The 72,089-nt window shown below is 43.5% G+C and overlaps 1 long non-coding RNA gene across 1 annotated transcript; it reads left to right on the forward strand.

The window, feature by feature from the left end:
• Positions 1-13,255: 13,255 nt before the first annotated feature.
• LOC128853701 (uncharacterized) lies at positions 13,256-42,237 on the forward strand. Its single transcript, XR_008452397.1, has 4 exons — positions 13,256-13,380; positions 25,352-25,608; positions 30,115-30,246; positions 40,560-42,237. It is a non-coding gene; the product is annotated as an uncharacterized LOC128853701 (long non-coding RNA).
• Positions 42,238-72,089: the final 29,852 nt, after the last annotated feature.

A 72,089-nucleotide genomic window follows, 5' to 3' on the forward strand; every position in this document is an offset into this window, starting at 1 on the left:
TTGCATGATTTGTTGATTATTTTGCCTGTTCTTTTTTTGCCAGAAATAAAAGGTAACTTAAACCCCAAGGGACTGCCTTAAGTACCTGCATTGCTCTTAGCAGGCTCGATTTCCTATGCTGAGTGGTAGTAAAACAGCATAAAGAAAGTCTGGGAAATGCAGAATTATGGGAGTTATCAAGACTTCAGTCCCTGAAGGAAAACTGATCTGTCATTCCAGAGACCAGAAAAAAACACTAACACCCTGGTTAAACAGTCACCAGCGAGTCACAGAGAGTATTCAGGCAACTGCAGTGGAGAGAAGAGACAGTCAGTATCAAGAGGATAGCGTTTTTTGTAAGCATACGCTTAAGCTTTCAAAATGTGTATTTTAAAATTTTGATAATACCGTATATACCAGATAGATAATGATACCTATTTTGCAGAGTAAACTATTAAAATTAATTACTGCCTATTTTCATTCTTTATAATTACTGTAAAGGTTAAAGAGATGTATTTATTCCAAATTAGATTTTATTCTCATCTTCAAGTATGTGTTTAGAGTAATTCTGCTTAAAGTGGATGAACTATTTGGGTTTTATGAAGCAATATGGTGAAATTTCCCAACTGGGCATTTAAAAAGAGGAATCTGAAACATCAAATGTGCTAGTCATCCCTTGATGAAGAGACTTTTCCCCTGCAGGGAAATCTGCATTTATTTTTGTTCATTCCACACTTCAAAAGCCCTACAGCTATAAATTGCAAAGATATGGTTCAAATACATTTTTAATTACTACTAGTATTTCTGAGGCTCTCAGAGTTGACAGCTAGTTTGTTGGAGCATCGTTTTATCTCTATGCATCTGCTAGTAGTGGAAGATTAAAAAAAAAGACTCTCTGCTTTGGTATTTCCAGGTTAGAAATTAATTTCTATATTTCATTCTCATGGCAGCTATGGAGATCTTGTCCTCAGCTTTCCCTAGCATCCCCTGGAGACATCGGAGATCCATGGCTGTGCACTATGCTGGCTCACCCTCCCTACTGGGTCCAGATGCCATGTCTGCACAAGTCCAGCCCTTACTTGGCACCCCGACCCATAGCTCCCCAGGATGTGAGATGAGACTGGAGCATCTTCATGGCTCAGGAGGAGCCCTCCCTGAAGCGGTACAGGTACCACTGCCTGTGCTCTGCCTCTTCTGCAGCATGTCTGACTGGTATCCAAGGTCAACAGCAACCATACTTTCCTTTCAAGCTGCCAGTGTTACAGTGCCTGTGTACTGTATCCTGCCTTGGGAGAGTTTGAGGAAGCAGTGTGAAATCCGTGTTTATAAAAGGATGTGAGATATAAACTAACACTACCTTTCTGATATCTGACAATTTATCTCTCAGCAAAATTCCTCAAGGGAAAGCTGCAAAAATTCAGCCTTAGTGTTAATCAAGAATCCATAAACTCCTTCTACCTGAATTTACATATGGAAGAAAAGGTGGTATGATAAAAGTAGTTTAACTGTACATGTCTCTCTGCAAATATAAACACAGTTTTCCCTGTGTTTATGTTAGACTGTCTAAAAATGCCCTATAACTAGAAAAGGGAATCTTGGGCCCCCAAGCCCAGCTCGGTGCTGTGGCTGACCATTTTGGCAAATGCAGTGGCTGTGGCTTACAGAGTAACCCAGACTGCTCTGCAGATGAGGGCAGGAGCTCTGATCATGACATGGAAGGCATATCCAGGGCAAGATTTTGAATGGGAAGAGCCATAGTCAAAGACAGGAGATGAGCAGTCAGGGAGGAGGATGTACAATTATTCTGAACCAGAAGGAAACACTCCCAGAGCAGCAAGGATGAGTAAACAGGATAATCACCAGGAATTTACAGAAGTATTAGTGCAATCATGGGATAGCCTTTGTTTGAGCAGAGAGACGGCAGTGGAGGAGCCAGAAATAAACCCCAGGTTAAGAGCTTTAATGACAAAGAATTTACTGGACTTTTCATAGCTGTGGAGAAAGGGGGAAGGAGGAAAAATATGTATTTAGTTTAAAGATATCAGGAGACCTTGCAGGAGAAGAAAGAAAGGAAAATATGTAGGTCTGGCTGCGCACTCACTCTTTTTGTTTCGGTGTGACAGCTGTAGTTGGGGAAAAGCATTTCTATAAGCAGGTGTAAAAGGAAAGTGGAGTAGCACCTCCATCAATGATAACACTGAAGGAGAACACAGAAGAAAAACAGGAAGAAAATCTAAATAAGCAAAGGATACACCTGGTTCTTGAAGGGAGAAGTAAGAAAAAATTTAAAAAGCAATTCTTGTTCTCAAGAAAGAGGTGGAAGAGCTGCTTCAATGCCCCAGAGAGGGAGAAGCTGGTAAGAGGAAGAAAAGAAAATCAAAATACTGGAAGCAGAAGCCTTGAGGTTTTGAGACGCCTGGAGATGAGGGGGAGGAGGGAGATCAAGCAGCGAAGGAGGTGGAGCTGGGCAGGCAGCTAAAGCCTCCTAGGCTCCCTGGGAGAAGGAAAGAAACCCAAGAAAAAAACTCATTATCGAGAGGCTGAGAGGAATGGCAAGGGGGGAGCAGGGATGCAAGCTACAGGATTGCAGCTGGAGTGGTGGATTGACTGGCAATGGAGTGGGGCAGCAAGTCTGGTAATGTGTCCTCACACAAAGCCTTTTCCCTTTGTGTCTGTATGTGCCTGTTTCTGACTAAATTAAGTGATTGATCTCATTATTCAGGTGGTGGGTTGGTGCTGATGCATAGTCCTCAGGAGCACATAGAGCCTATAGGAAGAATTGATTTACGATTCAGTAGCCAAAATTTTTAAAAATCCCTAAAGAAAAAGCAGTGTGGTCTGAAACAAAGCTTATCTTTTCCTTTTCCTTTTCCTTTTCCTTTTCCTTTTCCTTTTCCTTTTCCTTTTCCTTTTCCTTTTCCTTTTCCTTTTCCTTTTCCTTTCCCTTTTCCTTTTCCTTTCCCTTTCCCTTTCCCTTCCCTTTCCCTTTCCCTTCCCTTTCCCTTTCCATTTCCATTTCCCCTTCCCTTTCCTCATTTTCCTTTTCTCCTTTTCCTCTTCCTTTTCTCCTTTTCCTCTTCCTTTTTCCTTTCCCCTTTCCTTTCCTTTCCTTTCCTTTCCTTTCCTTTCCTTTCCTTTCCTTTCCTTTCCTTTCCTTTCCTTTCCTTTCCTTTCCTTTCCTTTCCTTTCCTTTCCTTTCCTTTCCTTTCCTTTCCTCCAAAAATTCTCTGCATCTGATGAGAATAAAAATATCTGATTTCAGGTCTTTGTAAGGAATGCTGGAGGAACAAAGAGGCAAATTTTTCCTCCTGCTGCCACTGCATGAGCTGGAGCCACTCTGTCCCCATGGAGAACACAGACCACACACTGAGGATCCGTGTTTCATTTGTGCCAACAGGAACTTGATCCCCCCACTCTCAGGTGACTCTCTAAGCACTGGGCTGGCAAAGCCTCTGTCTGCCAAGCTTTGTGCATGGCATGAAGTCCCACCAGCAGGGAAGGGTGCACGTTGTCTGCCTGGGCTGTTCTCTTCTTCAGAGGGAGATAGGCAGGTTCACAGCCACTGGCTGCCCAGTTCAGGCTGTGGTTGTTAATCAAATGCCTCCATCAAACACAAACAGATGCTGTGCAGTGGAATTTGGGGGTAGCTCTTCTTCCCTTTTGGAAGCCAAAGCCAGTCCACAAAAGAGTTGCTGGGACAGAAAGCAAGTGAGAAGAAAGAGAATGACTTTGTGGACTGACCCTGGACTCATGCTCAAAGACCAAGGAAACAGGCAGTATTTGCTTTAGATGAGCTGATCTTTTTAAAAGCAACATAATTATTTGGGATGATCTAACACAAGCAGCCATCCTGGAAGAGACACAGGACTCCCTCATAGCTTTCATGCCAAGTCCAGTGGATGCTGGGAAGTAGCTGGAGTTAGCAACATATGGAAAACAATGCCTAGCTGCATGCTTGGTTGGTGGGTCTTGATGTCTCCTTCTGAGCAGCTCTTATTAGCAAGGACCACAGGTTAATTTGCTGAGCTCGTGGTGCTTTGGGGTAGCAAATATACATGCTGGTGTCTAAATGCCCTGCTCAGAAAAGAAGAAATTAAAGGAAATCCTAGATCTTGCTCAGTGCCTTACCTTCCTCACTCCTCTGGAGCTGTAGCACTCCTTGCATGGGCAGTGGGCAGTCTGCCCCGTGGGGAAGCAGGCGTCACTCCTCCGTGTGACTGTCTGTTCCCAGTGACAAAGAGGTGCTGGGTCCCACTCCCCAGAGTGTGTACCAGCAGTCCTGCTTGCCAAAGAGCCCCTCCAGCCATTGCCAGGGACCTCACACCATCCCTGCAAGACCCAGGCATGTTCCCCAACGTAGCTGTTGCATTTCAAGCATGGTGTAATTCTTGAGTCACTCTGGACTTGTAGACTTCTGTAGACTTGCCAATCACCTCGCCATGTGTGTGGGACACGTATACTTTGCCTTGGCTTTTGGTGCTCCTCTCTGGCCCTGGCAAAGTGCACATGGTCAGTGCAGAGCTTCCCGGTCATGCTCCAACTCCACTGCAGGCTTCTTCTTATCCCAACTACAAACTCTGCACCCAGGGCTGAGACTGAGGAGAAACGAGCTCTTGGCCAGTTGTTTGAATGGCTGTATGAAGGTTTGAGTTCCCTGGCTCTCAGCACCATGCTTGTTCAGTGGAGCTCAGTGTCACCTCTCCCACTGTGACCATTGCCCTGGCCGACACCAAACCTGCCCCCAGTGGCGCTCAGCTGGCACTCACTAAGAGCGCCGTGTGCTCTCGCTGCTGAAATGAGGTCTGTTTAATACTGTTCTGCACTCAATGTGTAAATATTATGAGGAATCTGTAAAAAAAAACCTCCTGAAGGCCACTATACGTAGATGTTACCATGATCAGATTATTGTCCATTTATGGCTGAGAGATTTTGTAATTTTCAGTGCATTTTATATCCGTGATTGCAGTGGCAGTGGGAGTAGCCAGCAAAAGTCTATTAATAACAAAGAGGACAGGAGTCAGGATCTGTGTAACAGAAGGGTGGTGAAAGGGTGATTTACAATTACTCAAACAAAACAATTTTATCTGTTTGCTCAAAGGCAGACTGTCTTCTTAAGAAAAAAATACTGCTATGTAAACGGATGATAAATAATTTATAATGAGACAATTTAAACAGACAATATGAATTACTTCTTCATAAATGTACAAAGAACATTTACCACTGTTTTGACAATAGTACCATAGTATCATAGAATAGTTTGAGTTGGAAGGGACCTTAAAGATCATGTAGTTCCAACCCCCCTGTCACGGGCAGGGACATCCCACTAGATCAGGCTGCCCAAAGCCCCATCTAACCTGGCCTTGAACACCTCCAGGGATGGAACATCCACAACCTCCCTGGGCAACCTGTGCCAGTGCCTCACCTCTCTCATGGTGGAGAAATTCTTCCAAATGTCCAGTCTAAATCCACCCCTCTCCAGTTTATACCCATTCCCCTTGGTCCTATCCCCACAAGCCTTTACAAATAGCCCCTCTCCAGCTTTCCTCTAGGCCCCTTTCAGGTACTGGAAGGTCACTACAAAATCTCCTCTGAGTCTTCTCCAGGCTGAACAAGCCCAACTCTCTCAGCCTGTCCTCGTAGGCAAGATGCTCCAGCCCTCCAATCATCTTTGTATCCCTCATCTGGACCTGTTCCAACAGTTCCATATCCTTCTTACATTGAGGAGTCCAGAACTGGACACAATACTCCAGATGAGGTCACACAAGAGAGGAATAGAGGGGCAGAATCCCCTCCCTCGCCCTGCTGGCCACACTTCTTTTGCTGCAGCCCAGGTTGGCCTTCTGGGCTGCGAGTGCACACTGCCGGCTCACGTCAGGCTTCTCATCAACCAGCACCCCCAAGTCCTTCTCTGCAGGGCTGCTCTCAAGCATGTCATTCCCCATTATGTCCTGAAAACAGGGATTGCCTCGACCCAGGTGCAGGACCTTGCACTTGGCCTTGTTGAACCTCATGAGGTTCAGACAGGCCCACTTCTCCAGTCTGTCCAAGTCCCTCTGGATGACATCCTGTCCTTCCAGCGTGGCAACTACACCACTTAGCTCGGTGACATCCGCAAACTTGCTGAGGGTGCACTCAATCTCACTGTCAATATCATTGATAAAGATATTAAACAGTACAGGTCCCAGTACAGACCGCTGAGGGACACCGCTTGTCACGGATCTCCATCTGGACTTTGAGCCACTGACCACTACTCTCTGAATACAACCATCCAATCAGTTTCTTATCCACCTTACGGTCCACCCATCAAATCCATATCTCTCCAATTTAGAGAGAAGGATGTTGTGGGGGACTGTGTCAAAGGCTTTACAGAAATCTAGACAGATCACATCTGTCAGTTTACCCGTCCACTGCTGTGGTTACCCCATCACAGGAAGCCACCAAGTTGGTCAGACAGGACTTGCCCCTGGTGAAGCCATGCTGGATTAATCACCTCCCTGCCCTCCATGTGCTTTAGCATAGCTTCTAGGAGGATCTGTTCCATGATCTTCACAAGCACAGAGGTGAGATATAAGCTCATTAATAAGCTCATTAATGGTCAGGGTCCCATTTAATTAGCCCTTGGATACAGTGCTTTAGACTTTCCTTTGCCTGCTCTGCATGCTGTGTCACCTCCTCTCAACAGCTTTGTCTTGGGGGGATGGTTTTTGTACAACTGAAACTCCAAAATACTGCCAACATTTAAAAGAATTGCAGCAGAAGAAAGCCCAGAGATTTTCTGATAACCTTAAGAGTGACAGGAAATGTAGCTCACTCCAGAAATCAAACCCAAAGTAGAGCTCGACCCAAGGGAAGCTCTTAGCTTAACCTTTGCTCATCAATTTGCTTGGAAACTCCAGGCTGTAAACACTACCTAAAGCTTACGTTAATAAACATAAACCTGAGCCATCTTGCCCTGGGAAAATTGCCATACTCACAGAGAAACATCAGAGATGACTTAGTTGTGGGTTTGCAGGGCTGAGAATATCGGGGACTGGCTGGAGGAGAGCTGACCTAGTGGAAGGATCTGGGCTCTATTGAGCGTCAGCTGCTCCGGGAGTTATGAAAGCAGCAACTGTTTGGGTTTGCTCTTTATACTTACTAGACTCCTGTTTTATGAACACCCCAGCCCAGGAATCTGTACGCAACTAAAAACAAATTTTAATGAATGTAAGCCAAAGTCAGCCCACCTGTCGGCTGCAAACACAGTTATCTCCTGTTCCTTCCTTCCTTGCTTCCTTCCTTCCTTCCTGCCTGCCTGCCACAGAAGGGTTTAACTGGAGCAGAAATGTCTTCCTGCACACCAGCACTGGAAAGATGAAGCAAGTGCTCTCCTCTTAGTCCAGTGGGGGTTTGATCACTTGTCCTGATTTACTTGTGAATTGGAGCAGGGTGATGCTAATGTCCTGCAGATGCTTCTCTTCCAAACCTCAGCAGTTTCAGAGCTGGTGAGGTGGGTGCAGGGGATGGCTGCCCTACCTGAAGTGCAAAGGAGCAGACCCTCATAGTGACTGTAAACAGATCTGGCAGAGGGAGACTGGCCAAAGCCAAATATAATTGAGAATAATGTTGGCACAGGTAGTAGGAATTCCTGTTGTGGGGTCTCTACTTCTTTCAACTTCTCTTGGACTCTCAAGAGTTACCAGTTTGAGCCTTTTTTCCATCACAGTTGAAAGAAGATAAGCAGACATAGACACATGAATGGTTTTATTTAGCTGGACCTTTTAATGTAAACAGATCTGCTTCATGTTCCTTTGAAAGAACATCTTCAAAACCAGCAATTCTTTTGGCCCAACCATGTTGATCCAAATCTAACTTGAAGGCAAAGTGGGCTGGAGCTGCTCAGCCAAGTCCTTCCTGCCTTTGGAAGCAGACACCAGCTGTGGACATTTTCTAGACACGTTATTGGCTGCAAGGCAGTATGGCACTTTTTCTCAGCTTTTCCAGCAATTCCTATGTGGACATGAACACATCACATGAACTTGTACCCTTTGCATTTCCTTAAATGAAACAAGATGATCACTTCTCTAAATAGCTTTTTGATCCACAAAGGAAAGACACCACATACAGGACTTCTGAATGTGTAATCAGGACCAACAGGCAGCCTGCAGGCCATCTCCTTTGTGGTGTTCATTTTAGCAGCCCTCCCAGGATGTGCTACTGCCTTGTACATGAGCTGGTGCCTGGACCTATGAGCAATGTGATGTATATGGGGGGTTCCCAAAGAGGGCTACCCCACACTGCTCTGGAGGCCAACTCATGCTGAAAATTCTTTCTGTTTGGATGGAAAATGGAGCTGCACAGTGTTAGCCCTGTGTTTCAACACAGGTTTTATTTTTATCTTCGCATGTGGAACGAGTTCACACACTGAATAGTAATCTGAAATGTCAGATTTAACTCTGAATGAAAGACACCAAATATGTTGGCAAGAAAACAAAATCTGGGTCTGTTATCATGCTCTTTGCTTCCTTTCAATAATCTTTGAGAAAAGGCAGCAGTGTGTCAGCACCAGCCCCAGCTGCTGGTGCTGGGAGGTGGGTGGGAGTGTGCCTGACCTGATGTTTCCTCTGCGTGTCCCCTCCAACTCACTTACTGTTAACCTTCTGTTAACCTTCCCAAGACCTCCTTTCACAGCCTACCTCTCTAAATGGTAGTGCTGCACCTCCATGACGGGCTGAGGTGTCCTCTTCTGCTTGTCCAGCATAGTCCTGTGATGGGCATCTCACTAGTGGATGTGGGTTTGACCCTCAGGGACTGCCACCACATTTCCTGGGTGAATACATTTGTCCCCAGCCACTGAATGGAGAAGAATTATATTCTCTGAGCTCCTTTTTAACCACAAGGGGCATAGGAGAAGGAGCCCAGGAGGGCTGAAGTGAGACATCTCTGGGGCATATAATGTTTGGGGGCCACATTGTGCCAAGCATTTCCAAGCAACCCTCTCTGCTTGGCTTTATGCTTGGCAGGCTGCTTGCGTTGCTAGTTTGAAGCATCTTGGTTCAGGATGGCTTTGCATTGCCCTTTGGGGTCAGAATCCGGCTCCTGCCCTACCCAGCACACCAGTGTTTCTGTCCGTATTGACTGCGGTGCTCCTAGCTGGGAAATGGCTTGGTTACTTAGTGCCTCCCCACAGAGTCCTAAAATCACTCATTAGATTTCAGAAATGGGACAGGGTGAAGAACCACTCAGAGCTGATCAGAAACATAGTGGAGCAGCAGGAGAAAGGTGCCAGATAAGTCAAGGTGGCAAAGGAGAGGGGTGTTGTTCAGCAGGAACTACAGAGCAAATGAAAATTTGAGCAAGCCAAAGATCCTCTGTGCTGTGCAGCTGGTAGATAGAAGAAACCAGAAAGGCCAAAAGAGGGAAATTCTGAAACTGAACGATGTCATTACTTGCAGTTCTTCATCTGGTCTTCCAACTGCGTTCATGCCCAACACATTTTTTTCAAGCAGGTATCCAGCCCTCTTTTGAATCTGGATGAATAATGGCTGATCTCTCTTTACTCACTGTGTTCATACTGACATAAAATATGCAATTGATTTCATACAGCATGAGGTGCTCTTTGAAAGTTCATGTCTGCCTCCTACATAGAGAGACTCTTGCTTTAGTAGTTTTTCTGTTGCTTTTCTTCTGAGTGTGATATTTGTCAAACACAGCAGTCACCAGCAACACTCTTACTGTGTCTTTTGAGAGCTTGTATTGCTCTGAACTTGCTGTGTTTTTATTCTTGATAGCTCAAGAATTCCTCATAACTATACAAAAGAAATTATTAGTATTTCAGTTACGGGTTCATTAACAAAATTTATCAGCCCTGAAGGAGGCTAGTCTCCTTGCAATGTCCAAATCTTCCATCCACATCAAATCTTTTCCCACCTTTCCCTTATTATTACTTTCATAAACTATCACTCATTTTGTTAATGTGCATAATTTTCTTACTGAGTGCGAATTGGAACAAAGCATTCAATAATACACAAGGGGATTTTTTTGCTTCTGTCTTCACTGAGGCATAAATACTGAAGACTAAGTAGGCAAAGGATAAGTTGTGAAATGCACAGAAAAGCAGGTGTTTCCAATTCTTGTAGTCTCGCAATGCATTCTAGATTTGTTAGGAAGCAGCAGAAGAAACTGCAGACCCAGTAGTCACTGTCTTTGGACACTCAAGGAGGTTGGTGATGTTTCAGAGGACTGGAAAAGTTATATGCACACATTTAAATATATTCAGAAAGCAGGGAAAGAAGCTCTCAGAGAATTATAGAACAGTCTGCCAAACTTCAGTTCACAGAAAAATACTGGGAGAATAAGAACATAATAAAAAAGTCTATCAATAGCCAGCACATAATTGAGAAGAACATGTAACGTCAGGCAGATTTAATCTATTTCTGAAAAACAGTGGGTGACCTCATTGATAAGAGGAAAGCTATGAACTTCACATTTCTTGTAACAATTGTCCAGAAGTCCATTTAAACGGAACAGGCACCACATCTCATGGCCATAGTCTTTTCTAGCCTAATCATCATCAAGAAAGTCAGGTCATGGCAATGCATAATGTATAGTTTGGTCATTCTCCATGCACCCCTTGCAAATTCAGATGGAGCTCTTTTTGTGACTGAAGCCTGCTTTGATCTACCCTTAGATCTTCAACTTGGATGTTAGCTTGACTTACCCTTCTCATTCATTCTTCCCTTTTTGTCGCCTTTCTCTCTGAAAAAGTATGGACACGATCTGTTTTTTGAAGTTCCCTTTGAAGTCCAGACTCAGTGACTGCACCCAGAGAGGAGGCTGGATGGACATCCTCTGGGATGCATGGTTTAGACATACAATCCATATGCTATAGGTAAACTTCCAACACTGTTAAGAGTTTAACCCTGGGATTCAAAACCAGCATGTAGCAGAAAACTCTGGAGAAGAAAATCTGTAGAAATTTCTACTCATTCAACTTTTCTATTTCTTAACAGATACAGCTCTGTTAAGCCCAGTACATATCAGCACCGAAAATGACACCTATACTAGTGAGCTAAAAAGGGTCTGGGTCTTGCCTGCAACCGTCCCAGCTGTTTAACAGCTGGCACACTGCCTGGCATGATCTTGACCTGTGTCAATTGGCAGTCCCCAGACAACTCCCCAGGCTCAGCCTGAAACTGTTCCCTATGGGAAGTGTAGCTGGGAATGAAAGAGTTCAGCCCAATGGATGTGAATTGTGCTGTTAAGGTAAAAGAACAAATCCTGGCCCAGTTTTTTTTACCAGTATCACCAAAGAGACTGCCTTTTAGGATGATACAAGGACTTGCCCATTGGCCAGATGATAACTGGCTAAGAGGTCTTCCATGAACTCAGATTGAAACAGCCAATGGGAATAGGAATGTATATCAGCCTTGGATTGGAGCCAGGGAGTTGGATTGAGACACCCCAGTAGATACTGCAATACTAACAAAGCTCACAATGTCAAGTGCTTACAAGGCACATCCATCCAGAGACCAGATATGCATGTGTATGGCATTTTGAGGGAAACACCAATGAATCAGGAAATAACCTACCAATGACCTCAGCAAGGCTTTGGTGTTGCTCCACAAAACTCTCTCATAAACAAGCTAGTGTAGTATGGACTAAATAAGTAGTAAATCTGCTGGAAAACTGTACTTAAAGGATAGTTACTGAGGTTTCATAGTCAGTCTTAAACGCCTTACTGAGTAGGTTCCCTGTGGACCAATCCCAGGCCAAACGGCATCCAATGTATCCACTAATGGTTCTGATGCAGAAATAGACAATTCTTTCACTGGTGTTGTGGATTATCAAAGCTTGGGGTGTAGAGAAATGCAAACCCTTTGAAAGGAAGGATTAGAACTGAAAAGTTCCTGACCAATTACAACTAGGACCTAAAATAAATAGTCAATAACCCCTGACAATTAAGGGCAAAGATGATATATGGGTAGTAATAGGCAACTAAACCAATACAAATTGAGTTACTGCCCAAGCAGCAGCTCTGCAGAGATGGAGATGGTGTTTAAAGATGAATGAGTCATAGACTCGATGCTGCTGGGAAAGAAGGCAGATGCCACACTTCTATATAGGAAGAAGAGTCATAAGTAAGATGCAACCAGTATATTCATAAATAAGATGCAGTCAATATTTCTTCCTCCATTTTATTCATTCCTTCAAGACTTCTGAAACTTTATCCATTTTCAAGTACCACAGTCCAGGACTCCAAATGAACAGTCTCCTGAGGAAGGAGGGGAGGAGTGTTTTGCCTAGAGGCAAAAAACCCTGGCTTGGTAGGACCAAAAATAATGTGATTTGGTTTGTCAAGAGTATATAGGGCTGCAGAGGGGGAAAACGTTGCTACACATAGAAGGGGGCCAAACTAACTGTGTGTGTACCCAGTGCAGGGCAGCAACTCGTGCAGAAAGACATTACGACAAACTTAAGGACAAGTAAGCTGTGGAACAGATGGCCTATGTGACCTGCAGTACTTTAGGAACAGATTGTAAAATACCAGTAAGGACTGATTTAGGTATACTCAGTCCGGTGCTGAGGTTCTGAGATAGGCCAAGATGTTCTGTCTGCTTTCTGTCACTCCAGTCCTATAGGATTCCACAATCTTGTGATTATTATTAATTCAGCACTACATTACATGAGCCATTACATGCGCTGCCTGATTTATTCAACTATTTACATTTTCTCTTTCATTTCTGCTGCTGGTATTGTCCCTCTCTTTCTTCCCCTCCTCACTGATGGCTTTATCTCAGTGTCTTTGTTGTCATCTTCTTCACCATGAAGAAGTTAGTTTTTCATATCATTACTTTTCTTACAAGATCACCTTCTAAACAGCAACTTTCTTCAGTTGCATTAAAAATAGGTGATTTTACCCTCAGATGTTTAAGCACACAAAGGCGAATCATTGTTTTCTGTTGCTTCTTTGTCTTTACATTCTCAGAAGGGTGATAGGTTGTGGCCTCCCAGTGACATGCAGCTTTCTCTCAAAACCATAGGCCAAAATCTTTGCATCAAGGATATAACAAAAGTCTGGTTTACAAGCTTAGAAACAACGGGAAGGGTAAGAGAAAAGATATACCTATTTTCACCCTGTGTTAGACGTTTAAACAAGAGTCTTAAGTAGCAAGCCTATTTGGCTCCATGCAGAGTCACCTGGGAAAGACAGAAGCAATTTTGGTGGGTGATTAATCCTGATCAACATCTGAGTTGCCTGCCCACACTGCCAACAGCAGGACTTGAAGGAGACTTGGCTTCTGGCTGGAGGTCTCATCCATCTGGCCAGGGATAGAAGGCACTTCGGTGCTGCTGAAGGCACTGTCGTGAGCAGGAGCAAATACGTCTGCTTACCTAAAGGAAAAACAGCAAATTGTTAAGGTGAGTAGTAATTGCAGTAGGTAATATTGTCCTGGGATGGTGGGAAAACATTTACATTATCAAATTTCTTCAGTGAAACACAGGGCTGAAATATGCTCTGGGAAGCTTGTTTTGAGAACTCTGTTTTAGTTGTCCTTAATTTGGTTGATGTTTATTTTTCGCAGATTTTGTCCTGCTAAAAAACTCATTTTATCTGAGGAAAATAAAAACTTGGAGAAGCTGTGGGCAAATCCTGCCTTTTTGCTGAGCTGGAAGTGATAGAAAATAAAAGCCTAGCTAAGCTGTGCTGGTGAATAGGGCTTTGACTTATCTCTGTTTTCTGTAAATCCTTATTTCCTCTCCTTGGTTTGACCCTTAGCTGTACCTCCAGGTGATCTGTGTTGGTTGGAGTGGTTCTTCCTGCCCAGCGCAAGGGGTTGGGCAATTTCAATTTTCTAGTAGATACCTCAGGAATTCAAAGCAGGAGTCCCTTTGACTCAGCTCTCAACTTTGTGTCAGGTTTCTTGTTTGATCTCCCCAAGAAAGCGGGGCTTCACTCAGGCGAAGAAAAAGAGCTGCATGTCCTGCCCAAACGGGAAGCCCTCCACTCATCACCAAGAAGCAAAGAAATAATTTTCCAGCTCTCTGAGCTGCATTTCTAGCATTCTTCTCTCCATTGCCCCTTTCTTTTCTGTTTCATACACCTTGTCTTCACTCACAAGCCCTTCCCCAAGACCATGTGCTCCTGTCTGACCCAGAGGATGTCTACCATTCACCATCCACCATCCTGTCACATCTGTCAGCAGACACTTTTGAGTATCAGCTCATGACTGGCACTGCTGAGAGGAGCTCCCCAGAGCCACCTCCAAGTCCCTCTAGAAGTCATCCTTTGATAACAGCCACGTCAGGCATTAGGTGTGCAGGAATGCTTGTCCTTGTCCTCCTCATTAGTCATTACTTGCCTGTTGTTTGCAGTGTTATATTTAAATGGTGAACTACATGGAGCACACCCTGTCATTTCCTATTGTGATTGCACAGTCCCTCATATAATGGGATATTTCTTCATGACTGGTGCTATTAGGCATGGACACGAAGAAAATAAAATTAATGCTAATAAAAGCCTTTCCTTACTTCCTGCTTTTGTCATTCTTTTCTTTGTTTCTTTTATCTTTACTGTTATAGCTACGCTTATTTTGGCTAAAGAAAAGAACCTCTCAAATACAGCTTGTTTTTTATCTTCCCAGAGAATGTTCACTTCTTAGTCTGAAGTTAAAAATACTGAATACTGAATTAAGCAATATGGAGGATATTTTTAATCAACTAATTTATCTTGGCGGGCATTGCTGCTGTTTGGGAAAATAATTCATTTCTGTCTCAGCAGAAGCCTGTGCATACTGTTGAAGCTGATGCTTAATTCATTTGATTTTCTGTTTAGTTTGATCTGTACCTGAGAGAACAGCTCTTTTGTATTAAAAAAGTAAAGTAGCTTATACCTTTCTTTTTGATCACTTTAAGAACTGTCACTGAATAATCAACTTTGTTCCTAGAAAACATCCTTGCTTCCTCACAGATGTATCACTAAGCACGGAAAGCAAAACATAGGACATTTATAGCTGCACCTGGGTAAATTGCTGGTTTTAATTTTTTGTAAATAGCAAAATTGTCTCCAAATGTTGTTTTAGTTATTCCCGAATTATTTGTATATCTGAGAGAAATGTGCCAAGTAGTTTTGACTAGATGCCAGATCCTGAAGTCTATCGGAGATAATCCACAATTCATGCACCGCTTTATGGTTGGTGATGTCTGGGCAATAGACTCACATGTAATCCCCATTTCTGCATGTGGGACCCGAACCTTTCTTCCCCAGAGAGTCCGAGCAGCAGTCTGAGGGGTATTTGTGGACAAGGGCTGACCACAAAGTTCTTCTGAAATCCTACTTAGGATGGGATTGCAACACCCTCTACTAATTTTACTGTTCTTCTTCTTAAGGGATAGAAAAGATGGACCCAGACAATGTATCAAGATATGCATTGTAATAAAATCCAAATTTCTTGTGCTCTCTTTTTTTCCTGGTGAAGGCCATTACTAAAAGCTTGTACTTAGGTAAGCAATAGAAAAGACATAAAGCTTAAGGTATAAAATGCTAGATTGTCTTTAAACCATAGGAAATTTCATCTTCTGGTGTGCTTGAGCAGCAGCCTTATGGAAAAAAAGACAAAGGATGGGTCTGGATTTTTAGTATGAGCGACTTGGTCCCTATTTGTATGTTCACTGCATCCCAGAGAATTAATGGCTCTGTAAATGAGCCACTGAAATGGTAAGAGTTATCTACATACTCCATTTATTTTATAATAGCTGTTAATCTTACACAACCTGATTTGATAAAACAGATCATCAGATCTTGATTTTTGTGTCCTTAATTTAAACCGTAATTAACTATGCATAATACATGTAAATTGCAATGTAGAAGTCTCTAAAAGTAAATAAGGATGGGGCTGCAGTCCTAAAAGCAGTTTACAAAAGTATTGCTGAATTCCTGCTCAAGTTGGGAAAAGGGACCGGTTGGTGTTGAAGAAATAGTGTAACTCCTCTATACAAGCCAGTCCTTGTCAGTGGATTCCTAGGTACACGGTGAGGAGGAAAGTGAGGTAGTAACCTAAGGGACAACATCTATCAGAGCTTCCTGCCCAGTGTGTCCCTTCTGGGCAACTCTTGCTGTGATGAAATTTGACCACTTTCATGGCTCAAAGCGCAGAGAAGAGACCAGAGAAGCTGGAGGAGGGATGTAAATGTCAGTGGTTTCTTTTGGGAAGGGCATGGTGTTGCATGGACTAGGTATTATGTTAGTGAAAGAGAGAGAGATCCCAGATGTGAAGTACACACTGAACTCAAGCTGACAAAACTTGGTGTATTGACCCTCAATCCAGGCCTGTGATTTAATTCTGAAGCTGCATGGAAATGGACATCTAAATAATGGCTTCTATTCGCTGAAGTTCAATGACAAAACAGATCTATAATGAAAACAGAAATCTTTAACTACAGTAACACCAATGCCTAAACACCAACGTGCACTCTTGTTCCTTGGCCAGGTTAAGCCAGCTCAAATCTGGCTGCAGATCAAGTCCTACTCCCCCAACTCCCAGACACATGCCACCTCTCCTCCCCTGACCCTTCTACTTGTGTGGCCAGGCAATGAACTGGCTCTGGGAACTCACGTGGCTTGAAACAAGCCCTCTGGTCTCCAGAAAGGATTGCTGCCAAACTCTTGGAGGACTGCCTTTGGGGTGAGCCACCCACAAAAAAAAAAAAATAGGGTGAGGTGGCTGCAGCCTGTTCTCACTCTCTCTCGTTTTATGGACATTAACTTCTCAGGGATTAAATTGGTCAGAAAGAGAAAAACAATCCAAAACATTGTAAGTTTTATGGGAGGGATTTTAAACAATCAGCGAGTCCAAATCTCTGTACTATGGCAATTAAGTTGTCTTTGTTCTTTGCCTGAGATCCTCTCTTTTCTACACTGTTGTTAAAAAACTTCAGTGAAGGGTGTACTTTTGGATTTAGGATAAAACAAGTGAAAATCCCTCTCTTCTCTCTTCCTTTTACCATTTGTTCCTTTTTCCTTTCTTTTGTCTTATCTTTACATTTCTATTTATTGAGTGCCTTCATTTAGTTGTAAAAGAGATGAGTGACGTTCTCCAATAATTGCCTATGATTTTCAATGTAGCTGTAGAAAACAATACCTTAATATGCCTTAGGAGGAGAAGGGACAGATGCCTCAACATTTTATAGGTATTTATTTTTGAAAATAGACATGTAAACAGCATGTTGGAACTTGCAGAGCTTCTTGGTGTAATTATTACTACCTTATGACTGTACCCTTTTATGATGAACACTCTTTTAACACAGCTCAATGAAAATATTTGATGAGTTAAGGAAAAGCTCTCTTGTTTGTTGGAAATGGACTTTATTGGGTTACAATACTAAGAGACCTCAGTTTCTTGATACGCTTGAGGAATGAAATTTTTATGTTGCTAAAACCCATCTAAAAGGATTATTTGGCTTAGATGGTTAAGGTAACCATCCTAAGTCTCGTACTGTCACCGTTTGTGATGTGCTGTGAATTTCTTGGCACGTTCAATGGAAAGCAAAACCGTGATTGGATGGATTGTACCTGAAAATCTTTTCTAGTAAGCATGTAGTTATGCTGGAAGTGAAATGTCCAAAGAAACAACTGGCAGGTTTTCAGGCTCGTAATTTGTGAAGTAGTGAAAACTGGTCATAAAAGCAAACTCCAGGCTGCTTACAGTAGACAGAATGAGCATTGCCACTGCCTTAACAATGCAAAGAGACTATGTTTCTATACAAAGAAACATGGTTTCTATACAAAGAAAACTTCAGCATATGAGGATGCTCTAAAGCTATCCACCCCTGACATGTGCTGAGATGTAAGGCAGAGGTCATTTGGCCCTAACTAATCCTATCATAGAGCAATATTTTTAATTTGAGCCATCTGCTAATCTGTGAGGTCACTTCTTCAGTGCTTCACGTTCTGCAAAGACATTCCTCAAGTCAACATCTTCTCCTCTGGCCTTTGGATCACCACGTCTGTCGTTCAGTATTTACAGGATATGACCAACATATTCTGCTGCCTTATCTCTGCTTTTGGTCAACTATTGGTAACTGTATACACCTCAGCTGCCATTGTTCTTTGTCTCATAATTTTATTATGTATATCTGATACAGATTTCCAACTGAAAGTTGTTTAAACAGTGCCTGATAAACTTATTACTTCTTCCTTACCCACAGTTTAGTGAAGACATTATTTGTGTTAGTCTCTGCTCTCACAAGCAGTCCTTCCCTTGCCTATCTGAGCCCTGCACCACAGACAGTCACAGGAGCTGTGAGATAAACTGCCTGGGTAAATAAATGTGACAACAATGCTTGCAGTTACTTCTTCTAGAACAGCAGTGCCACGTAAGGCATATTTATTTTCATAGCCTTTGTTTTTTGACCTATTGATTATAAGACCTTATTGTTTCTATGTTCTGACTAAACTGTTTGTCTTTTGTTGTCTCTCATCTGCTGATGAATGGATATGCCCAGCAAACTGAGACTGCCCGACACCCCGGGGATTCCAGTCTCTGTGCCAGATATTTGTTACATAACAGTATGAGACACTGCAGGGAGATGATGTGCCTTCTCACCTATGCCAGCCGTGATAGCAAAGCAATCATTTAATTACGGGTGTACAGATTTTGGAAATATGAATGATTTTATGATGAAATCTGAAAATTTTCAGTGTCTTGCTATAGCAGCATCATTGTCGAATGCTTTCCTACAATCACTGAAGTATAAGAATACTAGTTGCCATTAATTTATTTGTTCATTAGTATTGTGTACTGCGAAGCTGTGGTCAGTGAATGAAGAACTAGGAAGAAAAACAGATAGCTCAACTTAGTTACATGTGGCTTCCCTTTGGAACAATTATATTTACTTCCAGTTCAATCACTTAACTTTTTCTTAGGAAAATCTGGCATGGTGCACTTTCTCCTTTCCTTTGAAGTGAGTTTTAGACCCTGTTCTCTGCTGTAGTTTGATTTTTCGCATCACCTACTTTGAGTGGAAGTGCACTTATTTCCCTGGTCATCAGTCTTTATAGCTCTCTAATTTCACAGAATCATTAAGGTTGGAAAAGATCTCTAAGATCATCAAGTCCAACTGTTAGACCAGCGCCACCATGCCTAATACACCACAACCCAAAATGCCATATCTACACATTTTTTTAACACCTCCAGGCATGTGGACTCCATCACTTCTCTGGGCGGCCTGCTCCAATGCTTCACCACTTTTCCAGTAAATAATTTTTTCCTAATATCCGGTCTAAGCCTCCCCTGGCTCAACTTGAGTCCTTTCCTCTCATCCTATTGCTAGTCACTTGGGAGAAGAGACCGACAGCCGCTTCACTGCAACCTCCTTTCAAGTAGTTGTAGACAGTAATAATGTCTCCCCTCAGCCTCCTTTTCTCCAGACTAAGCAGTCTCAGTTGCCTCAGCTGCTCTTCATAAGACTTGTGCTCCAGATCCTTCACCAGCTTCATTGCCTTTCTCTGGACATGCTCCAGCAGCTCAGAGGAACCAAAACTGAACACAGTATACAAGATGTGGTCTCACCGGTGCTGAGTACAGGGGCATGATCATTTCCTCACTCCTGCTAGATTTCTGATACAACTCAGGACACTGTTGGCATTCTTGGCCACCTGGGCACACTGCCGGCTCACGTTCAGCCAGCTATTGACCAAGATCCCCAGGTCCTTTTCCACTGAACAGCTTTCCAGCCACAATTCCCCAGTCCTGGGGCATTGTTTGTGACCCAGGTGCAGGGCCCGACACTTGGTCTTGTTGCATCTCATAAAACTGACCTCAACCCATTGATCCACCCTATCCAGATCCCTCTGGAGAGCCTTCCTACCCTTGAATCGTCACTCCTGCCTAGTTTGGTGTCGTCTGCAAACTTACTGGGGGAGCACTCAGTCCCCTCATCCAGATAATTGATAAAGATATTAAACAAGACTGGCCCCAACACAGCACTGGGGAACTCCACTTATGACCAGCTACCAACTGGATTTAGTTCCATTCACCACAACTCACTGGGCTCAGCCACCCAGCCAGTTTTTACCTGGCAAAGAGTACACCTGTTTAAGCTATGAGCCACCAGGAGAATGCTGTGGGAAATGATGTAAAAGGCTTTACTGAAATTAAGGTAGGCAACATCCACAGCCTTTCCCTCATCCACTAGGCAGGTCATCTTGTCATAGAAGGAGATCAGGTTGGTCAAGCAGGACCTGCCTTTCATGAGCCCATGTTGGCTGAGCCTGATCCCCTGGTTGTCCTGCACATGCTTGGTGAGTGCACTCAAGATAAACCACTCCTTAATCTTCCCCAGCACCAAGCTCAGCCTGACAGGCTGGTGGTTCCCTCCATGTAGTTTGCCTTTGGAAGCTTTCAGTTCAGCTCAGACAATCTGTGTGAATATCCAGCTCTCTTCTCTCACTTTACCAGGTTCAGTCTTAGGAGTCTATTAAGTGCACAACAGAAGTAGTCCATAATCCATGTTGACTTGACCTGTCTTTCCCTGTGTTTTTTGTGTGCTTGCAGTGATTCACTGCTCTTTCTTTCCTCTGGAAAGTCCCAACACATTCTTAGCAATATCAGTGACTGTGCTTCTGATGGGTCTCCAGGTCTAGTCTATGTGACTGGGAAGGAATTCCAAGTCCTTCCAGATAGAAAACTCATTTGAAGGGGAAGAAATTGGCAACCATCCCATGATTCTTCCTATTATATGACTAAGCCATTGACTTTGGGCGACCACTTCCAACCACAAAAGCAACCATTTCAATAGGTTATGTGACCATATAATTAAGTTCATCACTATGCTACTGATCCTGCAGTTAAGAATGAGAAGATTAATCTTGCTGTAAACGTGGAATACTTAAAAAGTGTAAACTACTGCTGGTTTTGTGCTTCCAGAGAGCAATATGGAAGACTCTTTATCAGAGATCATTAATTTTTTTTCTTGCACCTATGATCTACCCTCAGAAGTACTGATCTGTTTTACATGATAAATATGATCTCATGGACGCTGCTCAACCAACATAGTTTATGTGATTTTATAACTCAGTGAATAAAATAAGTGATATTACTATGATGAAGATTTGTAAATCAGCAAGTGTGAAATGATCGCCTTCAGTTTTACTGACATTAAACTGCTCATTTTTTTAATGAGTGTTTTTAATAGGTATTAAACTATACAGGCTATGAGACTATTGATAATGCTGGAGAACCTCACTTACTGTGGGTACCTCTGGAAGACTAAAAGTGCCCAACAACAGGAAAAGCTTGGATAAGCTAGAAAGCACTCTTCATAACTGATCTTTTCCTCATGTCACAGCATAATGATGACTTTCTTCTTTGCATGACTAGTTCATAACTTTTTATTTGTAGCCAGAACCATTTTTGTCATTTTTGTTAGCCACAGACGGTGTTTCTCACACTAGCACCTACCCTTTGCTGAAAACCTCCATACGAGGACTGAGATTCTAGTCAACACACCACTAAGAAAATTACCATAGTGATCCCAGCTAGTTTAAATCAAAGTTTGCTTGAAAGCCTCTTGAAGAACATGGTGGAGAGTGGTGTCCCTGCAACAGGCTCGTGGAAAACAGTTACCCTATGACACCCAAGTGCAAAGAGCTTTACAAACTGTATGTGCCTACTCCTAAACCCTTGAATAGCTACAAAGTCAGTAAGACCAAAGGTAGCAGCCATGCTGACTGAGCTCTCTGAGTGCTCAGGGGGAATGCCGGCTGGGTCGAGCAGTCCTGTTCTTTTTCTCATTATTCAAAACCCCGGCAACAGCAATCTGCATGCCTTGCTTGGCAGCCGTCCCAGCGGCATGGGAGAACTCTGCAATGGACTTTTTGAGTTTTTTGGCTTGTGTGACTACTTCTTAGACCTTACAACAGCAACATTTCACACTATCTTCCACAATTTATAGACGTAATGGCACTGATAGTGAATTATTAGGCGAAATCCCTTCAAGGGACCAAGCAAACCCTTAGAGATGATCAGGGATTTTGAACTCACTTTCTTTAAGATATATGGACTCCCTTGTCTCCTTGCCTCTAAAAGAAGAATGGATTTTGAACCTCTGCTCTCAAACAGATCCCATTCTCACATGTGGAATTTCAAGAGCAATGACAGATTAGAAACTCATGCCAAAGCTGCTGAAGCATTTAATAGAGTCTGAGGAAACCATTGTCAGTCTTTCCTTTGTCCAGAATTATTTTAGCAGAAGTATGCAGGCTACTCACATTCTCTGCATGGTTCACATGAAGAGAAATCTCATCTAAGTGCAGTAATCTCCAAGCATTAAATTACAGTTAACCTAAATTGTTAACAGTTGTTGATTCTCCATATTATAATTATATTGGCTACAAACGGGATCAAGTCAACAGCACAGAGGAGACGTCAGTGGGGTGATGTGAAATGACAGGCAGCTGCACCAATCCCCAGCCCCTCTGCCAGCTCATGCCTCCAGGCTGGGAGGGCTCAGGAAAGGAGGGGGGCTCTGCACATATGTCCAGAAATTGCTGCAGTGGATGGCTCGGCTCGGCTCTTATTGCTATTTAAAGGCACATGAGCTGCATGTTAAATTGGGCATTAGTATTTGCCTGGCTCTCCAACATACAACTGGTTTCACTGTACAGCACTGCTGTTGGGGAGCTGAGGACAAAATGCAGGCAGAACCCATAAGCACAGAAATTATAGGACATAAGGGCTGACTCCTGCTTCTCTTCTTCAGACAGCAGTTTCACTAGTGCAACTGCTTAAACCAATATAGTGTTAGCAAATTAATATCATGGCTTGCCAATGTGCTTTGAGTTGCCAAGAAATGCTTGGTTGCTTCCACAAGGTACCAGCTCAGGTGAATCTCTGGACTTTCAGTGCAAGAGAAAAAGGAGCATTTGTAAATGCAGGATTTGCCTCTTGCCTAACCTAAACAGCCAGCTTGAGTGCCTGTTGGTAGCTGTTACCCCAGCCCTGCAGGTGGTGGGTATAAAACCTCAGGACACCTGAATATTTAGAGTGAACTCATTCTAGGAAAATAAAACCATGGACTCTGCTAAGTCCATAAAGTGCTGTCTAAAATACCTATATGTTCACAAGCAAACTGTTACCAAGAAGGTTTTAAAACACAAATGAGTGAAAGGGGAATCACAGCACAAAGAAACTGAAGCTGTATCTATACTAGTAAATAAATGTGCCTGGGGTCATTCCCTGGCCCCGAGGCCAGTTGGCAAGGAGCAGGCTGCATCCATAGTATTAAACTGTCTTACTCTCCAAAACAGAGTGGTCACATGGAAACTGATGGTGGGAGCAGTCCCTGGCCCATTGTGCTCCTGAACCCTACCTAGAAACTGTGAGCAGGAGAGCTACTTGAAGCTGGTCAAACTGTGCTAAAAAATGCATGGTGCAGAGGATGGGGAGTGCTGAAGGATTCCTGGTGCTGTTATAGTGGTATTGTTGTAGCCTGAAAATTTCAACCTCTGCTATGAACAAGAAGAATCTCAGAAAGAATGGGAGCAACTACACACTTTTACGCTCCTGCTTGGAAGCATGTCAACACATAAGACATGTACTTGCCCTGAAAGCCTTGCTGGCAGAAGTGTCAGCCCTCGTGCCGTGGGTGAGTGCACACCTCCTCTGAAGTGCAGCTGTGTGTAGTTTTGCAGAAGAGAAACTATTTAATTTACTGGTTTTTTCCTTAAAAAAGAAAAAAGTATACCTTTTCCTATGACTCTGGTGGGTTTGTAAGGCTTGGTTTTGCCTTAATGGGCACCTTCCTTAATGCAGGTTGCAATCTGCAACTGCTGATACATACTTTCAACTCTCAGCAATTTCTAACATTGTTTTCCATTTTTTAATTTCAGTTTCATGACAAAAGATGACAAACACAGGCACTGAATAAGACAGCCACAACATTTGTTGTGACTGGAAGACATCCGTAATTTGTTGTGTAAAACAAAACAAACTGAAAGAAAACCCAGGAAAGAGGACTCTCAGCTTCTAACACAAATTCTTTTGTAAATCAGAACAACGCAGAGCAGCCCAGCCAGGCTGGCTGTGGACCTGGGGCTGTGATTTTCTAACGCAATGCATTCAGTGGCAATGCTGGTTTCAGTTATTCTCAGGAGCTTTTGTTATCATTACAGAACTGACATTTCTTGGCAGATTTGTTGTTTTGTTTTTTTTTCTTTAAATTGGCTCAGTTCCCTGATCCAGTTCAAAATACAGTCCTGTAAGTGGTTGTGCTGTCACAACTGGGTGGGCTGAAGACCAACAGACAGGACACACGAAATGGAGAGTGGGAGGCAAGGAAAGTATCAAATAGTGAGTCTGCATTTAGCTTGTAGTTGCTTTCTCTTTCTAACACCTCCTACTTTTTGCTTTCTGCGTTTTGACCTGTGGATGAAAGAAAGCATCATGTGAGGAGACTGAGCTCACGGCTGTCCATTGACTATTTTCTATGCACCCTTCTTCCTTCTCAGACTTCAGTGATGGTTTGTGCAGATAGTCCCATGCTCCTATAGTGCTTTGACAAAGTGGTGCATAGATTTCCTCTTTTCAAGAAGAAATCACTCAGAAAGCAAGATGTATTTTCACAGCAAATATCAGCTTACTTTTGCCTGTATAAAGACTGGTAGATACGGCCAATGCAACTGTCCTTTTGAGAGCATTCCAGCAGGACTTCCATGATCCCTCGTGTTACCTAATGCTTATTTTCTATGTTCATCTTCACTGAAAAGATTAACTACTATCAGATGTTTAATGCAATTAGCAGCAGTGTCAAAAGGGAAAGAACTCAGACTAGAAGAGAAGGAACTGATTAGGCAGTGCTCCTTCAATTAGATGCTTTTAACTTGGTTGAGTCTAATGAAAATCACCCTAGACTACTTAGAGATATGGCTGAAGCAATCACAAAGGTGTTTGTGGCTAAAACCAGCTCCCAGGCATCTGTGGCTGAACTATCCAATTTGGAGATTATCTGTGCCACAGATGCAGAGATAACTATGGTCTGACATGGCTCATTAGCACTGACACCACACGAATAAAGCACTGAAGATTCCAGGGTCAGATTGGGTCTGGAAATAGTCCAGTAACTACTATTCCAGACAAACCTAAGGCCTTCTTTCAGAAAGCCCATCTGGATGTGAGCTATCTGTCTACATCTGTACCTGTATCATGTTTCCCATTGAGCTCCAGGAGAATCATCATCTTAGGTGCAGTGTGAGGAAAGTGGTATGGGTCATTTGAAGCCCACTGTTATGCCCACCTAAAAAGCTGTGTCCAACATAAGCCTCCAAATAGTCCAACTGGATCTGAGCTGAGTCAGTAAAAAGGCCTTAGACCACTTCTGCATTTTGTTCCCACAGACCTGCACGGACCCCTGTGTCTATCACCCAGAGTTTCTCAGCCCTCCTGGGGCTCCAGCAAGGCGCTGACGGTATCATGGAGGATTTGCAAAGCTGCAGAAGACTGGAGAAGAGGCAAACATTAAAAGAAAGGAAAGAAAGAGCTGATATGGGACAGATGGAATTTATTTAAAGGCTAAATAAAAAGCTGCCTGTTGGACTGTGCTGGGGAGAAGAAACTCAGGTGTGAAGTAGCAGCCTACAGGGGTTAGCCAAGAGTAAGTTACACAGAAACAAATTCATTTCTTTACGTGGCTTATTCCAGCCCTGCCTGTGTCTGTGGCTTTTCATGCTCCTGTTTGGTGGTGTTTTCCAGCATTTCCTAAGGGCATGGGTGATATCACCAACCCCAGTGCAGGGGAGGTCCTAATTGCAGCCCTTTTCCTAGGAAAAGCAGTGGCTTGGATGGCGCAACTCCTGCCTGGCACTGACACCAACTACATACTACAGAAATAGCCTTTTCCAATGAAATTTTCCCAAATAGAGGGTCGTGTAACTCCTCCTGGAGTGAACACCAGATGTTACTCCAAGCATCAAAACAGTTTTACCCAAATGGCAATAATGCATGAGGAGACAAATGTTTAGATAAAGTGTCTAAACAACCCTGCATTTTCCCACTAATTCAACTAGAATAAGAAAGAAAATTAAACACTATCCTTAAAACATCTTTAGGTAGTAGCTTTTTCTGGAACTGGATTTATACAGACATTAGGTTTCCACTATCACAACTGCACTTCACTTGTACACTAAGTAATTGTATAGTACCTGGTTGGAAAAGGCTGTTAAGATATAATAAATGTGTGCTTCCATGCCCTGAGGTATTTCAATATCTGCTTAGAAGAAGAAAAACTGCAACTCCAGATGCTGTCTGGAAGGATCCACTTAAAAGTAGTAGGGATCTCATGAGAGACTTTTTTATCATTTTGGCAAAAACCTTAGCGAAAGATCAAACACTAATATGCTGCCCCCACACTTTTCAATCCACAAATTCTCTGCATGCTACATCCAAGATATTTCATCATCGGATTCACCGATACTGAACACTGATCATTTCAGTATTTTCCACTCCTTCAACTGATTAACACCATATGTGTCACATACCTGAAGGGAGGCTGAATTATACCCGTGACTCAGATTTTTCTCATACTACAATTAAACACCTACAGCAGAAATGGAATTGATTTTGTCACCATAGTTCATGACTTTATCACCATAGTTAATGGACTTGTCTGTGTGCTGACAGTAATGAGAGTTATCCATCCACCCGTCTCACAGCTATCAGAGAAAGATGGGAGTGACTCAGCTCTGGGATACCAAGTTAGACTGGCACAGAAACATTTCCTTCTTGTTTTTTTCCCCTTCGAGTTTTGCTTCGTATGAACAGAAAAATCTGAAACAATCCCACGATCACATCTTAATGCAGATTAAAAGACTCAGGATCTCACCTCACTGCAGATAGAAATGCGCAGCCATCTGTGTGAGAGGTGGTTGCTCTAGGCTCCCATTTAGTCAATGGAGGGAAATAGGGCTCGACTCATCTTGAGTAGCTTAAATACCAGCATTAGCACAGCATGAGTCATGTTATAGAAGTGTCTGTTCCCCTACTGACTCTGGAGAGAACCTGCATAACACACTTTGGCGTTGATGGCTACACTGCAGACAACCTGGATCATTAATCCTGCCCCAGATGAGTCAGAACAAGTGCATGGGCATTTAGAGATCTGACAAAATTACCTGCTCTGTCATCTGGATGCAGCCTCCCACCCCTCTCTACCTGACTTTCTGCTCTTTCTTTTATTATATTTTTGCTGGATAGGGAGTATTTGCGCAGGTCCACCAGATGAATCAATATATTGCATGACAAATACAGGACAAAATGAAGTTATTTCATGCCCTTTCTTTAATTCTCTTTCAATACTTCCTTCTATAGAGAGACAGTGCCCCAGACAACCTTTCTCTCTCCTCCTCCTCCAAACCAACCCATGCTTCTAGTTTAAAGTAACATAAAATAAAATTTATACTTGGGTCAGAATAACCCTTGGAAAGGCTCTCTGGAAGTTTTGGACTGGTATCACTGTGCCAAATCTCCAGTGCTGGGACTGTTCCCTTTATAGCAGATGACGGGAAAAATCTCACGAGTGCCAAGGACATAAAACTTCCCTGTAAACTGACTGCAGACAGGTTTTGCTTTTTTCTTTACTGTATTTTCCCCTTTGGCACAGCAGCCTAATGCTGCATGCAGCGCACCTGGGATCTCACATGTTGAGCTGAGTGCACACTAGTGCTGAATCAGTCTTTAAAAAAAATAATTGCTATTTTGGTGTCCTGGTTTCTGCTGGAATAGAGTTAATTTTCTTCCTAGTACCTGGTATAGCTATGTTCTAGATTTAGGATGAGAATAATGTTGGTAACACACTGATGTATTGGTTGTTGCTAAGTAGGATTTCTGCTAAGTCAAGGATCTTTCAGCTTGCCGTGCTCTGAGAGCGAGCAGGTGCACAAGAAGCTGGGAGGGAGTGTAGCTAGGACAGCTGACCCAAGCTCTAGAAAATGGTAGTCCATACCATATCATGTCATGCTTGATCTAAAAAAGGGGGAGTTAGAGGAGATGGGGACACGTTTGCTGCTTGGATGGGCATTGGGCATTGGTCAGTGAGCAATTGTATTGTGCATCAGTTGCTTTGTATAACTAACACCAACATCAATAGTAATAAATACAGTTATATATAATGTACACTGTAATAATAACAATAACAACAACAATAATAATAATATCTCTCCCTTTTTCTATCCTGTTAAACTGTCTTTCTCTCACTTCACAAGATTTGCTTATTTTCACTCTCCTTCCCGTCCCACTGCAGGGTGGGGAAAGTTAAGCAAGCAGCTGCGCTGTGCTTAGTTGCTGGCTGAGGTTAAACTGCAACACCAACCTCTGGATTTACAGACCTAGTTTCAAAAAAGGTAGCATGATATGTTCTTTTTCTGGATTTGGACGGTTCCCTGGGGGCTTTTAAATTTATTTACTTTTATTCATACATCCAGTAAAAAGGATCATATCTAATCTCAACTCTAATGCCATTGGCTACTTTTTAAGTAAAACTGTAGCATTAAACACTTTTTCTAAAGGATCCTGGTAAGGAAGAGAGAGAAAAAGAAGGGCCTAGCAACAGCAAAAATGACACCATTTTAACCAAATCACACATAAGCTCTTCGAGAATTATACCGAATTTCAGTGAAAATGGATTTAAAGAAGGGTTAAGGTAATTTAAGTGATCCAAGTGATAGAGGAGCCAATGAGGGGAGGTGCTATGCTCTATGCTGGATCTTGTCCTCACCAACAGGAGGGGCTGGTGGAAAATGTGAAAAGGGCTAAAGGAAGACTCAAGGAACTACAGGCCAGTCACTCTCACCTCTGTGCCCAGAAAGATCATGGAGCAGACCCTCCTGGAAACTCTGCAGAGGCGCATGGAAAATAAGGAGGTGATTAGTGACAGCCAGCGTGGCTTCACTATGTGTAAATCATGCCTGATGAATTTGGTGGCCTTCTATGGTGGGGCTACAACACTGATGGGTAAAGGAAGAGCAACTGACATCATCTACCTTGACTCATGCAAAGAATTTGACACTGTCCCACACAATATGCTTGTCTCTAAATTGGAGAGACATGTACTTGATGAGTAGACCACTCAATGGACAAGGAATTGCCTGGATGATTGCATTCAAAAAGCAGTGGTCAACAACTCAAATCCAAGTAGAGACCAGTGATGGGTGGCTTTCATCAGGGTCTGGTATTGGGATCAGTGCTTTTCAACATCTTTGCCAGCAATATAGACAATGGAATTGAGTGCAACCTTAGGAAGTTTGCTGATGACACCGAGCTGTGTGATGCAGTTGACACAGCGGAGGGAAGGGATGCCATCCAGAGGGACTGTGCTGGTTTGGGCCGGGGTAGTTATTTTTTTTTCTAGTAAATCAGGAAGTGTACAAGAAATACACATCCATGGAAGTGTTCAAGGCTGGGTTGGATGGGGCTTTGAGAAACCTGATCTAGTGAAAGGTGTCCCTGCCCATGACAGGGGGGTTGGAACTAGATGATCTTTAAGGTCCCTTCCAATCCAAACCATTCTACAATTCTATGAAATACAATTATAAAAAGTGCATGCTAGATATATTGAGAGATAAGAAGTCCTACAAAGTTCACAATTACTTTGTTGTAATGCCTTGGACCAAAACAAATAATGAGCATATTCACTGAGGAACTCTCAAGAAACCTCACCTGATGTAATTCCTGAATCAGACCACCCTGAGTGTGGTGAACCCAGATGGACACTGCCATGCACAGCAGAACAGACAGATTCACACTGAGTGACCCCTAGTTCTGAAATGTGTCAGCCCACACCAATTTATGGCTGACTCTACGCAAGAGGATATAGGAAGGATATTCTGCACAACTGCTTTTACATCTTATTTAACTGTGATGAATTTTCTTAAGTGCCATTTTATAAACCTATTTTATGTAGACTTCCTTCCTCCTTAGGTCATTAAAAGCCCCGCTGAGAACAAGATGCTCTGTAATACAACCTTCTCTCCTTCTATCCGCCTCCATGATCTAAAATAAATAAAAAATAAAACAAGCTCTACTAAACAAACAACAAACTAACTAAACTGACTAACTAAATAAATAACTAACCAACCTTTTTTTCCTTGTTTTCTTTACCATTTAGCACACTCCTGGAGGATAAGGCATGAAGGAACTGGAGTTGTCTTCCTGATGATAAAGAAAACTCTCAGGTCCAGCTGTCATCTGGGGCCAGGGATGCCTGCCTTCCCACTCCTGGCATGCACAGCTCTGCCTGGTAATGACACATGTTCCAATAGCATGAAAGTAATATTACACAATGCGATAAGACTTGCAAAATGTTTAGGCTGGCTGAGGCTGTGTGCGAGAAATACCAAGGTGTGGGGCGAGAGCAGAGCAGGTCAGAATGTCTCCAAATCATTTTTTGCCCCCCCCTCAATCTTTCTGGCCCCTGAAATCATGCCCTGCAGGATCCCATCCTGGCAGAAAAAGTAGGAGCTTGTGTGTGGGATTTATTCAGGATTATTTCCATTAGTTTTAATGACCAGGCATAGTTGCAGTACAGATTTTGAAATAGGAACCTAGAAAGTTTTGACAAGTTCTGTCAAAACTTTTGTAGTACATCTCAAGGACTGGCTTTACAATTAATGCCATTCTCTAGTTTATAGTTGTAATCCTGGAGCAAGAGCTGACGATTGTTAATTTTATGCTTTCTTTCTTCCTGCTTACCCATTATGTCAGCATATTTCATTTATACTAGGCTTTCTGAAATCAATCTTCATTTTAATGTATAGTCACCTACTGCCTTATTTTTCAGTAAGGAACTGAAGATTTAGAGTTGGCTTATAACACACTGAATCCATTTATGATAGTTTACATAATCAGATTTTCAGTGCAGTGTAAATCTGCCTCAAAGTGCTTGCATTGCTCCAAGACTAAATTGGTTAACTTTCTGAACTGTTTTTCTTCATTTGCGTACATTTCACCATTTTAGGGAATAGTTAAGATTCTATTTTGGTACAGCTTTAGCACCTTCCATGTGTCATTGATTTTTTTTCCTCCCAATGGAGAATTTCTACAAATGAATGCTGTATTTCAGAAGAAGAACTGCTTCGGTCATAAATATCTTCTAAGCTACTAAATGTCAAGCTTTCTTGCAGCAATAGGATAATTCATCTCTTGAATACAGTGGTTGACTTTTGCAATTAAACAAAGTGATGAAATTTTACAGGGAAGAACAAGCAAAACTAGCCAAAATGTTAACATGCAGATGGGCACTGAACCTAGAAGCAGCTCTGATGGAAAGCACAAATGTGCTCCCAGGGGATGCCCACAGATTTTCATCCCGTGAACGGCATCCTGCGTTTAAGCTCTAAGGGGCAGCAAGGGCTAACGGGAGCAGGACAGGCACAAGCTGGGTTTATGGCACAACTGAGGCTCTGAAATTCTCCCGTCTCCAGTGAAAGACCAGACTTCTTCAAGCATAGCAGTTCGCCCTGCTGTATCCTTTGTCATCAAGACACAAGACCAATGCATAATCCGAATGGAAGGGCCTGAGGGCCCCTGGAGGAGCCATTGGAGGAAGGGGTGTATTGCTTCACCGTTATGGGTTTTAGGAGGCTTCAGCTGAGTCATTGCTCAATACACGCTTAAGCCACCTTGAAGTGAATTTGAGAGTGAAGCCCCTGAGCATCTGCCAGCCAGACTGAAGCACAGAGTCACAACCAGGGCTTGCTCATATTTGCAAGGGCGGTTTTGACCAGTAACTGATCCTTCCCTGAAGCCTAATGTTTATTCTTCTCCAGTGTGAGGGCTGCTCCACAGAAACGCAACCCATTTCACAGCCCCAGTTGCTAAACTACTTGCATGAAATCAGCAAAATTTTCTCATGAGGAAACACACTGACTTTGGTTCATACTTTGTCATACGAAGTAGATTCAATACCAAGCATTTTGAACTTGGTTTATACCTGTGCACACGGGAGTGTTGTTAAACTGCATTTGGATGCACCTTGTGAGTGTGGACAGATGTCAGATACGAAGTGTCTGAATTCAAGGCTGGGAGAAAATAGCTTTGCAAGCCACAGATGGCTTTGTTTTTTCCCTATGATAATGTTACCTTGCAAAATTAAGGGTCAATGAGTAAATGATGATATGGATTTAACTGAAGCAAATCCAGCAAATCCAATGTAACGCAGCTGCAGCTGGGTAAGTCTTAATTTGTTTACCTTATACTGATGGACAGGATTTAATCGAGACAGTCAAATAAATGACTATTTGAAAACATTTAGTCCAGGCAAAATCCTGGGTGTATGGAAGTTTATTTTAGACACATAGAGCTATCTAAATGAGGAGAAAGCTGAGAAAAGGAGCAGGTGGTATGGAAGGGACAGAACTGAGGAAAGATGTAGAAGAGGTCAAGCCTTAAGTGAAGGCTCGGGGAAAATAAGTCGAAGTACTCATACCCCTGGAGTACTAAACAAGAGAAAACCAGAACCTGGAGAATCCCCTTTGCCCTGACATGGGAAGGTAAGCTATAAAGGGTTCAGCGTGGTGCACACAGACAGCAAGCACTGTGGATGGATGCTGTCTCTGCCAACTTGATCCTAAACACATGGTTATATTTATGGAACTTCAGAGAGAGTTTTTTCTTTTGAAACTTAGAAAATAAACACAGGTTAGAAATAGTGCTACCAGAACATTATTAAAGTTATTAAGTTAAATACTTCAGAATTTGGAAGTACTAGAAAAGAACACATTCGTGCTCTCTGTGCATGTGCTCTATTGGGTGGCCTTTAACCATGTACAGTTTCTCACAGGACTCAGACTGGTAGCCCAGGCTTCACCGTGCTGGGTTTACTTTAACGTTTGACCTTGCAGACAGCTGATATCTGTGTGAACGCCCATAGTTCTGGGCTGTGGCACTCTCTGCTGAGCTCAGCAGTGCTGCCAGGTAGGAAAATTGTCCAGGAAGTACCTCATAAGTTATGGTGCCTTCAGGGCTGGATGGCTCCACAGCTGTTGAGTGCTAGATTGCTCTGTTAGATACAGACACAAATTCTGCCTAAACTCTTGAGTAGTTTCCTGTGCTGGTGTCCTGGACTTCGCTCCTAGAACTGAAAAAAACCCCAAACCACATTGCTTAATTGAGGGCATATGATTCTTATCAACTGGGTGGAGAAAGAAGCAAAGGAATGGAGAAATGAAGGAAAGGATCACCATGAAGCAATCTCTGTGCCACCTTCCGTTACATATTGTAAGCCATAACTTTGCACCTATGGAGCAACAGCCGAATTTCTTCCTTGCGTTGGTTCAAGTTAGATGCGACTTTATTGGTTATCTGTCAGCTAAGAGTTGTGTGAAGGCATAGCCATGCACACTGCGGTAATGCTGCTGCAGTAGGTGGGGTTCAAGAGGAAATTTTGATTGCCCACTCTGCACCATTTGCTGGAGTTTTAACCATCTGCTCTGGTAAGGGAATTGTATGTCATGTGAAGTGGTCTCTGGAGGACTTTTCGATGTTTGGGGTGTAACCGCTGGAAAAGACCATCTGCCTGCAGATAATTACTTATTCCAGAACGGAGATCAGAGGTTCTGAGATCTTTTTTTTACTGTCTATTCGTATCAGGAGTGTTTACAACCAGATATGGACCTAAGTTAGATTCCCAAATTCACGTACACTTAAACTTCATGGTAACTGAAATCAGGCTGCATGGTCAGGGACCAGATCTACAGGCCTGGATATTGACATTCCTTGAATCAAGGAAGAAGAGAGATGGGCTGGGATAAAAGCACGTGTGTGCAAGAGAGAAAGAATCATTGATGGAGACGGAAACTGTGTTGTGCAGCTCTACTTTCGTCTCTGTTTCCATCTCCAGCAGACATAGAAAGGCTGTTTCTAGCTTTCCGAATCAGGCAGACACAGACAGAGTATTCATGAATCTGAATCGAGTTACTGTGTGCAGAATGCTCCAGCTGAACATCAGCAGAGTCAGGGTCCTTCTGCAGAGTACTTTGATATGAGGAGACCGGCTGTCTTGGGGGGATCTCTAATAAGCTATGTGTACCGTGAGGCTGCTAGTTGCAATCTCGTCTATAGAAATTTGCATGAACAACTGGGGGATTTGCATTTTTGCATGTGTGGAACATCACTATGCGTGGCTAAACTTGAAAATCAGGGCTGGAAGAAAGGAGTATGTGAAGGAATTTTCTCTGAAGAGAGAAATGTGGATTTGGATAGGAGAAGTACCATCACTCATTGCCTAATGAGTATCAAAGTCTGATACTGCATAAATGTAGGAGGGTCTCTGGCATGATGACCACAAAGGATGTGCTGCTGGCCATGCTGGGTTTGGAGTTCTTTTCTTACCACGTGTATGCTGAAACACCCCATATACCTATTAACAATAGCCCATTCTACTTAAAGAAAGAGGGGAAAAAAACAAGAGGTATAAACTGGATGTCCGCTAAACACATTTTATTAAATTTTCTGATCCGATAACATAGTGATCAGCAGCAAACTTACTGTTTCTTTACGACATCCAAGATTTAAATCAGCTACTATAGAGCTATAAATGTTGATGTAGACTGCTGAGGTAGAGTCAGGAATGGCAAACCAGCCCTCAGAGTCTTTCAGTCAAAAATACATTTAATAACAAACTCATGGCATGGATTCCAAATGAATGAGATAAAGCATAGCCAGCATGACAGTGTTTCTACTCTCACCATTTCATTAGCCTTCAGGATCCTTTCCCCTAGCTAGGACATTCTGAAATACAACATTTAAAATGAAAGAGGAGGTGCTCCTGTAATTTCTTGACACTTTTAAATGCATGTATAAATGTGATTTCTATGAAGCTTAACTTCATAGAATTATAATTAACTATGAAGCTTAGTGGTTTGTTGAAGATGTCTCAGTAGAAAGTTCTTGAAGTCATATTTACAAACAAATTGCAAATCACTTCAAATACATAATTATCTATCACAATTGATGAGCACTGCAAATATCTTCCATGATAATGTTAGCCTCTTACAGCTGTTTGAACTGTGAGTTTTTATATGATGGTATGGGGAACTTTAGTATGAAGTTTATATTCACCACTTGACTCTGCAAACCGGGATTTATGAGAAAGACAAAATATTGTGAAACTGTGATAAAATCTATAGAACTGTCAAAAGCACACTTGTGCAGAGAGCCACTTGTGAGACACCCTGTATGCTCCTATAGGTTGTTCTTTAACATGAAAGACAAGCTGAAAACACTACTTGGCTGCCTCAAATGCCAGCTGCACCCGCAGGTTTGTCTCTCAGCCCTTCCCTTCCTACCTCTGAAATCTCCAAAAATGCTGAATAAGCTATCGGCATCACCTCTTCTAGCGCTGCCAAGAAACTTGGGAGGGGGGGAGATGGCTGCATTGTACTCAGTTCCTTTGTACATAGGTTGTGCCTGGGGCAGGCCAGGACAAGCCCTGTGCACCCCCTGCCACCCACCTCCAGAAGGACCAGTTTCACAGTTATCAGAGGCATAAGGGGTTTTTTTTATTTTTTTTAATTACTATCATTATAAAAGGTAAAAACATTGTCTCAACTACTCTTGGATTTTAGAGTGATATGAAGACTGTGAGAAGGGTGGTGGGTGCAGCTGTGCCTGGTGTCCTGCACCCCTCAGCAGAGATCCCATTTGTCTATTCTTCCAGTATGGATATTTGGAAGATATCTATCTCTCAATTTCATCTAATCTGGGTAACGTTGCACCTCTGACACCATAGCCACTCACTAGTTGTTCCAAGCAACTAGCCAGACATATCCTGACGTGTGTGCTGTGTCTGTCACAGCAGAGTTTACATATACCCTTAACTAGAAGCATGGGAAAATCTGTCCAGCAGTGACAGTGAGAAATATGGAGAATCCCTATCCCTGAGCCTAGTAAGTCACCAGACAGAGCTGGGATCTGAGCATCCATCTGGTAGGAACATCGTTTCAGGAGCTTTTACATAGCTCATACTGGTCATACATTGTGCAATGTAGGACACCGCAATCCATATCTTTGTAGACTGATGAAAATAGACTCTGAAATGTATTGCTATGTATTAAGAAGCCCGACACAAAAGCTTCAAGAATGAACTTACAGAAGTGAATAGCACTTCATAACAAGGATATTTCCTACAGGTGTATTCCTTGATTAGTGCTTTTTGGATGTGGTAATAAAGCAAAACTGTCAACATCTCCTACAACATCATTCTTAAGACTTTTCATAGTAAAATAATGTAACATTTCAAGAGAATCCTGCTGCCTCCTCCAGCTAATCCTTGGCCTTGAGCGTGCTGCAAAGCACATTGCAGTGTGTCTGAATAATGAGAATTACTGCTGGTAGTACAAGGATGAGCTCAGTGTCAAGGACAACATCTTGTTTTATCATGGTCCCATGTAGCCTGTCAAAGATAACAAAAAGAGATTATTCCAAGCCAAAATTTTTGGGCATCTCTGGTGTTTAAAATAATAATGGCAAAAATGATCCTGAAGGCTCATGGACGGCAAAGACCTTTGCAGACAGTAAATATTTTAATAGCTCATTTTCCAAATTTATTCCTGGCAGATAATACTTAAATTTTCTTTCCTAAGCTTGTTTTGAACACTGGCTATATTTATGTTGGGATGAGGAGAACTGCATGATGCTTTTTCTCCATCTCTCAGACTACAGTCTGATGAAGCTGATGAAATACTTTAAGGTTAACAGTAGTAGCGGTCTTTGTTCATCCTTTGGTTTGTCTCCTGTGCTAGGCTAAAGCAGAGTAGTCTTTCCCTTAAGCCTTCCAGGTAGCAACCAACATGTGAAGTTCCTGATTTCTCGAGCTGAGCTCACAGCCTTCCCCAGCTCGTGCTGCAGGCGGAACACCGTGGCACTGCCAGCACTGCACAACTCATAAAACACACAATGGCAGGAGGAAGAAAAGCAAGGACTTTGCAGTACCAGAGCATAAGGCATTTCTTCCATGAGGCATATGTGGTTTTGTGGTTTGTGAAGATTTTCAGGACCTGGCTTTCTATTCCCTGGTCTTCTTGTTTGTCAACCAAAAAGTCATACTCAGAAAGAATTGCTTGGAGAAAAGGAGTGGAAGTGAAAAAAACATTTCCAGACAGAGTTTGCACGTTTGTGCCTAAAGCCACAGTGTGTACTAATACACCCAAAGAGGTGGCACAAGCTCAACTTGCAGAGATGACAAAGCAAGGCTTTGTGAGCCCTCACTGAGGCAACAGCACAATTCCCATGGGCCTTGAGAGAATCAGGATTTTCCTTAGGAATGGAGGCCAGTGAAGTTCTCAGTCATGTTTCTAGTTTTCATTTTTCACCAGCGATACTGAGAAAAGCATTACATGGCCACCGCCACCTCCTCTCCATGACTCTTTGTTGCTCCCGCATCTTCACCTTGTGCTAGAGCTTCTTTTGTGTCTATGGTGAGTCAGATGAGAGGGCAAGACTCCTGGGGAAATAACTCAGTAGAAGCTCTTTCTTTTTTAAATAAAAGGGGGGATTCTTTTCAGCCAGATGAACTATTTGAGCAGGTTTGCTTTATAGCTGTGCTAGCAGAGCAGAAGTGAAGGCACAGGGTCAGGATGGAGATGAAGTGCAGGGAGTCCAGCTGAGCTCACAGCACATGCACAGAGGAAACCCTGGGGTGCAACAGCCACAGAGCCAAAGCCAGTTCCTTCGGGAAACTGATGCCTCTCTTCTGCACGTGGGAAAGAACTCCAAAGCCGACCTACAGACAAAATATTTTCTCAGATTTTGAATAATGATTCTTAAGCTTTTGAGATTGGCAGTGCTGCAGTTTGCATGCCATCCACCCACAGCTTTCCATGGGTTTTTCACCCTTTAATTAAATGACAATTCTTGCAAGCAGACAAAATCTGCAAAGTTGAGTAAGGAACAAGGAAATTGACAGTAAACCAGCCATGAGTGAATGAAAGGCAGCAAATCCACTGCAAGTGAAGAGCACTGGAACAGGCTGCCCAGAGACGCCATGGAATCTCCTCTGCAGACATCAAAACCCCACCTGGACACAACCCTGTGCAACTTGCTCTAGGTGAACCTGCCTTAGGACGGGGGTTGCTGGATAACCTGCAGAGGTCCCTTCCAACCCAAACCATTCTGTGATTCTGTGAAATGCAGCAGGCACAGCTAAGCAAACAGTAACAGGATGATTCACTGTCTGGCTGATCTTGCCCTGAGGATGGTGGGATCCATCCCCAACACAATTTTATTGCTGTTGGCAAAATCATTCCAAGCCTATTTTGCCCTTGTGCTTGGTGCGGCCAGTGTTCTGCTGCAGCAGGAAGCACTCACTGGCACAACAGCCCCGTCGGGATTTCCCCTGCTGTCCCCAAGCTTGTCACATTAACTTTATCTGGAAGTTCAGAACTAGGAGTACTGTTCTGTCTCCCTCTTTCTTTCATCTCACTTGTGTGTCTTCTGCCTATTGCACATGCAGTTCCCAGCCCGTGACCCAGATTCGTCATTTACAGCTTGGTAATACCCTGCAAGTTTCCCTGATGGGGATGCAATGTTGACTGGCCGTGCACTTTGACACCTCAGATAAATGTTTCAATTGTCTGCTGATTTTTCTGTACCGGTAAGATTGTAAATGGTGCTTCTGTCTGTAGGTAGTGGTGGCCCATTTCTATAAATGGGTTCTGTGACTGCATCCTATGCCTGATGCTGGCTCACAGCCACTGGAAAGAGAAATGCTGCAGAATGGGGTCCACAAACAGACAGCTGCACTCAGCACATCAATGCAATGGTTTGCAAACACTCACTAAAGGATGTGCATGGAGTGGAGTTTGGGGAAATGCTCCCTCCCTTCCCATCTCAAGGCTCCTCATCACCTGTATCTGCCCTTAAGGATGTGGGAGGCGTCTCAAGGAGCAGAGCGGATGGGCAGGGACAAGCCCTAGGATGTGGGAAGGAAGGAAGGAAGGAAGGAAGGAAGGAAGGAAGGAAGGAAGGAAGGAAGGAAGGAAGGAAGGAAGGAGGGAAGGAAGGAAGGAAGGAAGGAAGGAAGGAAGGAAGGAAGGAAGGAAGGAAGGAAGGAAGGAAGGAAGGAAGGAAGGAAGGAAGGAAGGAACATGGGGCAAAGAATGGACTGCAGTGAGGGTTGTGGTTTGGGGGATAATGGGGAAAGAAGGAACTTCGGGGAAGGGCCAAGAAGGCCATGGAGGGAGACTGGAGGCTGCAGTGTCAGTGTAGGATGCTATGGGTGAAAAAGTTTGGTGGGTCGCTGGAGGTTTGCGGGGTGTGAGTGGTGATAGGGTCTCCTTGTGCCCTGCTGTGTTAAACAACAAGGTCTGTCACAGAATCACGAGGTCAAAGACTTGGAGAAGAAAACTTCCTGGCCCCAGACCCAGCTGCAGGGTTGTTTCAATGCATTGTGCTGCTTTTTCTTCACTGGTTGCTGTTACCTTGAATGTTACAATGCCCCTTGGCATCTACATGCGTGCTGCAAACAGGAAAGTGCCTGGTCCTGGCCCAAGCCCAAAGCCTGTTATCTACAAGCAAAGGGCAGAGGTGGGGAGAGACTCCACCAGAGGTTGGGATGGTGTGATCACAGACATCAGTCCTGTGTCATGCAGCTGTGGGACGCCCATCCCAGGTGAAGGCTGAATGTACAGTGAGGGCAGTGGTGGGATGGCCACCACAGTGGGGACCGAGCTCCAGACACAAGGATGGTGCAGCATGGGGCTGACCTCTGCTGTCACTTCTTGGCATCCATCTCTCATCTTTTGGCTGATTTCTGAACACAATCCAGTGTTTTCCGTGACTTGCGGGAATTGGCAAGCTTTGAAACTAAGTCTTCCTCACTTGTATGGGTGATGAGATGATGAGGATGACAACTGTGCTGGAGGGAGGAAACCAATGCACCCTCCCAGTACCTCCCAGTGCTGTATTAGTCACAAAGGTCACATCTATTAACAGACAGAGCTGTAGTGTGTGGTAAGTAGGTCACACGCTACCAGCTTCTTGTTTCCACCCAGTAATCTGTGCTAAAAGGGAAGTAATTTCCCTGGGACACAGAGGTCTGAAGACAGGGGAGAATCCTATTTCAATCCACTGGTTGACAGGAATGGGGACTAGAGGGGAGAAACTACCAAGAATTTGCCTATATAAACTATTCACTTGAATTTTCTAAGTAACAGAGAAAGAAGTAGAGCAAGAAGCACTCAGAGAAATGCTTCTCCTACTGCCTTTGCATTTACAAGGAAAGAGCACTGGCCACCCCTGCCCCACCTGAACTTTCTAACAAGATTTCCTCAAAGGACTCTTTGGGCATCCATATGTCATTGACTGTCGACAGAACCAGAATTGCTTGAGTAGTGGAAATGAAATGAGAAAACTGGATTCCTGCTATGGAGCATGTCTAGGGGGCAAAGACTTGGGTTGCTGCTTGAGGAAGGTTTGGCAGCAGTCAGCTGGTCAGAGGTTACTTCCCCTGAGCTGGTACAACTGTAAGTTCTGCCTTGTGGTAAATGAGATCAGAGAACTGAGCCGGCTGGAAAATAACTTTTTTATTTTCTTTTTATTTTTTTTTATTTTCAGCTGGGTGAGTTTTCAGACAGATCAGCTCCTCGGGCCAGTTCATGGTGCAGCTGTATGTTGGCTTGTGATGGCATGACATGAAGACAGCACAAAAATAGACTGAAGGCACAGATGGGAGAGACTCCATTCAAAGGAAAGTGCTCATCCGACTACAGCCTGAAAGAGCTCTGAAGCTTTTCCTTCCTAACTGTTAACAAAATCTCTGTCAGGCAATGTCCACAGTGATTGTAAGGCTTTGCACTGGGATAGGTTTGCCCTTCTTCTAAATATCTGTCTTCACATGCCAGCTTCCCCTCCCCACTGAACATATGCAAGAGGAGTGATGTGACAAGACAAACAGGATGGATACTGGAAAGCTGGGTGAGACCCATCACTGCAACCTCCTGCTGCCAAACGCATCTTTGAATAGTGGGGATCAAGGTGTGATCCATGCAGAGATCCCCAGCTTTGCAAAGTGGGCACCTGAGCAGCATGCAGGGGAGCAAACATGATACAAAGTACTGTCTTAGGTACACTGGAAGAAAACTGAGAAATCTTAATAAATTGTGTGAGAAATGACATCACTCTTCCTTGGATCTGAGAGGCTGATTTCATCCCAAGCCATATATTTCACAGGAATCTTTTTGACCCCTAAGCTGAAGGACATTTTTCAGCAAGCCACTTCCTTTGTGCATTTCCCACTGCACAGTTGACGTGAATAGACATGGCACGTCACAGCCTGGAACCATTTCCAGCCTCGGTGCAGGTCAGCGGCTGTGCCATGTCTGCAGAGCAATTTGGCACATTTCTAGTTTAACCCAGAATATCAGATCAGCTTCTTAAAATGGTTTTCAGCACTCCCAGAAAAGCAGCTTGCTTCAGCTGAAAGAACAAGAAGAGACTGAAAAAGATTCTTTTCTCCAAATCCTGACCATAATGTGAGCAAGTATTGAGAAACTGCATGTGGGAGTTGTAAACCAAACAAAGATCAGTCCTACAGGAAAACACAACCACAGAACAGGAAAGGCCTATTTCAAGGTTATTACCCAAAGTGATTGTTGTCTGTGTGAGAGAGAACTGTGATATTTAGGAATGTCCACTGCATTGTGAAACATTCTTCACTTTTGGGAAGAAACATCTATTTTGCTGATTGGTGTAATAATCTAATAATCAGTGTTCTGGGTAACTAATAAATAATGGTTCCTTCCATCTAAAAGGAACACTTTGAGGCCATATTTCTTAAACCCACATGCCCTTAATTAAGGAAAATTGGAACTATTGGCCTTTTGGTGGATTTGCACCTTGCCTTGCGGCCACAATTCTGTAATATCTCATTAGTGGATTATATCACATTTGGAGTGAAGTAGAGGCAACACTGTTTATTTAAAAGTGCCTATTAAAAGGATTTAAAAAATAACTGTGCTGTGGGCAATACCTACAGAGTAGTTATTACTTAGGATCATGCAGATTACGCAAAGGAATTTCTTTAAATTCCAAATTTACTTGGCTCCTATCAGGACTGAAACCATTCCAATCTGGCAGATAGATATCAAACACAGATAAACTGCAAATTCTGCCTGTACCGACTCACCTATGCTGTGTCTTCTGATAACATGGAGTTATTCTTTGACCCTGAAACTCTTCTCTTTCCTGCTTGCCTTTATGTCTCTAGGGCTTGATCTGCTGGAGACAGTAGAAGCTTTGCTTCTGATCCCAACAGGGCATGTCTGGGCTCAGCCTGAGCACTGATTGAGTTGAAACTGCAGCTTTTCTTCTGCCTCCTTACCTACACCTTTGGACTCCAGTTTAACTGTGCCAGTTTCACTCAAGCCCTTGACTTCAGCTCCTGCTCCGCTGCATGCTGCCACCTTTGCTCCCTTTGGACTCATCTTTATATGAGTCCTATGTTACCTATTCTTGTTCTAGGTAAGAGCAGCTGTACAGGTTTAGACCATCTACAGCTGTGGCTGTAAGCAGAATCCTAGGAAACATTAACAACAGAACAAATGTATTGATCATTTCCCCTTTAATACTACTGCAGGTTCCAGCTACTTTCAGCTAGAACTTGCTGTGGGTTTTCTGTGGCATCGATCTCTCCAAATACTGAGGAGAGCTCGTAAGCTCCTTGCTCAATGTGTGTTTTGGGAATGATATCCTAGGCAGGTCCACTGCCTTCTGCATGACCAGTACCTTCCTTTTGTTTGCTTTGAACTTGGCTTCTGCCAGCATTGTTAGCTAGTCCCTCATTCTGGTCCTAGAGATATAATCAACACGTGATCCCTATTCACTCTCTCTGTATTATTCATTATATCAAAATTTTCTGTATACAGTGTCCTCCCGCTCATCTCTTTCCCAGCTTGAGCAGCCCCACTCTCCTCCACTGTTCCTTGTACAGAAGCTGGGTCACAGCTTTGCTCACCCTGTCACTCTTCTCTGAACCTTTTCCAGCTCTCCTCTATCCTTTCTGACAGACCAGAACTGAACAGACTATTCAGGGTCTGAGTGAAAGATGGATTTATGCAGCAGAACAGTGATGTCGGCTATTTTGCTGGCTGTTCCTTTCTAAGTTGTTGATGTTTCTCTTAACATCTATTTGTTCTTTGACTGTTACTGAGAAATGGTTTGATATTTTCAAGAAAGTGCCTTCAGTAGCTCTACCAAGACCTCCCTCCTGAGTGAGCACAGAGACTATGTTTTATTTATAGAGCTGGGGCTGCTTCTACTTAAATGCATTGTTTGCTTTTTTTCCCATATAGACGCAATTTCATTTGCCATTATATGGGTTGGTCACTCCATCTTTTAAGATCCTCCTTGAGTTCTTCACCATCTGCCCTCATTTTTGCTACCAATAACTCTGTTTTATCGTTAAAGTTTGTCACCTTCCTGCTCACCTCCTCTTGCAGCTCTCTGCTTTGACATTCATCTGCTGCTATCCTCTCTGCCCTTTCCTTGCTTTCCCTCATTCCTAGGACTTGCAGTATCCTTCAGATTTGTCCACTTGGACCTGTCGTCCTTTGTGTTTGACATCTGCAGCCTACACTGTCCAGAAAAGTTATATTCTTTCTTTGTACTTTCTGATGCTACCATAACCCTGCTTTGCCAAATTACAGAATCATGGTACGTCCTGAGTTGGAAGAGATGCACAAAGATCATCAAGTCCAACTCCTGGTCCTGGATAAGACAAACCCAAAATTCACACCATGCATGTGAGGGTGTTGTTCAAATGCTTCTTGAATACTGTCAGGCTTGGCACCACAACTGCTTCCCTGGGGAGCCTGTTCCAGTGCTCCACCACCCTCTGGTGAAGAATCTTTTCATGATATCCAACCTAAACCTCCCCTGGCACATCTCCCTGGCATTCCCTCGGGTTCTGTCACTGGTCACCAGAGGGAAGAGATCAGCGCCTGCTCCTCCTCCTTCCTTTGTGAGGCAGCAGTAAACTTTGATGAGGTCTCCACTCAGTCTGCTATTCTCCAGGCTGAACAGACAGTGTCTTTAGCCACTCCTCCCATGACACCCCCTCTAAAGCTTTCTTCTACTTTGTGGCCCTCTTCTGGACTCTATCCAATAGCTTTATATCCTTTTTGTGCTGTAGTGCCCCAAACTGTACACAGTACTCAAGGTGGGGCTGCACCGGTGCAGAGTGGGACAATCGCCTCCCTTGATAACTAGAAACGCTGTGCCTGATGCACCCCAGGACATGGCTGACCCTCTTGGCTGCCAGGACACACTGTTGGCTCATGTTCAACTTGCCATTGACAAGTGGCAAATGGAGTCGTATCAAAACTTGGTGTCCAGAGGGAGGTTATTCCTGCTGCATGGCCTGTTTTGAAAGACATTGGAGGGAGAAAGGACAGGACAGGATGCTCCTGCCAGGCAACTGAAGTAATGTTTAAGAATTTTTCAAACTACTCATGATGTCATTTTTATTTTGTGAAGGCTTTAGAAAATAAAGTTGTCGGTTTTCTTAACAGGAAAAAGAGGATTTATTATCCTTTTTTGACCCTGGTGTTTGGATTGTTTCAGTTAATGTCAGGATTGTTTCAAAACTTAGCTCTTTATTTACAAAAAACAGACACTGCCTTCTTTGCTTAACATAAGGAAACACTTTGCTTGCAGCTCCGAGCTCTTTTCCAGCCAGTGGTTCATGCAGTTTGGACTACCAGGCAACATCTAGCGATGTGTTTTGCCGGCAGAGCTCGGCTCTCTCAGAAGACTCGCATCATGTGTCTGCGTTTTGGATGGTGGCTCCTATTGTTCCGGATAGTTGATTCCATAGAGGATGTTAATTGTTTCTTCTTGCTTAATGAGAATGAAGAGCATTTCCAACAAACTTTAACACAATCCATGATGGAAGGAACTTCACAAGGAGCCAGCAGTCTTCCCATTGTGTTGATTTTTCAAGAAGGAGCACAGTCAGTCTTAAAATGCTACTTTTCTTCAATATTTTCTTTCACCAGTAAAGCACAGTTCAGTCATGAAGTGTTTCACATCCCAACTGTGTGGAAGCCCTGGCAAAGTCAGGCCTTGCAGAGTGGTAATACCGTTGAATTCCACCACTGGATGCAATTTTAACCAGGCTCAAGACTTTTTGAGATTAACTTGCTAGTTAGGTTTCCCAGTTGAAAAGTAGAAAGTAGTACATTGTAGTTTTTCTTGTTCTGAAGAATTTGTAAGTGGGTTCTCTCTAATTAAAAAACTGGGAGACAAGGAATTAATTTGGAAACTAGAGTTGTCTTCAACGACATTCAGAAATTGCCACATCCACCATATAAAGCTTCCAGTAGGTCTGTGCAATTCGGAAAAATGCATGTGGCAACCACTAAGTCCACCTCCTGGCTCCAGACCTTTACTTCTTCTCCATTCACGAACATTTCATGGTCTTTTCCAGTGATTTTTCTCATAAGGATAGTGTGAGTTTTCCTCCCTTCCTTCAGACTGGTCCATACTACAGACCTGAACGTACACAGGTCTGAGCAGACCTCCTGCAGCCTGCTCACATTTTTAATGTTGCCCAACATCATTACTCATAACCATGTTCAAACGCAGCCATGCTTTACAGACCTGCCAGGCACGATCACTGTAATTCTCCTCTTGCAATTCTCTTATCCGTGCCTGGTGCAATGCAGCTCACTGCACTGATGCTGGTTTGCACAGCAGGAGGGGAGAGCACGGCTCCTGCACTCTATGGACACTTTGTTCAGTGGTTGGACTTCTCAGTTACGTGCTATCAAGACCTGCTCTCCATTCTGCTTCAGAAGGGACAGCACACAGGCCTTGCTAACTGCCACCATCTGCTGCCAATTCTCCACTGCAGAGGGGATAAATGCTTTTTCTCAAGAGACAATGCTACTTTTTCTGTTACTAATAGGATCAGAAGGGAATGGGATCTGTTGCCTGTGGAAAATGGCCTCTTTTTGCAGTAGGGGTTTATAGCTGCCATCCTCATTGTCTCACAGTGCACTCACGTGGCAGGAAAATCCTGGTAGCTGCGAGATCCCTTCTGCCTAAGGAGCTTTGGCAGCATGATTGAGGGCTGCACCCGTGGAATAATTCTTCCCTAGTACAGCCCTGATGTTTTTAACAGCCAATTATGAATTATGTATTTTTGCACAAGGCACACTGAATTATGTATTTTTGCACAAGGCACAAGTAGGTAGGGGTGGGACCCTGGACAGACTCTATTTTTTGAGAATACACTGGCCAGCTCTACATCCTTGGAGGCCGGGAGGCTGTGGTGTTGCCTCCTGCTGTTAAACTCCCACCGCTGAGAGAAGAATGGTGGCAATGCAAATGAGGCACTCTGATGTAGGAGCAAACATTTATCCAGGCCCATGTGAGATGGCTCTGCACTGAAAGACGGACAAGGGCAGGTGTTGCAATGACTTCTGCTAGCAACCATCACCTATTACTGCTGTGGCAGCTTTTCTGTAGTAACTGAGGCTTCCATATGCTTACTATCTTTGGCTAAAATTTGGAAGGAAATGATTAGGATTACCACTGCACTTTTTTTCACCCAAAGAAGTCTGGTGATTTTCTGTTCTTGTTTTGGGGCTCCCTGCTCTCATTTAGGGCATCCTTTCTGGCTATTACAAATGTAAGATAAACTCAAATCATATTGATTTTTTTTTTAATGTTTTCCGAACTCTAAAAGCATTACTAATGGACTTATAGAGCTCATCATTCATTAATCTCTGTGTCGTACGAAAAAGAGATCACTATTACATACAGCCTAGTTTCTGTTTTAATTTCTTGCTGACTTATCTCCCCTTGAGTACAGGCTTGCAACAGCTACTGTTGCAGGCCTGTTACCCTTCACCTACATCTGCATTTGCATAACAAACTGGAATGAAAGCAGTGGATTGAACATGTCTTTCTGGATAAAAGTGGACTTAATTCTCTGTTGCCTTTTACTTGGGTAGAACAAGCACAATGACACCACATCGCTGTATGTCATGCCACTGTATCTCATGTAAAGCAGCTCTACAAAATGCAAAGCAGTGGAAAGGAGTGGCAATGTACAGCTCCAGAGTCCTTTGTTTCTTTGTGGTCCAACAGTCATCCAGGTACACCTCAGGCCTTAGTGGTATTATCTTTTCTTTGAAGTCTTGTAATAATGAAGGGACACTACACTAAAAAGGAAAAAAAATACTTTGACTGATTTGAACTGGTACAGGCCAATGAGTTACGATGAAACCATTCTTTTTATTGGATAATTCTTACAATCCTTGCTGCAAATATGAAAATACTGCATCCCTGAGCACTTCATCTATCTGCCTTTTAAATACCTTCAGGTATGGTGACTCAACCACCTGTCACTTTGGAGAAGAGACCAACACCTACCTCACTGCAACCTCCTTTCAGGTAGTTGTAGACAGTGATAAGGTCTCCCCTCAGCCTCCGTTTCTCCAGGATAAACAACCTCAGTTCCCTTAGCTGCCTCTTGTACGTCTTATTCTCCAGCCCCTTCAACAGCATTGTGGTCCTTCTCTGGACACGCTCCAGCACCTCAGTGTCATTCTTGTAGTGAGCGGCCCCAATCTGAACACAGTATTCGAGGTGCGGCCTCACCAATGCTGAGTACAGGGGCAGAATCACTTCCCTGTTCCTGCTCACAAATACGTGGTGGAAGTAATTACATTTCCCTAAACAGTAAAGTAAAAATGCTCTCTATATATTTATTACTCATTCCATTGCCGGTTAGTTTGTCCTTAGTCCAACAATAAACCTTGTTATTCAACTCTCAGAAAATCTTTTTGTATCAAAAAGTTGACAAAGATCATAGTGTTTGTAAGTGGGGAAGTAGCTCTGCATTGGCAGATTCAGACACCACTAATGATTAGCTCTTGGTACACAATATCTTAGAGCTTGGCCAAACATCAGTTTTTCCGGAATTTGGTTTTTTGTTTGCAATGCTCTAAGTCATTTGCACCACTAAATCCATAAGTAGCCACTCTTAGGCCAAAAGTGTATATATATATATATATATACATATAATTCCTTTAGGCTTTATTTCAACGAGACAAATCTTCTGATGCAGTCTGAGCAGCAGATCAACCCGAAGTGAAGGCCAGGAGCCCACAGTGGAGGATGGAAAGGGCAAAGGGCTGCACCAACCACTGCAGTTAAACAAAACGCTTGTTAATCTTTGCCCTTAGCGTGCACCAAGTGTGAGGGAGTGACTTCTCATCTGGAAGTGTATTTGGAGAGAAGTAGCAAACACACTATAAATTAACACCCCTGTTGACTTAATGGAAACCTTCCTGCCTTAACAACCTGCTAGACAGGGGTATGATTGATCCCACTGCCCAGCAGCGTTCCCTGCCACTGAGGAAATCTGTGTACACTGTGACAGATGGGTGGAACTGAGAACAGCCAAAGACCGGGTCACATCCATGGCATTCCCTGCAGCACTGGGATTTCTGGGTGCTATGCCTCTGCATGTGCTGCAGCCTTAGGAGATCTGCCACCAGCAAAGGCACAGCTGAGACTTATTAAAAGGAGCTGTGATTTAAACAAATCGTAAAATGGCCTGAGCGCACTGCGGTTCAGCTGGACTTAGCTCACCCTTTACTTCTGAGGCTTTGTATTACCAGGAACGTGACTACAAAGATGTAACCTCTTTCATGCATTGTCCTGCCAGGCTGGGTTATAAGTGCGCTACTGAAAGCATGGGTCTACTGCAACTACCACTGGCTTCTCCTCTGCATATCTATGGAAGACATCAATCCCTCTTCTTTATTGTAAGGAATTGTGTGCAGTGAAGTGCTAAACCATCCAGCATCTCAGCCATCTGGGAGATGACTATAAAAGCAATTGCTTTGTCAGCTCTTTCTCATGCCTATTCAGTGGATGTGCATGTGTAATCCCTCTGAGAGCTCTGGAATAGCAGATTGTTTTGTTATAATCAATGACAAGTTTGATAAAAATGAGTGTTTTGTTGTTGTCATTTTATATATCTTTGAGGGATCCTGTCTGAGAGGTCAGGGGTGGGAAGAGCACTGTAGAGTGGGATCAAGTAAGTAGGCACCAGGAGGCTTCGGGTCTCCTTTTATACTGGTCTGAATCCACCCTGCTTAATCCTGGCAACAAGTTTTTTTCCAGCAGTTTGCCTTTCAGGAATGAACTGGGAAGATCAGTCCAAATCTGGACTTCACTGTCAGGAGAAGGTATTTCCTTCAGATGGGGCTGAGCAAAGTGAGAAGGAACAGGGAGAGGTGGTGGTGATCACCTTGCTGACGTGTCTTATGGTAGGTTACAACCAGGACATTGTCTTTGCATAGCATTTTATACTGCAAGTAGCTATTACTTGTTTGCGCTTTGATGAGGAACCATGAGCATTTTAAATAGCAAAGCTCAGGGAGCAGTTTCCAGTGCCCATGGGCTGGGTACTACTGGTGCTGCTTCTGGAGGAAGCTCAGGGCAGACTGGGTTGTGGAGGCATGGAAAACTTGCCCTCTGGTAGCTGGCCTTTCGGGGGCTGCCTTAAACAATTTGACAACATTTTCCTCTCTCCCTCGTACCTTTAACTATAGATTTTGGGGCACACAGCTTCTGGGCTCAGGCCTTGTACATTTAAAGCAAGTACATTTTCTACTGTGGTTTTGCAGTCACTCTGGATTGATGGTTTCTGCTGCTGCTGCCAGCGTTGCTCCTTGGTTTCTCCCTCATGCAAAGCAGATGGCAGGGGAGCCTGGGAGGGGGCAGCCCAAGGGGCAGCACCCCTGATTCCCCATGACCAACTGTGCAAGGCGGGGCACAGCCCTGGGATGGGGTGGCAGGAGGGACTCTCCACAAACAGCCCCACAAGGGTGTTTCATGGAGATCTAGTGAAGTAGAGGAGAGAAATGAGAGGGACCAACAGACAGGTGTATTTGGTTTGGTGGTGCTCTGCTGTGTTAGAGGTATTTCTGGCAGAAAGGAGTGATAGCATTAAGTGGGGAATGTATAACGGAAACTTCAGCTGGACTCGTCTTTCTAACCTTGTCTTGGCACCCCTGAGGAGAGCGTCCATGCAGACTGCCAATATGATCTTTCTGTGTGCGAGAGTGGCTGCAAACAAAGAAGCAGTGCACTTGAGGCAAGAGAGATTTTGGTAAAAGTGTGAAACGGAAGAAGCTGTGACAGCATTTCCTCTCTTGAGCAAGAGGTAGCTCAGCATTCCACGCAGGTGAACTCTGTGCAGGTCCTGGAGCCAATATCAAGCACCTAGCAAAGCTGCTGGCGCTGGGAAAGGTGACATGGGAGAAGAGGCAGACGCTCATGACAAGAAGGAGTGACAAGAACTGCTCACACCAACCTTACCCCCCTGGACAGTTTTCCTTCCCACCCCCTGCTTTAAGGAAAATACTGTTTGTTTGTCATTGGGTTCATATTTGCGAGTATGGAAAATTTGTTCCCTGAGCATCAGTTTAGTGTAACTTTCCTGTTTTTCTATGTGGGAGCTTGGGCCAGGGCTGCTTATAATGACAGTGTTACATCTGAGGTCAGGCCTTGTTGCTGGTGATGACTGACAGAAGGTTTGCCCTCTAATCCTACTTCTGCTTTTGCATCTCTTTCGTCTGCATGATTCAGGATGTAATGCTCACATTCTGTTTGTGGCTTGGTTTTACACTTCTGTTAAACAAGAAAAATAACTGTGCTATGTAATTGTGCTTGCTTATTCTTCATCAGACATATGTTGAAAGTGTTTTATAGCTGCCTAAAAAAACAGGGCAAAAGTAAGCTGGAGCCATACCAACCTAGAGGTGAAAGCTACCAGGAAGATTAAATGTCATCCAAACACAGCAGTGACTGAGCCACAGGACAGGGCCAGAAGCAGCTCTCCAGGAGCGGCAGCCTGCCAAGAAATCAGCTGCTGCTGTGGCTGCTGCCATCAATTTTTGGGTTTTTTTTTAACTATGTCACTTGAAATGTGACTGTGAGCATGATCTGAGGAGAAAGGCAGGGCAGGGGAGGGCAGCCCTCCCACCAGGCTGTCTCCTTGCAGCTCCATCTCCGCCTGCCCTCTCCCAGCCACCTGCATTGACACATAGCTGTATTTAAACAACTGTCTCTCCTCCTGTCTTCTGCTGGTGCTTTTTCATGGAAACCTCTGCCCTTTTGCTGGTGAATGGGGAGAAGGTGAGCACATCTCATGGCTCTCTCCGTTCCCATGGAGAGAGGCTCTCCAGATCAGGTGTAATGGCATCTTAATTATCCAGATCCAAAATTCATTCTTTCTCTATTTGAACGAGTAATACCTCACACATCAGATGTCTCTGCTAGAGCCATGAAGATTTGGCATTTGTTGTTGTGGAGGAGGAAGTGTAATGAAAGGAACCATTTTCTCAGTAACTATATCCACTGAGGACTCTATTTATGTTAAGCCTGGCTACCACATTTCATCTCTGTGCAGTGTGCCGCCCATGAACGACTGTTTATTTCCTAGTGGATTGTAGCTCTGGGGACTTTCCTGATTTCTGGCTACTGCTTGGCTCACCGAAGTGCCCAGATCCTGACCAAGCCTTGCTTCTTTGGTGTGTTTTCCCCACATTTCTGCCCATGAAGGGTGGCTGTGAGGTTGTTTTAATTGGGGAGTGCAATGACTGCTGCAAGATGGGGAAAAAATACAATGCCTCCAAATATCTTGCTTTTTAAGCTTCTGTCTGCTATTCTGATGGGTAGCTAGTCTATGCTGGGAGCTTTTAAATGCTTCCCCTGCTCAACACAACGTTATCTCCCCCACCTACACCAGGTTGGCATTGCCTGACATTTCTGCCAATGCAAACCTCTGCATTAATGAAACACCCATAATTATGTTAATTTTTTGGGCACCACTTGTGGGTTTACTTGGCTTAATCTTTAATTGTATGAACAGTGGGACAGCAGCAATAGTAAACAGTGTAATAGTCTCCCCTTATACTTCAATAAACATTTTTACAGCAAAACCAGTGCTGTGACAACTTATTTTTCAGTGTCTCTGTTAAGGAGCAACAAAGAGGAGAATCTGCCTTTAAAGACATAAAACTGCCCATCTGAGTGAGTGCACAGCAGTGTAGCATCTTGCAGTCTGTCAGCCTCGCACCCAGCAGCACTAGGTGGGCACCTGGAGGGCTACTCCAGCTACACTCACTGCCATGGACTGAGCTCCCACATCTTATAGCCACAGAAAAGAATGAAAAATTTTGCCTTATGGGCTACATAACTCACTTGAGACCGAGCTCTAGAGACTGCTTCACTCACTTCGCATGTTCCCTCATCTTGCAAGTGCTTTTCTGAATAGGAAGCCAAAAAAAAAAAAAAAAAAAAAAAAGAAACCAACAAAAATAAGGAAGTTATTCCTCTGGTGTGCTTTGATGAGTGCTTCTTGTAAACCCTTTCAGTTAGTTTATCCCATCGTGGAAGCCTGGGAGTCCAATATGTGCTCTTTGTCATGTGTTTCCAATGAGACATGGAGTCTCCCTGTCCTGGACATGATTCCTGCCCTTCTGCTGTGTCAGAAATACGCCCAGCTGGCAGAAGCCAAGCCTTTCAAAGCAACCACTAGTTTGTCTATCTTGTGATTTTGGTTTTGGGTTTGGTTGGGTTTTTTTTTCTTCCCCAATTAATACACAGAAGACTTCTCCAATTAGCCCTGAGTGATTTAGGGCTTAGTCACTTCTGTTGAATACTTTGAAACTAAATGCAGCTGCAAGGAAGTGTTTACCAAGTTTTAAAGGAAAAATGAGCCTGCCCTCTAGCTGCTAAGTGCAAACACGTCTCTGCTTTCTTGAGTTTCCTACAGCAGGCAGGACTTAAAATCAGTTTTACTTCCTCCTGTCGTGCTTCCTGGGCTCTGCTGTTCCTGAGACCCTGCTTGGGAGCTCCAGCTGGGTTTACTACACAGTCCCTCTGCTTAGACATTGCCACTGCTGAAGTATAAGTGTGTTACTTTTGCACAGCAAAGTTGATTCTTCAAAGCACAGTTTGTGACATATATTTACCTGCATTGACTTCATCACAGTGACGAATCAGTTCTTGAAGGGCAGGACTGTTTATTGCAGCTCTCAGGGTCTCGTGATACGCAGTACATAAGGTCAGGACCTGAATTTAAACCAGGTGTAAGGTAAGGACCACAGTAAAAATGGGTTTGAGTACTAGTTCAAGTACCTATATAAATATTCCCCACATCTTGAAAAATGCAGGAGAAAGCAATGGATCACCTGTGTGCCAAGAGGCTAATGCCAGAAAAGTTCAGCATTTTTGAGTTTTAAATTATGAGGACACAAACTGATACTCATACGTACTCACATGTATTGGCAGAGGCACATGGCACCACACAAATTGCTGCACAAAGCAGAGACGGGGGCCATGGATTAAGAAGCTAATGGCTTGAGCCCGTGTTGCTTCAAGAAGCAAGTGCACCTTGAAGATCATCAGGCTTTCAGGACTGAATCATTAAATCGACAGTCAAAGTGTGCCTGGGTAGAGAAACAGTTAAGAAAAAGTAGTGGCAAGAGAGAAAAAGTTGCGCTATAAGGATCTTTCCACAGTGTTTCCTCAATTTCTGTCCGTTGTTCTGGAGTTCACTTAGAAGGCCCAGAATGTATGATCAGACCTGGAGAATATCATAATGTCAGAATTTTAAAAAAAAAGGAAAAGAAAACAAGAATGGAGGGGGGAGAAAAAGGTGCATTTCCCGCCTTCATACCAGGCAGTTACTATACGTATTCCACTTGGTTGCATTGGAGAGGGTCAAAATGGTTTTAAGAGTGTCAGCATGGTTTTCTTTGCTGTCCATGATGAAGCCTGGCAGTGGCCATTCATAAGCACAAAGTAATTTCTCCAAGCAATCTGAAAGAGAAAACAGTAAATCATGTCAGAAACGTTGAAAGACTTTTTTTGAGAAATGTCAAAGCGTTTTTTTGCAGAAAAAGAAAACATCTGCACTTCCAAAATGGACTATTCTGTTTTCTAGCATTTGCAAAGAAAGGCAAGAAATTAATGTTTAGAGAAAGTGGCTTGTTTTTTTATTGCTGCGTCTCCTAATGCAAGTGCTGGAGATGACATGGGTCAGATCTGCATCCTTTCTTTGCCCAGACTGACTTGGACACCCATTGCCGAAATTAATGATGATGAAGTTCTTCCATTAGTAACTGAAAATACAGCCTGTATCTTGTGACAAGGCATTCTGGATGGAGCTGGGTTCATCCCAAGTGACTGTGATGCTAGCAGTCCTTAAGAGGTTTCCATTAACCTCTTCTGCAGATACCGTCTCACTTTGCTGGCAGCATTTAGGAGCTGACTGAGACGGAGGTATTTATTTATACAGTGATTGGGTCACCATACTGAGAAGGGAGAAAGACTAATTGAATTAACTCTTTTGGATGCAAAATATAGTTTGTAACCAAAACTTCCTGTTTCTTAGAAATGGCCTAATTATGAGGTTATTGTGTTCCATCTTTTGTCTGATTGAAAAGGGCTGTAGAGCACTCAAAATTTAACTGCTTAACTGAACAATAGAATCCTCCCTGGTGCCTGTAAGGAGCTAGTAAGAGGGAAAGCAGAAGACAACTTTAAACCTTTCTGGTTTATTTTTTTTTCTTGAAAAACTTGGATTTTAGCTAACCTGCAAATTTTGTGGCGTCTGCCATCACTGAATGCTTTAAAATAAAATATACTAGGTCCTTCCCACCAAGTATTTGGTTCAGGTGGTGGGACAGAAGGTTAAGGAGGTCAATCAAAGGAGATCAGGCTCCAGGAAGGCTTTGAATGTGATGAGCAAACAGTGGAGAGATGTAAGCAGAGCCCCAGATGGTAGAAATTTCTTGCGGTGGTGGGGGGTGTCTCTGAGGGTGCAATGAGAAGTGAGAACTTGCTGGGGCTGATGAGAAGTGATTTTTAGGATGGGTAATTGAGGGGGAGGCTTGCACCGGTGCCGGGGGTGTGTTGCAGTGTTCTGCATCTCAGGTTACTTCTTCTATAGTAAGATTGACAGATATGGAACAAGTGGCAGAAGCGGTGTCTGAAAGCCACGTCTAATACGGAATGTCTCACTTTGGAAGCCACTAGGTGGCATATGAGGTGTAGCAACAAGCTCCTTAGTGGTCAGGCGTGGCAGCAGGGGCCATGGCGCTGCCTGGGCATCCTTGGGCAAGAGGCAGCTCCTTGCAGTAACTCTGTATTCTAACTTGACACAATTGTGTGGGTGTTGTGGGGTTTTTTTCTTTAAAAAAAAGAAAATAAATGTTGGGGGTTTGTCGGACATGGTCTGTTAACAGGCAGGAACCAGGGCACGGTTCTCCGCTGGGACGTCCCAGCGTGCCCCTGCCCTCACTGGGGTGCAGACTGGGGGACGTAGCCACCCGCATCTCTGACATGCCATGTCTGATCCTTTGTACAAGTTACCAGTTACCTCCTGCTGTGTTTTCACTTCAAGTTTTACCGGAGTGTTACTTTACATGAATATTCACCAGCTAGGAATTTACCTCTGGCCAAATATATTTTATAAAGGTCACTGAAAGCCACCATTAGTCTCTACCTACTATTGCAGGAGACAGTGCTGAAGCAGTTCTCCACTTCTGTCTTTTATTGAACCATTTGGTCATTTTCTTCTGGATTTTTTTTTTTTTGTTTGCCTTTTTTATTCATTTTTTAATGCCTGAATTGAACAAACAAACACCTGACTAATTAAAGCTACTTATTTCTAGTGATGGGTCACAAATACATCTTTGTTTCAATAGTCAAAATATCTTCTATAACATGCTTTTGATTCGTTCCTCCAGTGGTATTTGCAAGTAATGCCACAGAGGTCTCTTAAATTCCCCCAGTGCAGCTTGGCATAAGCCGGCTTAGAATCAACCCTCTGAATCCTGGTTCTCGGAATCACTTGGTCATGGCACAGGTTGATGTTTTCTCCCAGCTACTCAGTTTGCAGGGATATTTTTACTTGGAAGAGAAAATTAGTTAATCAACTGATGGAATACTGTGTTGAAAAATATGAAAGTTAAAGGGTACCTCTACAAAAATGTGGAACCATAAGTAGCCCTGGCTCTGCGTAGCCGGATAGAGGCTCCACCTACTACTGAGTCCTGGTCTCTAGGAAGAGAAAGAGAGAGAAATGTTTTAAAAGGCGAAGATGGGGATTAGGCACCTTACTTCTGCACCGGACATCCTTTGTACAGCTATCCCTGACCACCCATGAAATCTGTAGGCTGGGTGTGTGAAAATTGAGGGCAGGAATATGTTCCCGCTCTGTTACTTGCAGTGAGAACCCAGCCCCTAATTTGATTTTGTATTACGGGGACAAATCATTGGCCCTGGAAATAGGCTTGCTGCCTTCATCTTTCTACCCCAGCCACTATGCGGATAGTATTGGCTGGATGGTCTCCATCTGAGTCCTAAACAACCATCAAAGACCATCAAGACATACAAGCTTCCTGCTTGTATTAAGTCTTCCTGCTTGTTTAAGTCTTTTGTGGATTAATAAGTGAAATAACAATTTAGAGGTTTTAGGAAAGCCTTGCTGGTTTGACTACATGTGCTTTTTCAGTGTGACCACCACTTAGGGCTTTTCAAAGCAGACTGAGGTAGTTGCTGTTGTAATTTCAGCGTTAGCTATCAAAACATCGCTCTTGGAGGCTGTCTTGTTCCTGTGGTATGTGGGCCTGCATGGCTGGATTTTGGCTTTGCAGTACAGAAGAATCTGTAGAACTGAGTAAAAAGATGAAAGGAATCCAGCCACTTTAAAAAACAAAACCAACCCACAAACAAGCTATTTAGCAATTTCTGGCAGAATTTCTCCTTTTACCTAAAGATTCAAGCTGTAACAATTGGGGGTGAGGGCTCTCTATATTTTTGCTAGTTCAAAGTAAATTTAGTTCGGTAGTGTGGGAGCAGTGATAGACTTAAACTGTTCTATTTAGTTTAACAATAATAAAACATGCATAAAAGTGTTGAAGCAGCATTGGATTTACTGCAAAAAGGTGTTAAAGGAGTCCACACTGCTTGTCTCCAATAATCATTGTCTCCGGTGCTCTGCTTACTTCTGACATGTTGCCCTCTCCTTTGCTTTCCAGACTGCTTCAGCTTATTTCCAGCTCTGCCAAGTGCTTCCCCGGCTGAGGACCCAGCTGCTGCTCCAACCCTGTCAGATGATAAACACACCCTTGGCATTTAAGTTCGTGTGAATGAAAGGACAGCTAAGTCACGAAGTAGTGCAGTAAGAAGTAGGTAAATGCTGTATTGGCTAAAGTAGAGAGGATTTACTCTGAAATGCTTTTACTTTTGACATGCTGATGCTGTGTGCTATAGCCACATAGGAGTAGAGACCTTCCTGTATCAGGAACAGGTCTTGGAGCAGAAACCCTCCTGAGGAACACTCAGATGGATATAGTTTTCACAGAAATCAGAAATGTTCACTTTAGGATGAACCCAAACTCCTGGGTCCTTTGCTGTTTAAGGGTAAGGTCACAGAGATCTTTCTGACCTCCGTAACAGAAAAGATATTTAATGGGCAATGACAGACCAAGAGTCAGTTCCTGCTCATGCCTGGTTTCAGGCTGGAGCTCTGCACCCTCTTGCCCACCAGCAGGGTGGGATAAGGCATGCCAAGAGGGCTCCCCTTCTTTGAGGAGTATGGTATTACCTTGTTCTTGTTAAAGTTTATTTGCAGAAAGTTGACCCTTGCTTTCCTACAGCCTGGCTGCTCTTCCAGAACCAAAAATGGTCTCTCTTGCTTGGAGGAAGGATTGCATGCCCGCATTTTTGTAGCACTGTGGTCTTAGGTTGGTTGCCTGGACTGATGCCGTCAAGTTTTTGATTCATGTGCTCTAATTATGAGCTTAATTAGTGCCTACTAGTGTCACCTTCTGCTGGGTTTTGACAGCAAAACAACCTACTGATCAGGTGCTGGTAGGTGAAGTTAAAGAAACACAAAGTGGACTAGAGGAGGAGACTCCACATTGGTTGTAAGGAAGAATGATACATAGGATGCACTGGGACCTCAGGTCTGGTCTGTGGCCATATTACATCTGACCTGTTCTGCAGGGTCTTGCCTAAATAAACTGAGCTTCCAAAATCCTAGCAGGTGTGACCAGAGGGTGTTTTTACTGCTATTGCAACATCTGTTCTTCCAAGGATTTTAGCAGAGCTCACCACAGTTCCACCCAGACTCCTTGAAAAAAAGATCATTCTGACTCCACCTCTGGAAAGAGCTTATTTGCTCACCAGAAGCTATTGGCCTGAAACAACCTCAGTGATGTAAGGTGCCAATAGGGAGAGGCCCTGGTCTTTGGCCTCAGGCCACACCACCAATGAATACATGCCTCTAGCACCCTGTCAGCAGGGATAATTTTTTTCTACAACAACATTTTTTTCTACAAATTTTCTACAGTGTTGACTCAGAGAATTGTCTTGCCCTACAGTCAGCCAAAATAGCTAATCTGGTAAAATTTTGGAAAGTAGAGGCTGATCCAGAGATTGCACTTTGATATTGCAGTAGAAATGGGTTTTAGGACTGAGGGAAAAGAATAAGGTTCCTCAGGCAATGCTAGGTTTGGGTGGCACTTCAGCAAAGGAGCTTGTGATTGCATGTGTTAAATCTTCAACTCAAAGCTTTTGGTTCATGTTCCTAGCTAAAAGGTCAGCTTTGGTTTTCCAGGCACTGTGTTGAGCTATGTGCCACAAACCAGAGCCAGTTCCCTTTGCAGGGCACCATCTGCAGGTCTTCTTCATAGGAAGGTCCATAATTTAAAGAATCAGAATGAGATAAAAATTAAAAATTATTTGGATGTACTCAAATTTTGCATATTGAATGCTGACATGCTTTGAATATAAATGCTTTGAATGTAAATGTCTTGAATGTAAATGTCTTGAATGTTAAAATATTTTTATTAGACTGCAGAATAAAAATGTTCTTTTTGGTGGTGCCAAAACAGAACTTCCAGCCTTACTCAAATGGGTGTTTACATTTTTTCCCATGAAATGTCACTGAAATCATGCTGTTTCCTGGAGATCCTGGGTTTCAACACAACTATGTTTTCCCATGCACACCATTCTGGTGGAAAATTTTCAGGTCTTTCTAGCTACGATGTTATTGGCTAATATAAAATATCAGTCCATCTACCTGCTGCACAGTTTTGCTCTAAGAAATCCCCTCAACCACAGCATTTTAATAAAGGCTGCCCTGCTGCATGTATGTTTAAAATCTGGTTAGAAACCTATTACCTGCAGTGTGCTATATTCTGAGAGAACATTATCATTACAATAAAATCTCTCTTCTCTTTGATCTGTGACCTACTTTACAGTAAATTCTTTCAAAAAGTATAAATATCTGCTGAATAAAACCCTACACATTGCACCTTTTATCTAATTTTTTTTAATTACCTTAAAGTATTAACCTCTGAGAAGTCCAGCTGGCACCTAAGGTAATGATCATTGTATGTTTTGGGCAACCGAGGAACTAGGGAGCTAAAGGTCTGCACACTGAGTACCTTACCATGCAAACATGCAGCAAAGTCTATGATAGCAGCAGCAGCCTCATTTCCCAGAAGCTCAGGACATTTTCATTTTCATTTCTGGACTTTGTCATAGTTTAGTACCAGTCAGCAACTAAGCACCACACAGCCACTCTCTCATTTTCCCCCACTCCTCACAGCGAGATGGGCAGGAGAATGGAAAAAAAAAAGTAAAACTTGTGAGTTGAGATGAATGCAATTTAATAGGACAGCAAAAGGGAGATATAGTAATAATGATAATAATGATAATAATGATAATAACAATAACAATAATAAAATACACAAACCAAGTGGTGCACAAGGCCCTTGTCATCCTCAAGCAGTAATCACTGCTTCCTCAGACAACCCCCCAATTTATGTACATCATATAATACAGAATATCGCTTTGGCCAGCTTGGGTCAACTGTCTTGGCTATGCTCCCTTCCAGATTCTTGTGCATCTCCCTGCTGGCAGAGAATTGGAAGCTGACAAGTCTTTGACTTAGTATAATAAACACTACTTAGCAACAACTAAAAATATCAGTGTGCTATCAACATTATTCTCATCCTAATCCAAAACACAGCACTATACCAGCTACTAGAAAGAAAATTAACTCTATTCCAGACAAAATCAGGACATTTCTCTTCAATATAAAATAACAGGGAGGGGGAAAACCTGTGCTGGCTTGAAAGCTGTGCAAAGTCTTGATATGTTTTGCTCTTCCTCAGTTCCCACGCCATCTATTAGTAAATATGGTGCAATGTCTTACTGTAAAATTTAGGAGATTCAGATTGCAATGTGCCAGGAAGTGAAGCAGTAAAGAGGAAAAGGAAGGAAGTCAAAATAGTTCCAAATCCTCTGCTTGCCCTTGAGTTCCTCTGCCAAAATACAGTGCTCACACTGCCCTGCATTTTTAGTTTCCTTCATCATGAGACAGAAGAGCTGCACAGATACAAGGAAAACTAATAGACTTTATGAACTGATGACTGTGCCAAATATACAAGGTGAAGAAGGGAAGGACACTTCTGAGTAATCATTCTGTAACTGCACATGCCAGAAGTGACAGAAAAAAAAAAAAAAACCAAAATGTTTTTCCAGTTGGAAAAGTTATTCTTTTAGGGGGCCTTATTTTCCTCCTGCAATGATCTGGTAACAATCCGTTATAAACATGAACAATACAAGGACTGATATGTCCTAGTTAGAGGGTCAGGAACAAATCTCCTTAAGCCACCGAATGGAAATGCCTTTTTGGATGTGTTTACATTGTCCTAGGGCAGAGATCAGATTTGCTGAAAAAAATTCTGAAGGGGTTCTCATCCGATTTTTTTTGGTTTGGTTTATTTTGTTTTATTTCTTGCATTCTAGCAGTTCAAATTGATAGTAATTGTAGCAGCCAGGGAGTGTAATTATTACGGTTGCTGTTCAGATTTTGGTTTACGTTCCTTGAAGGCAAGGCTTTTATGAGCTGCAAATCAAAGGTACTCCGGTGAGTGCTTTTCTGGCTTCCAGAGAGTGATCAGCAGTGACAGCTAAAGGTCCCATCTATTATTTATCAGCTGTATCATAGTTTTGAGTTTTGCCTTTTATATCATGCAGGCAATGGAGTGGAGTAATAAAACATCTCTGCATGGGAAATGATTTAACATCACATGGATTGATTAAAAATTAAACCTGACCAACATCCGGGTACAGAGAACATGGACACTAGAAGCTTTATGGAAAAGGTGGATTGCCAAATGCTGGGGTTTCTTTATTGATCACTCCTCATGATATCTTTCATTTTTTAAAAGCTAGAACATTCAAACATGCTGAAAATCAGAAAATGGGCACTTTGCCCATTTCTGTGGAGGATGGTGGGCAAGCATGTGCCAGACACTTCTGTTATTGCCAGAAATCCTATGCCAACTTGGAAAAATGACTTTTCTAGGACTGATCCTGGGTTAGATGTCCACGGAAATGCCTGGCTGCTCCCCTGTCACTCCCGTTTGTGGGAACAGTGAGCCTCCTCCCAGCCTGGCACCCAGTGACTGGTGAGCTGCACCATGAGGTGCTGATCTGTTTCAGTCCCAGTAAGGAAGACATTCAGACTCTGTAAAGTATTATTTAAAATGCTGTTTATTAGAGCTTATATGATATAGATAAAATAATATAAATGCTTTTACATCCTTTTAGATGCCAGGAAGCCTGAGGTGTGCACCCACAGGCAGCTTACCCTGCAGACCCTTCCACAGGCAGCGCTACCCCAATTCGGTCAGTCAAGCTGTTACAGGATTTTATTACAAAATAACAAGTCTACTCATCATTTCTACCATCAAATAGAAAGGATCATATCACAACTTCTTGCTGCGCTTTTGGACAAAGGTAAGGCCACACTGGCAGCGTATTTGCTGGTACCAATTTGGAGCTGCAGTGGGCTCTTGTGTTACGACCAGACAGTGAGGCTTGTCCTGCAGCCACAGGGTACCCAAACCCAGGGACATAGTGCACACACAGTCTGACTGCTGAGAGTCAGTTGCTCCTCTTTGCATGGTGTTCCTCCAGTCAGGATCACTGTTGCCGAGGCTTCCCCACACCCTGGTGCCTTACAGAAGTTTTCCCAGCCAGCAGCACTGCACGTGGTACAGGCTGCTGAGGGGAATCTAAAGCAGAACTGTGGGGCTGCAGACCCACTCCGTGTCATAATGTTATGTATATCGTATGATGTTTTGAGTCACCGTCCTTGGAGGTATGTAAAAGACATGTAGATGTGGTGCTTAGGGACATAGTTTCATGGTGGACTTGGCAGCGTTAGGTTTATGGTTGGATTTGATAATCTTAAAGGTCTTTTCCAACCTAAACAATTCTGTGATTCTGTGATTCTATACCAATTACCCAGCATTCATATGCCAGGCTGCCAGTGGTGGTAATTATGGCTCAGGCTTCTGGGCTAATTTGTTGACTCTTGCTGAGAGATCATCATCATAACAGCACATCTTTCAACAAACCTTGCTAGGGAGATTTAAGACACCTATAATAGCTCCTCAGCAAGTGAAAACTGCACTTGAATTCTGTGTTGTCAAACTCCTGCACATCACTAAGCAGATCTCCTTTAATCGATGTAGGTTTAAGCTTAATTGATATGACTGACCGTGAGTGTGTTTGTGCACCAGCTGATTCACACTGACATGTTTTTGGTTCTGCAGATATTGTAGAAAAATAGGGTCCCAATCCTCTGGGTCCCCACCCCACCACTGTCGTTGCTCATGCCTCTGCCAAAGGAGTAGAAAATGCTACCAAACCAGAAGAGCAGCCTTCCTGCTCCTCAGCACTGGACCAGTGCAGGAGGGCACAGGGTGTGCACAGGCAGAGCTCTTCTGCCAGTGACAAATATTTAAGCAATGACAACAGACCGATGGTGGAGATGCAGTGGAGCAAAGGCAGTGGCCTCCACAAGCACCCAGTAGGTGCTAGAGGATTTCAGTGCAAATCAAGGAGAAAAAGGAAATGTGTAAGGAGGCGCATGGAGGTGCATGGGGACCCCAAACTGTGGTGCTGCATGATGTGTGGTGTCTAGTGGAAAGTGAGGGCTGCCAGAAACACCGTAGCTCACTTTGTTTGATGAGTTGGCGCTTGCAAAGCGCCCATCCTTCAGCTCACAGTGCTGCAGAATGGCTCTACTGCAGAGAAAATTGCTTTGGCCCTCCTTGCTCAGTGCTTTCACATCTGTTCGCTCAGGATATTTTTCTTTTCTCACTCTGAAAGAAATATCTTTAAATGGAGTTGCCTTAACCTCCACATAGGATTATTACAAGTTACTCGGGCACATCTGGAGCATACAGTGCGGCAGCTCAGGCTTCAAAAAACATATTATACCTTCCTTTTAAAACATAGAAGAATGTCTTCATGAGCTGTGAGTCACCTTAAATGTGATGTACTCATTTGGACTGTTTCTGCTTTAAAATAAAACCCTGAGCATCAAGCAGCAGCAACAGGAATTGGCAAGGGACAAACTAAATCCTCCAGGTGTTTCACCCCAAGGCAAGCCCAGCAGAGAGTGTGCCAGGCCCCAGCAGCAATGGACTGCATCCTGGTATCCTGCAGGTGTAGCCAGGTTGGCTCCTGCCTGCGGCACATGCCGTAGCATGGAAGGAAGCACTCTGGCATTGTGGAAACCCATGCTGATGTGAAAGCAAGTACTTTTTGAACACCCCCACACAAATGTGCTTTGCCTCACAGCTGTCAGATGAACGCTCGGGCTGCAGTGCTTGCAAACTGAGCAGGGTAGTGATTTAGGAGCAAGGGGCTTCTCCCACTTCCACTCTGGCCTCATCGGTGCCTGGTGCTCCACCAACACAGACCCTCCTCTCCTCGTGCTCTGCTGCAGGGCTCAGCGCCGTGACCCCAGCCCAGCCGCACTGTGCAATAGGGTGGTGAAGGCTGCATCAGTGTCCAGGCTGTCCCCCAGATGGAGTCCTAGACCCTCAACACAGCCAATAGCATGGAGTACTGCCTTGAGGTGCACCAGAAAGAGCAGCCTCTTGCAGGGGTTAGATAAACCTGACCTGACAGTGCCTCCAGGGAGAGTTTGCAGCAGCAGGGAAGAATCATGTTGGATGTGATTCAATTGCATGGAGCAGTACTCCCTGAGAAAGCTGTGGCCAACTTCTGCCCCTTCTGTGGCTGAACCCTGCCCTTGGCAAACAATAAAGCAAAACGACAGCCTGGAAAAATTAAACCCTGAAAACCTCTCCTTGCTTTTCCAACATGATTGACACACAGACTGCAGTGAGGGCCAGGGTAAAGTGCCAGTTTGGCATCTCTTTTTAATTAGTCAATGAGTAAGCAAGGTCTAGCAGTAAACCAGTGAACATCCTGTCATTGCTTCTGGTATCCACTGACTTGCATGTCCCCCATTTGACTTCAGCAGAGGATTTTGCCCTTGTGTAATAAAGTCCTGCTGTTATATAACCTATTGCAGCCATACATTTTCTGGTTTCATTTGTGAATCATATCATGCAGTGGCTGAAATATGCTTGCTGGGTCTGGCTGAACAAAAGTCAGTCAGCATTATTTAGGTTAAGGTTTGTAGTATTCAGACCCTAGAGCAGCAACAGGAATATCAAACAAATTACCTTAGTTAATATTTACAGGACAAAAGATAACAGATAATCAATAAAGTCCATGAGGTGATCATGAGCCAAAACTTCAAAGCCAGAGGTGAAACTTTCCAAACTAAAGGGCTGAAAACCCATCAGTGTCTGCCAACATGGTTTGTTTCTTTCTCTTGTACATCCTCATTTGCAACCCCACATGTACAGCTTAGAGTGAAAGCTTATGACTCTAAAATCAGGCACATGCTTGAATAAAGAATTTGTAACAGACAAAGGGAGTACCAGACTTCTTGTCAAAGGTATCTGGTTCATGGGTTGCTTTCCTGGAATTTGTGCAACGACTTGCAATATTTGCAGGTTGGTGCTTCCTAAGCTGCCTTGTGGTCTGTAAGACATGGGTCCTCAAGGAGATTTTTGGGGGATACAATTCTCACTTGCAGACCAGTAACTTCATGCGGTGTCAAATTCTTGTGTTGTACAATTTAGGACTCTAGAAGGTTTGTCACGCAAAAAAAGTTGCAGGAACAGGGTGAGATAAGAAGCAGAAAAGAGCAGGCAAAAGCGTTACACCTCCTGTCCAGCTGTTTAGCTGTAATAGAAGTTTTTGACCAGAGGCCCAGAGAATCATTGAATCGCAGAATCATAGAATTCCCAAGTTGGAAAAGAGCTTTTGAGATCATCAAGTGCAACTGTACCTGTTCACTACTAAATCATATTCCTAAGCACTTCATTGGCCCATCTTTTAAATACCTACAGGGATGGTGACTCAATCACCTCCCAGGGCAACCTGCTCCAGTGCTTGATACCCCTTTCAGTGAAGAAGATTTTCCTTAATGTCCAATCTGAACCTCCGCTGGTGCAGCTTGAGACCACTCCCTCTTGTCCTATCACCTATCACTTGGGTGAAGAAAGGTCTCACCTGAAGTCACTTCTAACCTGTACACTCGTCCTGAAGGCCCTGAGCTCTTGCTGGGCATTCATGTTGCACCTCCTACTTGGCAGCACCATCATAAATCCAACTAGAGAGCAGGACATTGGTCCCACTTTTGGTGACAAGGATTCCATTTGATTTACCTCCTCTTTGGAAAGCATCCTCATGTGTAGGGAATATCCCTGGCCAGGCGCCTTACCTGGTACTTGCCTTCAATTTACAAGGCCAAGAGCATGCAAAATCTGGGGGCTGAGGGGCAGTGAACAGTACACCACATTTTCAGTCCCTGCTCGAACTGCAGACTTGTTTGTGCAGCCAGTTAAGCTGAGACTAGATGTCTGTTGGGCTCGAGTCCTCTTACATTGGGCTGGGAGAAAAGGGCCCAGGAGAAAAGGCAGGCAACGAGGGTAGCCAAGGAGGAAACATCACAGGAGAGGTGCAGAGGTGGCCAGTTGTGGCTAGAATGATGCTGGACTAAAGGGTACTCTTGAATTATACCTTTGGCCACAGAGCTCAGGTGTAATCCCAGGAAGGAGGAAGATTTAATGTCAAGGGGTTGTTCTAGGGCTGGGGCTGTCCAGTGCCGGCCCTGCTGAGTACCTCTATGGTCTTGTGCTCCCTCAGCCCTGCATCCCAGCAGATCCCTGAAACAAGAAATCCTGGAAGGAAGTCTCCCATAACTACTCCATAACCACCAAAGTTAATCCTCCCACTACCCCTTTCCTCACAGCCTGGAGTGGCTGAGCTGCTTCTTTCACAGCATGACAAATGCCAAGAAATCATTCTGCAGAATTAAGTGGATTGATATTTAAATCAGCAGCTTTCAACCTGCAGTCCACGAAATCCCAAGTGTACAAGGTAAGTAACTAACAAACGGGAAGCCTATTGTCAGAAGGCTTAAATTTACCATAATGGGATCCCACACCTGTTGGGGAAAACACCTGGGTCCATAACCATAAAATGGTTCACAGCCTCCTAGATGTGTATTTGCCCATAAACCATCTGGTATTCTGGTGGAACGGCCTTCCTACAGGGTTAGCATTTAGCCATAAGATAAAAATAGCCAGGGCTAACATTTGGAAAAGTCATCTATGTTTTGCAAATTCATAAAATGCCATTATGCAAAAACAGTTGTGTCATGCACATGTCATTTAATATCATAGAGATTTAAAACTTGGCTAACCCAACTGGCCAGGCCAGTTCTTTTATGATCCTGAAGAAAGAAATGCAAAGTCATGTGCATTCTGTTTAGGGCTCTATTTTTGTTTCTTGCAGGCTTCTAGCTCTTTCTCCATTGCTGAACCTCTTGCATAATACATTGCAATTTTAATTCAGGGAGAAAAGCATTTTGTGGCTTGGAGTGGCTTAGGCAGTAGGAAATGTTTTGCCAGTAAAATTGGGCAGGTAGTTTTATTGGTGACTTAGGAAGAGGGGGAGGTTAAACCACACAAACCAGTTTCTATGTTCTAGCATTTATTAACAAAGCAAGGCAATGACTATATTTGCTCTCAGAGGGACTTGTGTTTGATGCTGCAACACGATTTCATGCTGCGCAAGGAAAGCTCTGCTTAAACCCTTTGAAGGGTGACAGTGAGTTAAGCAGAGACTGCTGTTTCACTTAGTCCCATTAAACAGGGCATTCAGCACATGAAAAAGCTTTTTGTCCATGAACTCATCTTGCCACATCCATATTTATTGAAGATAACACAGATTTAGACAGCATTAATGATGCTAAATGACACTTAGCTCTTTGCAGTATGATGGCAATTGGTCTTATTGAGGTAGCAGGTACTATTTGCCTTGATTTGCAGATGTGGAAACTGAAGTGCAGAGGTGAGCTGCTCAAGGTGACAAATACTAACTGGCAGGACTGCCACTAGGACCCAGTTCTGCTTTTTTCTAGAGTGCCGTTGTGTGACGTGTTCCCAAACTTTGTATTATGTATTAGCTCCAGCTCTGCCTCTGCATTGCTGAACTTCTGACCTGTCATATGCGGCTGCAGGGCAGCAACTGGGACATCCCTGTGGGCTCAAATGGTTGATATCCTCTTGGCCCTGGGTGTGAATCAGCCACGCTCATGATCTCTTGCTCTCAGAAGCACTTCAAACTGAGCTGCCCACACTGAGCTTCCTACAGAAGCATCTTCATCCCTGGAAGTTACTAAAGAAAATTGTCAGTGCCTGTTGTTCAGAAGTGCTATAAGGGCAGCTGGGCAGGAGGCTGGATTAGCTAACTTGCTGAAATCTGCTCCAGTCCTAACTGATTTTATCTGAATGACTAAAAACATTGACAGCCTCTTTTCTGGCAGGGGTTGTGCTGAGGACCCTTAGTTGTTTGTCACCTGCCATCTCACGAGAGTTGTGGTGGCTCCAGTCCTTGTTCTTCAGAGCCATTGCTGCTGGAACCAGCCTGAGGCCACCGGTGCCTTGGGATGCATGTACCAGCGTTGCTGTCAAACCAATGGCTGATGTTTCGATTTTGAAGATGTTGAGCATGTGTTACCAGCAGGATCCTCTCAAATTAAATCACAGCTGTCCAGAGAACACTTGGTTTTCGCACAACTAGCTTTCTTTGCAGATGGTGGAAACCACCAAGGAGCAATAGGCCCCTGCTTGTGGCATAGCACTTTTCCTGAACTTGCAAGATGATAATGCCATTCGGTTATTAAAATACGAATTTTCCTTACAGAATGGGGCAGACTCTTAAATAACATGATTAGGTTTATCAAAGCCTTTTGATTAAGGTGTTACAAGCACTTCAGCAACCTCTAAAAAAAAAATGCTTAGGTCACAACTACCTTGAAATATGCTACATTTTCATGCCTGTTTTCTCACAGAAACTACCCCTTTACACTCCACCTCTCTCAAAACCTTGCTGTGCAAACCCAATACAATATGGAATTTGGTTCCAATTATCACCTTATCTGAGCACCTGCTATTGCACTTTTGAGACAGAAAACACTATCTTCCCTGTTTACAAAGAGTAGATTAAGGCATGCAGGTCCCAGTGCCCAGGTAAGGACTGCCTAACCTCTCTGTGTCTCACTGGAATTCCAATGGGAGTTTGGCAAGAAAATGCTTTTTGAGCTGTGTGGCTTAATTATTTGTCTCGGGGTAGAGAGGACAGCTATAAAGAACTGAACCTAACTTTCAAACTAATGTCTCATGCCCCAGACCATCCCCCTTCGCCCTTCCATGGAAGCACTATTAGAATGTTCACATAAGACAAAAAAATCTGCTGTCCTTGGCAAGTACTTATAGTCCTGATTGAGTAGTTTCTCTGCTTTCATACTTTAATTCAAATCTAAGTGTGAACCTAATTATTTCTGAACATCATAGGAATGTGATTTTTCTGCTACTGACAGTTTGCAGATGTCACTGCTTTGAAATCTTTTAAGTTAGAAATTTTTAGACATTACACGTTTATACCTGTCACATCACATTCTCCTGCTTGCTTTTGAAAAGAAGGAATCATTAATCTGTTTTTTTCTCATGGGAAAATATATTTTCTCTTTCTAGAATTACATTGATATAGAGAATCAAAATTTGAACCTTCAGTAAATTGAACCTTTATTCGGTAAATTGAACTGTTGTACGCTATTTTTCTCTCAATGCTTTGTGTTGACTTATATTTAATGCATGCCACTGTCATTTCCAAAGCTTTCATTTTGCAGAGAATTTGGATGCACATCCTCGGTCCTTTGACTGCAACATAACACAGTTCTACAGACTTTAATTTGCTTTCTTTTAATTCTTCTGTACTTTGGAGGCATTCTATTATGCAGTTGAGAATACTTCTCATTACTGCAGTAATGGATTCAGTTTTGAGGATACGGTCTTCACCAGGAAGTGCTCTGCCCACACACCCAAGTCACAGAAGGCAGAGGCAGGGACTGGGACATCCAAGAACTGCCCACTGTAGTGGAAGATCAGGTTCAAAACTATCTAAGGAACCTGAAGGTGCACAAGTTCATGGAACATGATGAGATGCATCTACATGTCCTGAGGGAACAGCAGACTAAGTTGCTAAGCCACTGTCCATCATATTTGAGAAGTTGTGTCAGTCCAGTGAAGTCCCTACTGACCAGAACAGGGGAAACATAACTCTCATTTTCAAAAAGGAAGACTTGTGAAACTACAGGCCAGTCAGTCTCATGGCTGTGCTTGGCAGCATCGTGGAGCAGATCCTCCTGGAAACTCTGCCGAGGCACATGGAAGATAAGGAGGTGATTGGTGACAGCCAACACTCCAAGCTGTGTGATGTCATTAACATGGGGAGGGGCTCTTTTTCAGGGAGTGCAGTGATAGAATAAGGGGTAAAAGTTTTAAGGTGAAAGACGGGAGATTTAGATTAGATACTAAGAATTATTGGGTTTTGCTGTGAGAGCGGTGAGGTGCTGGGAGGAGTCATAGACATCCCATCCCTGGAGGTGTTCAAAGCCAGGTTGGATGAGCCTCTGAGGAACCTTATGTAGTAGAAGGTGTCCCTGCCCATGGCAGGGGAGTTGGAACTGGATTATCTTTAAGGTCCCTTCCAAACCAAACAATTCTATGATTCTATGATTCTATGGTTCTATGATTCCAGCTTAAAATTATGTTCCTTCCCAAAATCAATTCCCTTTGAAATGTGAGCCTGTATGCAAGGGTATAAATGACATGCAACAGATGATATGCATTCTCTTTAGGGCCAACTTTTACTAAGAATTTGTGTGCCTACACTGTCAGATCTTTGCCTTTTGAAGGTGAAATGCAGATGCCTGCACCCTGTTGTGTGCCCATGGTCTGCTCTCCAGTGCACACAAAAGCCCAAAATGGTCAGTGCTCCAGGCAAGCCTTAGAGAGCTACTACGGCAAGAGCAAGGAGAGTCCTAAACACCACTCCTCAGGCAGCTCAGCCAGTGCTGCGGGCAGGAACCTCCAGGGAGGATTTGTCAGTGTGGATGCTCAAGGGCTTTTTTTTTTCACAGAATCAACTGGGCTAGAGGAGATGGCCCATGTGTCCCCCTTCCCCTCAAATAATCATGAGTTTTCTGAATACAAAAGGTTAGCAATTTCTTACTGCGGGGCAAATTTCATGGAACTAACCAAATGTGAACACATAAAAATTTCTGCATTTTTGGTTAAAAGTAAGTATTTCGTAGGGATATGCTGGCATTTCATGTAAGGATTTAACTTAATGGTTCCTAATCATTTTTTTCTCTTTACGTTCCTACCTAACCCTTCCAATATTGTATGCAGTCTGTCCCTGTTTCCTTCTTTTCCTGTTTATATCACCTTTTCATAATTCCTCAGTACCTGTTGAAATTGTGATCCATTATCCACAGCTATGACTTCTAAAACTAGTAGAGGAACAAGCCAAGAACAAAAAGATGTGCAAACTAGTATCTTACTGTGACTGACTGTTACAGTTCCTCCAATTTCTTATCAGACAAAGTAATTTAGGAGCTGTGATTCAGAGAGTAACTGGTACTCTCTCGGTTGGGCTTTTTGTTTGCTTGTTTGTTCATAGATTTGCTATATGAAGTTGGAATGGCACTACCTGACAGGCTTCTCAGGTTCAAATCTGCAGTGTCAGCACATAAAAAGGATGACTGCTGCAATTTCAGTCTTATCAGCCTAGGTCTGGGAATGTATCTAGAAAAGATCCCTGCTAAGGTGCACTTCCAAGAGGGAGCTGAGGTACTTGTGTCTTTGACTGCAAAACTTACTCCCTCTGCCAAACCTGGTCCAGGAGGTACCACAGATACCTCCATCTCTACAGTTCCCTGTCTTGGTGCCTACATGAGGCACCTGCCCAGGGAGGGTTTCCCAACATCTGTGGAGAAGTCCAGTCTGGTAGGCATTTCTGAGGCTAAATCCTTCTTAACTTGGACCTCCTGATGATACTTTACCCATCTCCATGAAATTACTTGAAGGCCACTTAGCAGCCACATTCTTAAAGCAGCAAGCTGAGTTGACCCTGGCCAGCAGCCAAGCACTGAAAAAGCTGCTGGCTCTCTCCCTCTTCCTCAAGCAAGATGGGGTAAGAGAATAGGAAAAAGAAAAGCGAGGAAACTGTGGGTTGAAATAAAGGCAATTTAATAGGAAAAGGAATGAAATAAAAACCCCACAAGTGACGGAAAGTAAATCTCTCACCACTTCCTACAAGCAGATCGATGCCCATCCTACCTCTGAGCAACAGCCACCTTAGAAAGCCAAAACCTCCCCTTCTTCTTCATCTCCCCAGTTTTATTGCTGCTGTGACTTTTTATGGTACAGAATATCCCTTTGGACAGTTCAGATCAGCTGTCCTGTCTGTGTCCCCTCCCAGCCTCTTGTCCACTGCCAGCAGTGGGGGCAGAGTGGGGAAAAGAGAATGCCTGGATACTGTGCAAACACTGTTCAGCAACAGCTAAAACACTGGTGTGCTGTCAACGCTGGTTTAGCCACATACCTAAAACGCAGCACCATATAGACTGCACTGAAGAAAGTTGACTCCACCCATCCAGCCTCAGTCCAAGTGCCTGACCCAGAGGGGAGAAGGGAGTTGAGTCCTGCTCCCCATGATTGCTCCTGAACTTTATCCCAAGACTTG

The sequence above is a fragment of the Cuculus canorus genome, chromosome 1 (assembly GCF_017976375.1).
Source record: "Cuculus canorus isolate bCucCan1 chromosome 1, bCucCan1.pri, whole genome shotgun sequence".
Taxonomy (NCBI): domain Eukaryota; kingdom Metazoa; phylum Chordata; class Aves; order Cuculiformes; family Cuculidae; genus Cuculus; species Cuculus canorus.